We start from the raw sequence: 72089 nt of genomic DNA, 5'->3' as shown, positions 1-72089 counted from the left end.
TTTGTTATCAGTGCAAAAGGATGCTACTTGTATGGGCCGGTAGACATCCCGGTCCTCAGAAACCTTCGCTTTAAAATAATAAAGATGTGTGTACTAGCATCGAGGTAATACTTCACCTCGGGGCTTACTGAGTAAGGTGAGTGCCCTAGTAGGTAGTTTTTAGTACTAGAGTAGAGGGAAACTACTTGTATGGGCGGGTAATCTTCCCTATCCTTGGGGACTTTCGTCTACATAAAAATTATGTACTTGTGCATATTGGATGTGTGTATGACATTAGATGTCGGGAATGTTATTAATGGTACATTTTCTCAGTTGTTATTAATATTATGTGAAAAGCAGTTTATTTTGATATGTAAATATTAAAACTCATTTGTCACACACTGTTATAATTTATTCCACCCTTACTGAGAAGTGTCTCACCCTAGTGGATTAACAATTTTTCAGGTTCTTTTGGAGACCGGGTTTGAAGGCCTAGGCTGGGATTGTATTTGATGGTTTTTTTTTTTTTGGGTATTGTGAGATACTGGGATATATATACAAATATATATTTGTACTGGGTTATGTTTTAAATGCTGGTTGTGGATACAAATATTTGGATGTTGTAGTGTTCGTTTTTGGGTTGTTATATACAACTCTGGTATTTACTTGAGGATATCTATTTATATTTCGCTGCGTGCAAGATAATTATGGTATCAGATACAGGTGATTGGAACATGTGGCACCTGGACCCACTTGGCGGGTTCGGGCGTCACATTGTGGTATCAGAGCATTAGGTTATAGATTCTGCAAACTTTAGGATTGATTAATAATAGAGTATAGGTACAAATAAGGATAAGGATAGGAATAGGTAGATTAAGAATTTGATAGGAGATTTTGAGTTTTGTTTCGTAGCTTAGAGGCAGAAATCCCTTGATGGACTTCTATGAGTTTCTGAATCCGGCCAGTTTCAGAAAACCACGGTAAATCCGTTTACGGTGATGTTTCTAAGTAGAGAGACTGGAACTCAGAATTAGAACTTGAGGGTTAGGTTGATTTGGGGATAAGCTAGTTGTTTGATGTTTCAATTAAGGATTTAAATGTTAAACTGATTATTCTATAATTTATTGGCAAATTTCGAGGATGAAATTCTTTTAAGGAGGGGAGAATGTAACGACCCAAAAAAAATAAGGAAACTTAGTGGTTAAGTTGCAAGAGAAGCAGGAGAGGAAAGAAGAAAGAAAAAAAAAAAAACAAACTTCTCACTACGCAAAACAGGAAGGAAAGGGAAAGAAAGAAAAAAAAAATTCTCTCAACTCACGCTCTCCACTCCTCTTCTCTCTACGATTTCACGGTGGATTCTCGCCCAATTAAAAATTCAAAAATACCACCGAACTCCATTCTCCGCCACTGACATATCTACCAAAGTGGATTTGTTATAGGAGTAACGTGGGCATATCTCCTAGGGTAAGCCAAATTCTTATTTTTGCCTCAATTTTTCTTAAATTTTAAGTCAAATGGACGATCGAACACCACCACAAGAATCTAGGGATGATTCTTTACAAATCTAGCGGAGCGGATTTCTTGTGGGGTTGTTGTAGAAATAGCCTCAAAACTAGGATCAATGGGTTATTTAGAAATTAATTGGTATTTAATTATTGTAAATTTGGAAATGTTAAAATAATATTTTATCGGGGGTGATTTGATTAAATCAGGGCTCGGGTGAGCGTTGTGGGTATAATTTTGGGAACCCTACAAGCGTGGTTTAGGAAATCAGTTATTTACGAGCATATGAAATTTATTACTTATCTATATGAATTTCAGAATAGCCTGATTACTAGAAAATGATGATTTTGTTTAAGGTTTATATTTGGGATAATTGCATATGATATTAAATTTGTGTGACATGGGAGTAATTTCTCCTAATAAATTGAATATGAATTATTATGATATTTGGGCTTACATGAGGGGTTGTTTAGAATGATTATGACATGATGAATGAATTTTTATGTTTGACTCATGTGTGAAAATGTATTGATCTGTTGGAATACTGTGTGGGAAATGAATTGATCTGTTGGATTCCTGTATGGAAATGAATTGATGTGTCTGTGAGAATTAATTGGTGTGGTTATTTGTATACATCTCAATAGAACGTTGGCATGAGGAGGTTGTTATATTGCCTAGATGTAAATCATGATATGACGTTGGCAGGTCGAGGAGCTTGTCATATTGTCATTTATATGGGGTAGGACATTGGCAGGTCGAGGAGCTTGTTCTACTGATGTATGACGGGTAGGTCATGGGGATTGGCTTCTAGTGAATAGTGGTGCCTGTGTGGGCCACGTTATATCTTGTGTGGATAATGGCGCCTGTGTGGGCCATGTTAGGTACCTTGTGTGGGTAGTGGTGCCTATGTGGGCCACATTATATCCTGTGCGGATAATGGCGTCTGTGTGGGCCATATTATGTACCCTGTGTGGGTAGTGGTCCCTATGTGGGCTGCGTTATATCTAGTATGGATAATGGCACTTACGTGGGCCATGTTATGTACCCTGTGTGGGTAGTGGTGCCTGTGTGGGCCACGTTATATCCTGTGTGGATAATGGCGCTTGTGTGGGCCATGTTATGTACCCTGTGTGGGTAGTGGTGCCTGTGTGGGCCACGTGTAGATAAGAAGTACGTAAGTGTCTGTGTGGACCACGTATTGAAATGTACGCAGTTGCTTTATGTGGGCCACGTACTGAGGACATTGGAAGACGAAGTATAAGTTGCGTGATTCCTGTGTGGATGTGTTGTGCGCATGTGAATTTCATTATAGCATAAAAATAATGGTATAGCATATTGTGAATGCAGGTGTGTGCATGCAGCGAGGTAAACATACCACCGGGGGCTTGCTAAGAAAGGTGAGTGCTCTGCTAGGTAGTTTTTTGGTATCAGTGCAAAGGGATGCTACTTGTATGTGTGGGTAGACATTCCGATCCTCAGAAACATTCGCCTTTAAAATAATAAAGATGTGTGTACTGGCGGCTAGGTAATACTTCACCTGGGGGCTTATTGAGTAAGATTAGTGCCCTGGTAGGTGGTTTTTAGTACTAGAGTAGAGGAAAGCTATTTGTATGGGCGGGTAATCTTCCTTATCCTTTGAGACTTTCGCCTGCATAAAAATTATGTACTTGTACATATTGGATGTGTGTATGACATTAGATGTCGGGAATGTTATTAATGGTACATTTTCTCAGTTGTTATTGATATTATGTGAGAAGCAGTTTATTTTAATATGTAAATATTAAACTCATTTGTCACACACTGTTATAATTTATTCCACCCTTACTGAGAAGTGTCTCACCCTAGTGGATTAATAATTTTTCAGGTTCTTCTGAAGACCGGGTTTGAAGGCCTAGGCTGGGATTGTATTTAATGGTTTTTTTTTTTTTTTTGGTATTGTGAGATACTGGTATATATATATATATATATATATATATATATATATATATATATATTTTTGGTATTGTGAGATACAGATATATATATATATATATATATTTGTACTGGGTTATGTTTTAATTGCTGGTTGTGGATACAAATATTTGGATGTTGTAGTGTTCGTTTTTGGGTTGTTATATAGAACTCTAGTATTTATTTGAGGATATTTATTTATATTTCGCTGCGTGCAAGATAATTATGGTATCAGATACAGGTGATTGGAACATGTGGCACCCAAGCCCCACTTAGCGGGTTTCGGGGCGTCACAAATGCAGTCCTTTTCCTTAGTCTATTATTCGAATGGTTAAAGAGTCGGTCATTTTGCTTGTTTGATTTCATCATTGTTTGTTTGAATGGAAGAATGAGTCATTGACTGCATTACACTAGGTTGGCATAGTTGATTGATTTGTTTAATTACATGGTAGTTATTTTCCTATTTAAGCATGTTATGTTTTTATTTTAGGTTTCACTTTGTTTTAATTTCGCCACAAACTTTCAAAAACCCCAAGAAATCAAATCTGAACTATGTTCAGTAAACTATTTTCTCATTTTCTTCTTTCTATTTCACGCGAGTTTGAAACCGATCTACATTCCCTGACGAGACGATCTAGCCTTTTAGGCTGATTATTACACGACATAACTCTTATACTTGGGATAGCCTTTGTGCTGCTCATTTCAGAGTGAGTCACGAATAATGGCTTGGAATTAGCCAAAATGGCTCAGATTAGCCAAGAGCAGCATGCATTCAACTGAAAGAACGGCTTGGAGGGAGCCAATTCGACTCGGATTGAGCCAAAAGTTGCTCGGATCAAGTCGGATGCAGCTTGGATGGAGTCAAATCTAACTCTGGTTAAGCTGAGTAACGGCTCAGAGTGAGCCAAAAATATGTGAGCCGAAAGCAGCTCGAATTCAGCCAAAACAATGGTTCAGATGGTGGCAATTCGGCACGAATTGAGCCAAGGTCAGATAGAGCCAAATACAACTCGGGTACAGCAAAAAAAAAAGGGGGGGCTCTACAATTTCTAAAGCGTTCGAACTTTGGAAACTCATTTCAAAAATTCGAAACCATAAGGGGGAAACTAATATACCCAAAATATCCTCACTCAAAATGAAGAACCGTTGTGAAACCACCATTAAACCCCTCTACATAACCGATGTGCAAACTTTAATGTAAACATATTCATGAGAGGGAACAGTTACAAGACTACACTTAAAACCTCCACATAAGAACCCATAAAAATTCTATAACCCCCACAAGCACAAGAATGTCCATCAATGTCGAATTGATGGAGGGTCAACCTCCACCACTATAAAAAGGGACTTGGAGAAGAGGTAAGCATCACACTCATTTCTACTTCTTTCTACAGTTGTAATTCAGAACCTCCCATTAGTCCTTTACTTAGGCATCAAAGTGATCCCTCGGAGTACATCCTGGGTCCTCCAAGCCATTTGTGATTATTTCTTTTCAAGTGGTCGCAATCAAAGGACAATTCATGAAGGTCATTCGATTTTCGATAGCAAAAGCATGGATTTGGATAAAATAAAATAAATTTGTATTATGTTTCGTATAAATTTTCACAAACTTAAATCCAAAGGTCTAAATTTTAAACTCCTAAGCACATGTGATTGAGATTAGTATCCAAATCTAAATCAGTGTAATTTTATATTGCATTTTATTAAAATTTATACAAATTTAAATTTAAAATTTAAAATTTATATTCTTAAACATAAGACAAATATAAATAATTTGAACTAAATAAAATACAAAAAATTGAAATTATAGATCCAATACCTAAACTCCCAAACATGGGAATAAGAACATTGGGATTGGGGTTGCATTGCAGAGGTTTGAGGTTTACTTAAACATCCAAATGGGCTATAGACTTCAGTTGAGTTCATTTAAGGAAATGAACTATCACCTTTTAATGTTAAATGGACCTAAATTCAACAGTAGCAAGTAACTTTGCTCAAGCCCCATGCCTTTCTACCTACTTGACACTAGTGTATGAAGTTAATTCATATGTCTAACCAACGTGACCATAGGAGTTTGAAACACCAGAGAATATATAATCTTATATTTATATTTAGAGAGATTGTTTTCGAGATTTAAGTCTATAATATTTAAATATAGACGTAACATGTTGTGCAGAGTGGTAGTATACCAATGCGCAGCGGAAAAAACACAAATTGAATCCGCAACAAGTAATACAACAACCAAAGATGAATGAATATGGAAATAATCAATCACAAAGAGAATAAAATAAAGCAATAAGAACACACGACACAAGAAATTACATGGTTCGGCAATTTGCCTATGTCCATGAGAGCAAGTGACTGATGTTCACTATCAAATCGTCAAAACTTACATCAAGGGTTACAAATATTGATTATACACTAACCCTATGCATACAGCAGACTTAAAATGCATCTAAAAAACTTCTATAGAAAATCTTGGAGGAAAATCCTCCAAATCTCCTAATTTACTGATCTCTCGATTAAAAATATGTCATCTGCGCCGAACAATATCATCAACGGTTTTAGGCAAATCGTCGACTGTTTAATACCGAGCCCAATCCTGAAGACTAAAATCGTTGATGATTTCAAGTTGTTGACGGTTTGATACTGAGAGCAAACCGTCGACCTAACCATCGACGGTTTCTTCCTACAGCCTCCTTCCTTATTCTATGTTTCATCATGCTTTTTGGTGCATGCATTCCACTCAATATGAGCCACATCCAGAAATCTCCACCTTGGTGAATATTCACCACTTAGGAGAAATATGAAAGCACAACCTGCTGCTCTACCTAAGACGGTAAATTGGAACCACCTCCCATCTAACAACTGGAGACATAAACTAAGTCCAAGCAATGCTTGAACTTGTCCATAATAATAAGAACACGACTTAACTGAATACCAGACTCCTTGACTGATCCTGTAAACCACAACACTTCCTTGGCAGCCTCAGCCACTGCCATGTGCTCCAACTCAGTTGTTGAAAATGCAACCAGAGACTGTACCCTATACTTCCAACAAATAGGCCTTCCTTCAATAGTAAACACAAAACCTATTGCAGACCTCCTATCATTCAACTCTCCTTCATAGTATGTATCCACAAATCTCACAACTGATGGATCACTTTTTTGCCTGCCAAAACACCCCACTACACTGGCATAGGAGACTTTTGACATGTCCCAAACATCACCATCTGTCCTTGGGTACTAAACAGTAGATAGTTTACATTGATTCGCCAATGGTGTATTGGTGACCGATTTTGCATTAACTATGCTAAATCTCTCCAACACCTTCTCCACAAAACCGACCTAAGATAACCACAATCTTCTTGTAGTTATGTCCACAAAGCCACCCTGCAATAACCACAATCTCCCTGCAGCTCTGTCCTTACGAATCTCCAACCCAAGAATCTTCTTGGCCGCACCCAAAACCTTTATGTCAAATTCCTTTCTCAACAAAGTTTCCAACTGATTAACCTCAGTCAAAATCTTCCCATCAATTAACATGTCATCAATATAAAACAACAGAAAAGTTTTCCACTTGCATCCTATCGTCCTCTTTCCCTTTGGAAGCTCCACCAATTACCACATCTGATTCTTGTGCAATAACTCCATCTCCTCCACCATAACACTCATTCATCTATTTTTCCCTTTTTTTATGCACCGCATCTTAAAAAAATAGTAGGAACCTTGATGGTAGTAATGAATGCATAAGACATCATATCATCAAATTCATACCTAAGCAGTGGCATGATAGTACATCTCGGCCCATTATGATCCTGCTAGTCTCCCGAGCTAGAACTCCTTGCATTATGAATAATGTCATATCTGCCCTGAGTCTCTAACTCCACCTACATCACATACTCATTGCTGCTGCAGTTTTCTGGCATTTGTTTCTCTTCATTTTCCTGAGTAATCTGCACCATGGCTTTAAGATCAAAAATCATATCTCCACCGATTGCCACCTTGTTGGCCGTTGGGTCTCATAGCTTGAACCCCTTTTTCGATACCCCATAAAGATGTACCATCTAGATTTTGCAACAAGTTTAGATCTCACCTCACTAGAAACGTGCATGTTGGACCTCCAAACACTCTCAAACCAAAGTACTCTACCACATAACCTATCCAAACCCTTCTTTCAACTTTCCCATTTAATGATACCCTTGGCGATCGGTTAATCGAGAAACACGCCATACTCACTAACTTTACCAAGAAGTTCCTTGTAAGACCTGTATACAACCTGAGATGCTGCTCGCAAAACTCCTTGAACATTAGCGTACACAGTTACAATGTTTGACCTGAGGACCTTTCTCCTGGTCTGGTTTTCCAACTCAACCACAAGTTAAACTTGGAAAACATCTCTAACTTGTACCGCATGAAGTACCCACAGACCTTTCGTGATAAACTCATGAGGTACACATGTCCAACCCGTGATGCTACCCTCACCAGTCCCCAAACATCCAAATAAATGTAGTTAAGAATACCATCCATTTTGTGTGTGATTGTTTTACACAAAATAGTATTATCTGACTCAAAATTTGCAGCTGCAACTCCACCTACAACTATGGTACCCAGCAGTGCATAGATATTTCTCGCTAACTTTTTTCCCTTCATCACCATCAAGACGCCTTTACACACCTTCATTATCCCACTTTCAGACTTGTAACTATACCCATTACAATCTAAAGTGCACAATGAAATTACATTTTTTTGTAGATCTGGTACATGCCTTACATTACATAACGTCCTTACCACACCATCATGCATCTTGATTTTGATATTCGCCATTTCGACAACTTTGCAGATAGCATCGTTTCCCATCATAAAGGAAGCAGAACTCACCAATCTGTAAGTGGTGAACCATTCTTTGTTGGGCATGATGTGATACGAACATCCCAAGTCTAGGATCCAAGAATCCGTGAGGCGTTATGAACCCGATGAAACAGAAAGCATATCACCATCAATGTTCCCTAAGTCTCCTTCTTTCATTACATTCTCAGATTTTGACGAACCTTCCTGAGTTTCTGCATTCCCCTTCTTCCACTCTAAACACTCCAATTTTATATGCCTAATTTTTTCGCACTTAAAACACCAGATGTCCTTCCTCTTCTTGGACTACGACTGAGTTTTATTATTACTTGATTCGCTCCATAACTTGCCACTCCCAAGATCCTGATTACCTTTCACCATAATCTCTTCACCTTGTGAACTCTCATCGATGGCGTTCTTCCTCTGATGGAACCCCAACAATGCACTCATGATATCCTCCAAATCTAGGGTTTATTTTTCCCATGTTAGAGTCATAACTAGATTCCTATACGTAGGAGACGTAGGTAGGGAATTCAACAGCATCAACGCCTTGTCTTCGTCCTTGAACTTCACATCAACCTGCTTTAGATCACTAATGATCTAATTGAATACGTTGATGTGTTGATTCAGGTCCGAACCCTCTGCCATCTTAATCCCATAGAGTCTTTGCTTAAGATACAACTTGTTCGATAAAGACCTGGACATATATTGGCTCTTCAATTTCAACCAAACTGCTGCCAGCGATTCCTCATCCATGACGTGATACATCACATCATCGACCAGACAAAGCCTGATAGTAGTCATAGCCTTCACTTCCAACTCCATCTAACTCATGCCATTTATGCCTTCCGGTTGTTTTCTGTATAGTGCCTTCACCATACATTGCTGCACCAACAAGTCCTTAACCCTCCTCTGCCAAAATTCAAAGTTTTATGTTCCATCCAACTTAACAACATAAACTTCGTCGAATAAATCCCAATCATTGCAACCAATAGCTCTGATACCAATTTGTTGTGTAGAGTGGTAGTATACCAATGCGTAGCAGAAAAAACACAAATTGAATCCAAAATAAGCAATGCAGCAACCAACAATGAATGAATACAAAAATAATCAATCACAAAGAGAATGAAATAAAGTAATAAGAAAACACAAAATACAAGAAATTATGTGGTTTGGCAATTTTCCTATGTCAACGGGAGCAAGCGGCTGATTTTCACTATCAAATCATCAAAGCTTACATCAAGGGTGTTAGGGATGTGGCTCACATTTTGAGTGGAACGCATGTATCGGGAAAAGCAACGTGAAGCAAAAGACCAAGAGAGAAATGTAGGGTACAGCCATAAGGGAAAACCGTTGAGGGTTTGGCCTAAACCATCAATGGTTTACGCACAAACGTCACAAATTTTTTGAATCTGAGATCAGTAGATTGGGCTAATCGGAGGGATTTCCTCGTGGGATAGCTACAAAAGTGTTTTAGATCAACTATAGGTCTTTTATAAGCATTATATTGATATATAATCATTTTTATGTAACCATAAATGGGATTAAGCTTGGTATAAGCTTGATTAATAGTGAAAAATAGTTGCTGCTCCTATGGACGTAGGCAAATTGTTGAACCACGTAAATTCTTGTGTTTTGATTGTTGCATTCATTGATTCTAATTTGAAAAGCAAGGTGTAGTCCCAAGAGGGGGGTTGAATTAGATTTTAAAACTTTCTTTTAATTTCTTTTGAGAATTCTTAAACTTCTTTTATTTCTTTTAAACAATTCTTGACTTGTTTGTTTAACTCTTTGATCACAAAAGAACTTAGATTCTTTTATCCAATCAACAATACTATTGTTTAGCCAAACAAGTAATCAATTATTCAACGAAATAGCCAAGTCAATCAATCAATCACAAATAAAAGTAAACAACCAAACCAAAATTAACACATACACCACTTTGGCAATGTAAGCACTTAAAATAGTTTGTTTGTTTATATAAGACCTGTATATATGAAATGCTGATGTAAAGCCCTGTATTGATGGTTTTACTTCTTCAACATGATGTGCAATATAACTTCCAATCAACACAATATCTACACTCTTCTCAATATTCAGAACTCAACTAAACTCTTAGTTAATTTATCCTTGGGCTGTTAACCAAGTAACGTACTCCCATATGGTTTCCGCAAGATATAGTATAACCAATGTACTTCCTTTCGATTTTCGCAACCCAAATCAAAATTAGACTTCAAGTTTACTTGATTTCTATATTACGTAGTATATATGATTATCAATTAAATCATCCACGCAATTTAAATATGCTGAAAATAAAGAGTAAGGGAAAGAGAAAGTGAGACGGGAATTTTTACAAGGTTCAGCTTATACCCAGCCTACGTCCTCACCTTTGGCAAACCACCAAAGGATTCACTAAACCTATTCTTTTAACGGGCAGAACAAACCTTTACAACACTCCTTGGTTAAGGCTAGAGTATGCCTTCTCCAAACAATGTCCCTTCGTTCGGTCACTCCTTAACTAGGCTAGAGCCCGCCTCTTTAAGCAATATCTCCTTGCTTAGCCAACGATCCAAACAACCCTTGGAATCGTCAATCTACAAGATACAAATCAAATATTTGTGTACAAATAATTTGCTTACACAAAGATCTGATTAGTACAACAATTTAGAACTATAATATACTTCAAAGTAAATAACAATATGGAAATTAACTTGAAGCTCAATGAAGTATATCACTGATTAATTCTTTCAATGATTGAATGATTTAGAATTTGTAGCACAATTCTGGTGGAAGAAGATCAGCAAAAACTTAGTTGAATTCGTGCAAGTTGAGAGCAAGAGAGAGCATTGAGAATTTAAGAACAATTAAGAGAGATTTTGAATTTTTGCAGAATTTGAATTCTTGGTGTATTGATTCAATGATCTTTGAGGCCTATTTATAGATTTTAAAAGTTATGTAACTTGATCTTCAAGTGACTTGGAGTATTCCCCAAGTTTTTACAAAGTTTGAGCCCCAAACAAACCATTTAAAAAATGTTTCCGTTGAGGTTTTTTTTTTAAATTCTGTTCGTGGTAGTCGCCTACCATGTTATTTTTAAAGGGGCATCAGGGGCAGTAGGGTGGCAGTCGCCTGGAAGGACACAGCCAGTCACCTGGCTTAACCACCCAGGCGCCTGTCATGGTTCAGGCAATCTACTCGCAGAACACAATGCTATTGTCACCTTCGATCATTATTTAGTCTTTTGGTCATAACTTTTTCTGTGTAACTCCAAATTTGATGATCTTGGTGTCAAATGAAAGCTAAGAGAAAATTCTACAACTTTTATGTTGAACACTTTTTAAAATAAAGAGTTTTTGATAGATACAAATGCACCTCAATGCGGATGTAGAAAAATTAACAGCATTTGGAAAATCCTCTTTTTGGTGCTTTTCATTCCAAAAATGTTTCTAACCTTTTTGAAATAATTTTTGACCTTATAAAAATATTTTTCAAGTATGTTAAAAGGTATTTAGGTCCAATAAATTAACCTAAGAGTTTCATGTATCCATATTGAAATTATTTAAAGTACTTGCATGAAACTTCCTATAGACTCTTTCAAATTTTCAATTCTTGAATTCCTTGAGGTCTTTATGCTTGCTTCATCTTTCTTTAAGCTTTCATCAAGTTCTCTATAATCCTCATGCCCTCATGATCTTCAAGATTTATCTTTAAATCCATTTTTGAATCTATGTTTCAAGCTTGATATATTGATCATCCTTCTTTGAAATATAAGTTTTCATGAATTCTTTAACCTTGCATTCATCATTGAGTCCTGAAAATACATCACTTAAACAAAGCATGTTAAGTTCTACTTGTTTGTTAGTATCAAAAAAAGATGTTAAGCCTTGTAAGGCCAAAAATCTCCCCCTTTTTGATGATAACAAACAAGAAGCAAAAATTGGAGTGAGCCTTAAAAAGACTCCCCCTTTCAATAAGCATCATCTTAATAAAATTTACAAGATCAACATCAATTTCAAAACCTCTTTTACAATCATGTTCATCACTATCAAATACTTCTCCTTTTGATATATATTATGTTCATGCTCAGTTTTTGCAATTTGCAATATTATGCTCAATTTTTGCTTTAAAACTTCTCCCTCTTTTGGCATCCATCAAAAAGGAAAAAAAAAAAATGATTAAGTTCAAGTAAAATCACATGTTGAGCATATCATCAAACATACGTATCAAACATATGAACACACTCAATTTATTATTTTTCAATATAGCATGTGTAGTGTGTTATAACATTCAAGTATATGAGTTGTAACTTCATTATTAACAGCTTTTTCCTTTAGACAATATTCAAGATTTCAATTATTGATTTTATGATACCGATTTAAAATTGAATTCATGATATCTATTTAAAATTCATGATACCAATTGAGAATTGATACCAATTGAAAATTTAATTCATGATACCAATTGAAAATTCTCTGAATTGATTAATAGGAAAATAATCATAATATAAACAATATAACATAACATTCCCTCTGAATTCAATACATTCAGTTTTGTTATCAATTTTGCTTCCATCATCCTATATTTCAAAACATTGATTCACATTATGTATCAAATATCAATATTATGCTCATATCATCAATGTCATACCATGCTCATAGATATAATTATTCTTATCATGCTTAAAAAACCAATTGATCTTTTAGATTGTGATACCAAATGAGCTTTTTTTAAAAAAAAAAAAAATTGTGATACCAATTAAAATTTTTAAAATGTGATACCAAAAATATTCATGGATACCAAAGACTTTATAGATACCAAAGTCATTATCACATTGTACACAGCTCATAGATACCAATATAACCATTATATCTCTCATAGCTCATGGATATCAATATAAAAAGCAGTAAGTCTATCCATGTAATTCATCAATAGCATGCATGATCAAGAATTAATCTCATATCAAAATTCATGCTTATACTCAATAATATCATGCTCAAATTTTCAACATAGTAAGCCATAAATTTTCAATATAAGTCAAGCATATCATGTAGCATATCATATAGGCATGTAAGCATATAGCATCTCATACAGTCATTCATTCTCAAACTTATCTTAAACTCTTCTTTAATTTTTTTTATTTTAACTAGTTTGTTTTTTATCATGAATTAAGTTACTTTATCAATTTTTAAGGGGAGTGACTTAATCCATGGAGTTTTTCATTTATGAACTAGTCTATCATCTCGGTACCCATACTTTCTTGGGTCCGGTTGGTTTCATAAAGGATGTTTCTTTAACTCTCCATATTTGTTTAGTTTTCACATCTTTTTTCTTAAATGGACATTCAAACTTTATATACCCCTTTTTCTTACATTGATAGCATATGGTGTTAGTGTAAGCATTAAGGGATGTGCTTGCATTATCTTTGGAGGCTTTAGAGAAATACCCCGTGTAAAGATTCCTTTTCTTTTTATTTTCAATTCCATTAAATTCAATGTCTTCTTTGTTTAGAGACATTCTTTGGGAGTCTACCATTTTGTCAAAGTTTGTTTTTCCTTTTATAAAATTATAAATGATCCTTTCTTTATATTCAATTTGATTCTTGAGATCATTTATCTCTTTATCTTTCTTGTCACCAACCTTCTTTTGTGATTTCTCTAATTTTAGAGATAATTTTCTGATTTTATCTTCTAATTCAGAAATATATATATCTTTCTCATATACCGTAGAAGATAGGGATTGAAGGTCTTCTATTATTTTTTTCATTCTTGCATTCTAATTCTTTGACTTTCAAGTCTTTTTCCTTTTTAGCAAGATTTTTGGATTCTAACTCCTTTGTTATAGCTTCATTCTTACTTTCTATTTTCTTGATTTTAGAATCCTTTTCTCTTTCTACAGCCTTAAGGAATTATAACTCTTTCATTATTCCTTCATTCATATTTTTCAATGAAGTATTTTGTTTAGTTACTTTAATTAGCATCTTATGAACTTTGAATAAATCATTTTGAAGTTCTTCATAAGATGACATGCTCTCATAATTGAATTCATCACTACAATAATTATTTAAAGATTTAGATAAAGAGCTTTCCCCATTGTCCCAAGCCATAAAGCACGTATAAGCAACCTCTTGGTCACTTGATTCATTCTCTGAACTACTTTTACTCATCATATCCCAAGTAGTGGCTTTCATGGCTTTTTTCTTTTTCTTCTTAGATTCTTTCTTTAGTAGTGGACATTCTGGTTTAATATGTCCAGCTTTGTTGCAATTGTAACACGTAGGAGTTTTATTTTTTGATTTCTTGCTAACTTCTTCTTCTTCTTTATCTGATTCAAATTTGGATTTTCTTTCGAATTTATTTTTCCTTTTTAGAATTTTTGCCAACTTTTAGATATAAAGACTACTTCATCTTCATCTATTTCTTCTTCACTACTTGCGTTCTCTTTTGAGGCTTTGAAGACTATTGTGTCTTGGTCTTTGGTTTTACCACTCTTTTTATTCATTGTCATTTCGTATGTGAGTAAAGAACCAATAAGCTTATCTAAGGAAGTGGTTTTCAGATTTCTTTTTTCCATTATGGCAGTGGCTTTTGGTTCCCATTTAGGTGGCATCCCTCTAAGAATTTTCCTTATCATCTCATAAGTAGTATAGGTTTTTTCTAGTGCATTTAGGGAATTGATTATGTGAGTGAACTTAGTAAACATATTAGTTATGGATTCATCTAGGTTCATTTTAAACGCTTCATATTCACTTGTAAGCATATCGATCCTATTATCCCTAACATCTATAGTGCCTTCATATGTTACTTCTAATTTGTCCCATATCTTCTTAACTGATTTGCAAGCCATTATTCTATTAAATTCATTGGCATCTAAAGTACAATATAGAGCATTCATGGCACTAGAATTTACTTGCAGCATCTTATAGTCTAAGTCAGTCATATCAGTTTTCTCCTTAAGGACTTGTTTTCCATCAACTATCTTAGTGGGAATTTGGTCACCTTCCATGACAACCTCTCATGCTTTCCAATTCATAGTTTGAAGATATATTTGCATTCTATTTTTCCAGAAAGTATAGTTCAAACTACAAAAGATTGGTGGCCTAGTTGAAGATTGTCCCTCTCCAAAGGGAGCTACGCCTAAGTTAGCCATTTAGATCTTTTTATAGCTACTAATTAAGATTTTCTATAACCCGCTCTACTACCAATTGAAAAGCAAGGTGTAGTCCCAAGAGGAGGGGTAAATTAGATTTTACAACTTTTTTTTAATTCCTTTTGAGAATTCTTAAACTTCTTTTATTTCTTTTAAACAATTCTTGACTTGTTTGTTTAACTCTTTGATCACAAAAGAACTTAGATTCTTTTATCCAATTAACAATTCTATTGTTTAGCCAAATAAGTAATCAATCATTCAACCAAATAGCCAAGTCAATCAATCAATCACAAATTAAAAGTAAACAACCAAACCAAAATTAACACATACACCACTTTGGCAATGTTAGCACTTAAAATAGTTTGTTTGTTTATATAAGTCCTGTATATATGAAATTTGTACTTGCTGATATAAAGTCCTGTATTGATGGTTTTGCTTCTTCAATATGATGTGCAATATAACATCCAATCAACACAATATCTACACTCTTCTCAATATTCCGAACTCAACTAAACTCTTAGTTAATTTATCCTTGGGCTATTAACTAAGTAATGTACTCCCGTATGGTTTCCGCAAGATATGGTATAACCAACGTACTCTCTTTCGGTTTTCGCAACCCAAATCAAAATTAGACTTCAAGTTTACTTGATTTCTATATTACGTAGTATATATGATTATCAATTAAACCATCCACGTAATTTAAATATGCTGAAAATAAAAAGTAAGGGAAAGAGAAAGTGAGACGGGGAGTTTTACGAGGTTCAACTTATACCCAACCTACATCCTCCCTTTGGAAAACCATCAAAAGATTCACTAAACATGTTCCTTTAACAGGTGAAACAGAACTTTACAACACTCCTTGGTTAAGGCTAGAGTTCGCCTTCTCCAAACGATGTCCCCTCATTCGGTCACTCCTTAACTAGGCTACAGCTCGCCTCTCTAAGCAATATCCCCTTAGCCAAGGATCCAAACAACCCTTGGAATCATCAATCTATAAGATACAAATCAAATATTTGTGTACAAAGAATTTGCTCACACAAAGAGCTGATTAGTACAACAATTCATAACTATAATATACTTTAAAGTAAATAACAATATGGAAATTAACTTAAAGTTCAATGAAGTATATCACCGATTAATTCTTTCAATGATTGAAAGATTTAGAATTTGTAGCACAATTCTGATGGAAGAAGATCAACAAAAACTTAGTTGAATTCGTGCAAGTTGAGAGCAAGAGAGAGCCTTGAGAATTTGAGAGCAATTGAGAGAGATTTTGAATTTTTACAGAATTTGAATTCTTGGTGTATTGATTCAATGATCTTTAAGGCCTATTTATAGACTTTAAAAGGTATGTAACTTGATCCCCAAGTGACTTGGAGTCTTCCCCAAGTGACTTGGAGTTTTCCCCAAGTTTTTACAAAGTTTGAGCCCCAAGCAAACCATTTAAAAAATGTTTCTGTTGGGGTTTTTTTTTTTAATTATGTTCGTGGCAGTCGCCTACCACAATCTAGTAGTCGTCTGCCATGTTATTTTTAAAGAGGCAGTAGAGACAGTAGGGTGGCAATCACCTTCCAAGTTCCAGAATACAGCCAGTCGCCTGGCTTGACCACCCAAGCGCCTGTCATGGTTCAAGCAGTCTACTCGCGGAACACAATGCTGCTATTAGCTTCAAGCACCCTTCAGTATTTTGGTCATAACTCTTTCTATGTAACTCCAAATTTGATGATCTTGGTGTCAAATGAAATCTACGAGAAAATCCTACAACTTTTATGTTGAACACATTTTAAAATAAAGAGTTTTTGATAGAGACAAATGCACCTCAATGCGGATGTAGAAAAATTAACAGCATTTGGAAAATCCTCTTTTGGGTGCTTTTCATTCTAAAAATGATTCTAACCTTTTTGAAATAATTTTTGACCTTATAAAAATATTTTCCAAGTATGTTAAAAGGTATTTAGGTCTAATAAATTGACCTAAGAGTTTCATGTATCTATATTGAAACTATTTGAAGTGCTTGCATGAAATTTCCTATAGACTCTTTCAAATTTTCAATTGTTGAATTCCTTGAGGTCTTTATGCTTGCTTCATCTTTCTTTAAGCTTTCATCAAATTCTCTTTAATCCTTATGCTCTCACTATCTTCAAGCTTTATCTTTAAATCCATTTTTGAATCCATGCTTAAAGTTTGATATATTGATCTTCCTTTTTTGAAATATAAGCTTTCATAAATTCTTTAACCTTGCATTCATTATTGAGTCCTGAAAATACATCACTTAAATAAAGCATGTTAAGTTCTACTTTTTTTTTAGCATCAAAACAAGATATTAATCCTTGTAAGGCCAACATCATTGTTGAGTGATTGTTAGGTTTGTATAGTTCATCATCAAATGCTTACTTGCTTGTTCCATTGATTGTTCATGAAAGCTTGTGTAAGGTCTTTCGCTGCGCACATTCGGTGCCGATAATTGGTTTTTGTTGGCTAATTGTTGAGAACAACAATTGGTATCAAACCCGAGTGATCGTTGGTGTGGTGAACAACAATTGGTATCAAAGCTATTGGTTCTCAATGGCTAGAATTTCTTATGCAAGGTGCAAGGTTGGTAAGTTCAATGGAACGGGGAACTTTAGGCTATGACAGAGGAGGGTGAAGGACTTGCTGGTGCAACAAGGGATGGTGAAGGGTCTATACAGAAAGAAGTTGGAAAGCATGGATGATACAAATTGGAAGGAGCTAGAAGCAAAGACTGTATCCACTATCAGGTTATGTTTGACCGATGACATGTTGTATCACGTCATGGATAAGGACTCGATGACAGCGGTTTGGCTGAAACTGGAGCGCCGGTACATGTCCAAGTCATTGACGAACAAGTTGTATCTCAAACAAAAATTATATTGTCTTAAGATGGCAGAGGGTTCGGACTTGACTCAGCACATCAACACATTTAATCAAATCATTAGTGATATGAGGCGAGTTGATATGAAGTTCGAGGAGGAGGACAAAGCGTTGATGCTGCTGAATTCCCTACCTATATTGCCTACATATGAGAATCTTATTATGACGTTGACTTGGAGGAAAGAAACCCTGGAGTTGGAGGAAATCACAAGTGCATTTCTAGGATTCCACCATAGGAAGAAGACCAGCGATAAGGGTTCACATGATGAAGGACTCGTGGCGAAGGGTAATCAGGATCGTGGGAGAGGCAAGTCCTGGAGTGGATTGAGTATTAATAAACCTCAGTCCAGGAAGAGGAAGGATGTTCATTGTTTTAAGTGCGGGAAATTAGGGTACATAAAATTAGGATGTCTTGAGTGGGAGAAGGGAAAGGAAAAAGCTCAAGAGGGTTCATCAGAATTCCCAAATATAGTGGAAAAAGAGGACTCAGGAAGTAGTGATTGTGAAATACTTTTTGTTGCATCAGGTTCAGAATGTCTCATGGGTTCTTAGATCCTAGACTCGGGATGTTCTTTTCACATGACATCCAACAAAGCCCGGTTCACCACTTACAGATTTGTGAGTCATGGTTCCATAATGAGAAACGGTGCAGTCTGAAAAGTTGTTGGAATAGGGGATATCATGATCAAGATGTATAATGGTGTGGTAAGGATGTTGTGTGGGGTAAGGCATGTACCTGATCTACAAAAGAACATGATATCATTGGGTGCTTTAGATTGTAACAGGTATAGTTACAAATCTGAAAGCAGAACGATGATGGTGTGTGATGGCGTATTGATGGTGATAAAGGGACAGAGGATAGTAAGGAATCTTTATACACTAGAGGGTAACATAGTAGTAGGTGGAGCTACAGCTAAGAATTCTGAGTCAGGTTTTACCATTTTATGTAAACCAACCACACGCAAAATGGTGGATATTCTTAACTACATTGTTATAGATATTTAGGGACCAGTGAGGGCAGCATAACGGTTTGGTCAAAGGCACTTCGTGAGGTTATCACGAAAGGTCTGGGGGTATCTCATATTGTAGAGATCCAAAGAATTATAGTAATTAAATAATAAAATAAAAAAGAGAAGAAAATTTTCAAAAGAGACTCAGTAAGGTCTCGTCGACAAACGCAGAGCGCTCGTCGATGTGGACTCATATCTCGTTGACGAGAACTTACTGAGAGGGGTTTAGCAAAGCCTGAAGTTCATCGACGAGGGTTACGAGTTCATCGACGAACTCCCTTCATGAACTCATCGATGAATCTGCATTTTATAAATATGTTTAACTTGGATTTCAGCAAAATTTTTCATGCAGCAATATTCTCTCTCTCTCTCTCTCTCTCTCTCTCTCTCTCTCTCTCTCTCTCTCTCTGAAATAGTCTCCTCTACCTTCTCTCTAGATTTTCGTCTTCTTTCTTTGTCGGTTCGACGATCGGAAGCTCTCACATTACTCTTAAGAAGATTCTCTTCAAGTCTGCTAGAGTAGATTGTTAGATAGGCCAACTTGAGCACCATCTCAAAACCACTGTAAGTAAATTATTTGGGTATTTTTAGTATTACCAGGTTTATTTGAGCCTAAATTTTGTATGGTATGAGGATATACTGGAGTTTTGTGAAGTAACAATGGGGTGTTGTATTTTTAGGATTAGGGTATTTTTGGGACCCTACGGGTATGGGTGAGGACCCCCAACGGGTAGGAATTATATGGGTGTTATTTCATGGTGTTGAAAATTATGAACATCGCATGTGTGAGATTATTAAATAATATCTAGAGCTAGATAGTCAGGTAAGGCGAATACATGTTATGCTAGCGTTATTAGACATTTTTACCAGTATAACATAGTATTTGATCAGAGCATGAAAATTATACAGCTTTACAGAATATATTTATATGGAATTTTATTTAGTTGTGTGGCATGAGAATTACTGAAATATTATACATTATTCATACAGATACAGAATTATGCTTATATATAGTTTCTACAGAAATATGTTATACAGTTTTACAGAAACATGATTATATAGCCTACAGAGTTATGAAACATAACTTATACAGTTTTATATACGGAGCTACGACTATATAGAATTATATAGAACTACAGTTTATATGATATATAGTAGGTCACAGAATTATGATTATGTAGTATATTTCAGAATATGATTGCACAGTGTTTTACAGAGTTCATTATACAGTATTTTTAATTACCATGATTATACAAAAATATATAGAACCATGATTATACAGAATTTTATAGAACCAAGATATACAGAACATAGAACTGTGATGTATAGAAATATAGATTATACAGAGCATAGAGCCATGATATATAGAATATACAGATATACAGTTATTACAGCGTCATGGTTATATAGTTGATACAAAATCATGGTTATTACAGAAATATAGAATCATGGTAAAATAGTTAGATTTATATAGAGATATTAATATATAGTATCAGACCTCGATGAAACACAGCAGTTTACAAAGCACGGTACCGTTGCAATACAGTATAGACAGTGCAACCATACGTCTCAGATAGAGTATGGTACAGCTGATTGTGCCCTCAGGTAGAGTTTGGAGCTCCCTAGCTTCTGGACCAGGTGAAGCGGACCTTTCATGCTATAGGCATCTAGATATGCACATAGTTAGGCTAGCACTGGAGGGCTAACCAGTGTTTAGCTCTGCCTACGGGCCACACAACCCAGTCATGAGGGGGTAAGTCATGACATATAGCTATCCAAGGGGAAGTTTACAGATTTATGTTTTTATATAGTACACACAGAAAGCAAAGATTACTTATTATAGATAGAAGTACTTTTGAATAGATAACTCAGAAACTTTCATATTCTAAATGACATAAGCATGTGTTATTATATTGATGTTTTTCTTGATGTATATCGTATACATTATTAATTAAATGATATGTTGCCAATTAACTCATATGCCACACACTGGTAATAACATGTTTCTCTTTACTGAGAGGTGTCTCACCCCAACATTATTAAACATTTCAAGTAATCCAGAGAGGCGAGTAGGGCCGGCACAGAGGTAGAGGTGGTGTTGAATCGGCGTAGTTTTTGGGGTAAGTTTTGGGTTGGTCTGTGGAGCCCACAGTATTTTTGGGACTTTTGGGAAGTGTTATGTATATATGTGTATGGGTATAGCTAGGTATATAGTACTTTGGTATTGTATTTTGGAATATGATAGATATGTATGTACTTCTACTGCTTAGGTGTTATATGAAATGCACAGGATACTACGGTCTCGCTTCGGGCCGTGATGACGATAGCTATGCTCATGCAAGGTATTAGGAATTATATTAATATAGAGAAAGAAAAAAAAATGGATGAACATTTATGGTCATTACACATATGGTACAAATTAGATATGTTTATCTGGTGTAACTTTTGGCTAAGGTGGAGTACCAGACCGGGAGAGAGTTCCTTAGGTCAGATATTGGAGCTAAGTAAGATGGTGTTCAAGGAGTTTTGTGAGCAGGGAATGGTGTTTGTAGGGCTTGCAGGGGACTTCTTGGTGAAGTCAGCGAGTATGGCGTGTTTCTCGATCATTCAATTGCCAAAGGTATCACTAGATGGGAGAGCTGTAGGAGAAGCTTGGACAGGTTATGCAGTAGACTTCTCTGGCTTGAAAGAGTTTGGAGGTCCTTCCATGCACGTTTCTAGTGAGGTGGGATCTAGGTTTGGTGTGATGTCCAGACAGTATGTATTTCTGGTATATAAGAAAGATGAGTTCAACTTGGGTGATCCAATGGCAAACAGGATGACAATTGGTGGAGACATGATTTTAGGTGTTAAATCCATGAGACAGCATACCTAGGTAGATGAAGAGAAATGAGTGCCAGAAAGTTGTAGTAGCAGCAATGAGCATGTTGTGTAGGTGGGGTTGGAGACTCAAGGCAAAAGTACAGGGAGTTCTAACTCAGGAGACTTCCGATATCACAAGATAAACTAGAGCATAAAGGAGAGTGTGACACTGGTGGAGTTACGGACTCATGGCAAAGATGACATTGGTCAAAATGCAGGGAGTTAAAGCTCAGGTGACCAACAGGATTACAATAGGCTCAGAGGCGCTATCAAGCCACTACCCAAGTATAATATGTTGTCTTATGCAACCATTACTACCAGGTAGGATCCTATTACCTTTCAAGAGACAGTGCATAGTCAAGAGAAGGGTATGTGGATAGGTTTCACGGTGGAGGAGATGGAGGGACTATATAAGAATCAGACGTGGGGGTTGGTGGTGCTCCCATAGGGGTGAAAGGGAGATAGGCTGCAAGTGGGTAAGTATGATGTTGTTTTATGTGAGTGACATGTCGATTGCTGGGAAGGTTCCGACTGAGGTAAATCAGTCGGTGACTGTTGAATAAGGAAGTTGACATAAAGGTGTTGGGTGCTACCAAGAGTATTCTTGGGTTGGAGATTCGCAAGAGTAAAGTTATAAGGAGATTAACATTATCTCAAGGTGACTTTGTAGTCATAGCTGCGGGGAGATTGGTGTTATCTCAGGGTGGCTATATGGACAAAACTACGGGGAGAGTGTAGTTATCTTAGGGTGGTTTTGGGGATTATGTGTTGGAGAGGTTTAGCATGACTAATGTTAAACCAATCACCAGTACACCGTTGGCGAATCTAAGTAAATAGTCTACTACTCGGTACTCGAGGATAGACGGTGATGTTCAGGTCGTGTCAAAGGTTTCCTACGCCAATGCAATTGGGTACTTCGGCGGGCAGAGGGATCCGTCAATTGTGAGGTTCGCAGATGGAGACTACACAGAGGACTTGGAAGATAAGAGGCTTGCAACTGGGTATGTTCTAGGAAGGCCTAATTGTTGGAAGTCCAGGGTATAGTCTCAGGGTGCGTTGGTTACAACTAGATCGGAGTTCTTGGCAGAGGCTGGGACTGCCAAGGTGGCTTTGTGGTTTAGAGGATCGTTCGAGGAGTTGAGTATTCAACTAGGTGGAGTTCTTGTTACCACGGTCAAGTTTAAGCGTGGCTTGAACTTGGTTTACGTCTTCAGGTGTTAGATGGAAGGCGGGTCTCAATCTACTGGCTCGAGAGGAGCGGCGGGGATTATGCTTTTGGTTTTCTCCTGGGTAGTGAATATTCGCCAAGGTTGAGATTGTTGGGGATGTGGCTCATATTCTGAGTGAAACACATGTACCGAGGAAAGCAACGTGAAGCAAAGGACCAAGAGAGAGATGCAGGGCGCAGTCATAAGGGCAAACCATCGACGATTTGGGGTAACCGTCGACGGTTTAGAGCAGTGCTTCAAAGGGTAATCTTCTCGGCCTTAAACCATCGACGGTTTGGCCAAAACTGTTGACAATTTCACTCACGAACATCATCAATTTTCAAATCCGTGGTCAATAGGTTGGGTTAATTAGGAGGATTTCCTCTAAGGGATTGCTACGAAAGTGTTTTAGATCAACTATAGGTCTTTTGTATGCATTAGATTGATATATAATCATTTTTATATAACCCTAGATGGGATTAAGGTTGGTGTAAGCTTTATTGATAATGAAAAATAGCTACTGCTCCCATGGACGTAGGCAAATTGTCGAACTACGTAAATTCTTGTGTTTTGATTGTTGCCTTCATTCATTCTCATTGTTGAGTGATTGTTAGGTTCATATAGTTCATCATCAAGTGCTTACTTGCTTATTCCATTAATTGTTTGTGAGAACTTGTGTGAGGTCTTCCGCTGCACACATTCAGCACCGACGATTGGTTTCTTAGGGTAGGTTGTTGAGAACAACATCCAGTATCAAACCCGAGTGATTGTTGGTGTGGTGAACAACAATGGGTTACAAATATTGATTATATACAACCCTATACGCACAGAAGACTTAGAATGCATCTAAAACACTTATGTAGCAAATCACGGAGGAAAATTTTCCAAATCTCCTAATCTACTGATCTCCCGATTCAAAATCCATGATCTGCGTCGAATAATACCGTCAACGGTTTCAGACAAACTGTCGACGATTTAATACCGAGGCCAATCCTAAATACTGAAATCGTCGACGGTTTCTTCCTACAGTCTCCTTTCTTGTTCTCTGCTTCACCATGCTTTCCCAGTGCATGCATTCCACTCAATATGAGCCACGTATCCAACATAACACTTTTCCGATAACCTTTAAAAAAAAAGGGTAAATTTTTCCTATTATAGTGTTGTTTAATCAATTTCCGGCGCATTTGATGGGTTTTACATGGTCTTACCAACATAGTGACATGGGGCTCGCCTAAAAATTTTTCATTGTATAGAACATGTCACTGTGCCTTGCGGCATATTGATTTTCCTACTCCAGAACCCGACTGGAAGCCAATTATAGTGGGATATCAGGGAATATGTGTGCTTGTTGTGGAGTTGGATTTGATTTCGTTGAAGTTGAATTGAGTTTTAAACGCTGATATGATTGAACCCACCATAATGCAAAAGCAAGCAAGCAAGCAGCTTCAGCCTGGGCCCTGGTGAGTAGACTTCAAACTCTCAGCTGCAAACTGCAATTGTGGAACATCAATACAAGTTGATCTTGCTTTGTTGCTCTTATTCTGGGAGTCCCGTGAAATTGTGAATAGCCTCTCTCTCTCTCTCTCTCTCTCTCTCTCTCTCTCTCTCTCTCGCTCAAGTTGGATGCAACACCTAAACAAGTTCTGTTTTGACTCACGAGATACACTTCAGAACTCCCACTTTTTGAATAGAAAGTATTGGCTTCCATTTCATCTACCAAAAGAAGCTTCTCTTCTTCTCCCCTCTCGTGATTTTCCTACACATTCACCCACATCCCCACCTGTGTATAAAAATCAAATGAAGTTCGTATATAAACCCCAAGCATTAACCAGCATAAGGATTGAATCCGGCACCATGGACAATAAAGAAATCTCGAGTTCGCAGCTTGGGGCTCATCTTGTGGATGTCCCTGAGGTCCTCCATGAAGAAGAAGAAGAAGAAGAAGAAGAAGGAATGAGCAGAATGGGGCATAAAGCAGGGAAGCATTTCCACAGACACCATAAGCTTCGAGATGCAAAGAGACCTCATAAGAGTTTCAGTCGCCAAGTCTCTCTAGAGACCGGCTTCTCAGTACTCAACGGGGAGTCTAGAGCTAAAGATGAAAGGAGGGTTCTTCGGAGAAGCGGACGGAGTTTGGGAGGCTTCAGTTCAGCTAGTAGAGTTGGCGTCGAAGACCGAAAGGGTGACTTCAATATGTTTAGAACGAAATCGGCAATTGGGAAGCAGAACTCCATGTTTCCTTTGAGGAAGGAGAGTGAGATGGACTTTCAGAGAGCTGAGGGCACTGGAAGGGTTGAGGAGTCGGATCATAGAAGTGTTCCTGCTGGAAGGTACTTTGCTGCTCTGAGAGGACCTGAACTGGATCAAGTCAAGGTACTGCAGCAGTGATATAAATTTGTTTCCTTAACCTGTAGTACTCTTTTTGTTAGCTTGCTCTCTCTTTCTCTCTCTCTCTCATTTTCTTTTTTCCTTTTTTCTCTTGGTGGATAAAACTGAACAAAGGAGAAAACCAACGATCCAACAACAGAAACAGAACACAATTTTGCAGAAGACCCAAGCAACAAACCCAATTGAAACCCAATAGTTTGATATAATATATTTCATCTTAAATTTACTCAATAATAAAAGGCCAATGATTTTTTTACTGGGAATAGACTCATGGTTCTCTCTCAAGCATGAAGATTGCTTTATGACCAAAAAACAGTCTACATAAAAATATTTGATTCATCCCACAGTCCTACCGATAATAACGCCATCAAAGAATAGGAAGAAGTGTTTTTGTCAGGTCTGCAGACATGCTCTATATATTCATGGAGGAAGGGCATCCACCATTTCACACCAACACGTATAAATGTGATATGGGCACTAACACACTCGTTACTGCTTGTATGGCTCAAAAAGATATCAACTTACATCAATCTACATTTTTTTTTCCCCAGGACACTGAGGACATACTCCTCCCCAAAGATGAAAAATGGCCCTTCCTGCTTCGATTCCCAATCGGTTGTTTTGGTATCTGTCTCGGCCTAAGCAGCCAAGCCATCTTATGGCGCACCCTCGCTACAAGCCCAGCCACCAAATTCCTCCACATTACCCCCTTCATAAACCTTGCCCTCTGGCTATTAGCCTTAGCAGTCCTCGTCGCTATCTCTGTGACCTATGCACTCAAATGCCTATTCTACTTTGAAGCTGTCAAAAGAGAATACTTGCACCCTGTCAGAGTTAATTTCTTCTTCGCTCCATGGGTTGTTTGCATGTTCCTAGCCATTGGTGCACCACCTGTTCTAGCACCCAAAACCCTTCACCCTGCCATTTGGTGCATTTTCATGGCACCCATATTCTTTCTTGAGCTCAAGATTTATGGACAATGGCTGTCTGGGGGGAAGAGGCGTCTCAGTAAGGTAGCAAACCCTTCTTCCCATCTCTCAGTTGTTGGGAATTTTGTGGGGGCGATTTTGGCAGCCAAGGTGGGGTGGCCGGAAGCTGCTAAATTCTTTTGGGCGGTTGGGTTTGCACACTACCTTGTTCTGTTTGTGACCTTGTATCAGAGATTGCCCACAAGTGAAGCATTGCCTAAAGAGCTACACCCTGTGTACTCCATGTTCATTGCAGCTCCCTCAGCTGCAAGCATAGCATGGGAAACCATTTATGGCGAATTTGATGGGTTGTCAAGGACTTGCTACTTCATTGCTTTGTTTCTCTACACTTCGCTAGTCGTCCGCATCAACTTTTTCAGGGGCTTTAGGTAAGCTTTTACTCTTTTAACCATCAAAACCACAAAAAGTTTCTCATCCTAGTGCCATTATTCTGCCCATGGGACTAAAATTGGTGACATGGTGAAAAATTTGCAAATACTGTCTGCCTTTTCTGCTATCCAACAGATGTTCTGTGTAGCTAGAATTCATTCATTTGAAAATTTAATGCTAGTTTTTCATTAAGTTGCTAGTTTAGATGTCTCAAACAATATATAATTCAAAGCCATTTGAAACGATCCTGAATAATTTTTGTCAATATACTTCCAATCCACTGCTCCTTGTTTTCTGCAAAATCATCATCGGATATTACCAGATTGCAATTTATTTGCAAAGGCAAATCACCACTCACTTTTTCTTTTTTAACTTTTAACAGGTTTTCAGTCGCATGGTGGTCTTACACCTTCCCAATGACAACAGCATCACTGGCCACCATCAAGTATGCAGAGCAGGTCCCTTCTGATCTGAGCAAAGGCCTTGCCCTACTCCTTTCATTCATGTCATCAACAATGGTTTCTGTTCTGTTAGTCTCAACCCTTCTCCATGCTTTTGTCTGGCGGACTCTGTTCCCAAATGATCTCGCCATCGCCATCACAACAAGAAGACATGGCAAGGAGAAGAAGTCCTACAAAAGAACTAACTACGACATCAGGCGTTGGGCAAAGCAGCCCCCTCTCTCTTTTGTTTCAGCCATAGCCACTCCCAGTTCAGCAAAGAGGAACGACAAAGAGTGAGACTACAGGTGGAAAGCCTTGCTTGTTCATACTGCTACAAGTATCTATCAACTTTGAAGCTACCTGTTAATTCAAGACTCTGAAGAGCCCATCCATGCATCTTTGCAGGCCGTTTGAGCATAACTTGCACATACACCATCGCAGGTGCATCAATCTTGCAGTGTCATTAGGCGTGCTCAACCTTGATGTGGTTGCTACAAAGTTAAAAACAAACATATTGTGGCATGGGGCAGATGCCATTCAAGTGAAAGGGGTGAAACAATCTAAAAATTGTAGTTGCAGGTGAAAAATAACTTAGGCCATCCTAATACTGTAGAATAAAGATTGTTGGAGTGACCTTAGGGATTGTGTATTTTTGTGTTCCCCTGTTGATGGGGTAGAACCACATATATAGGAGAAACAATCCCAATCCCTTGCCCAATTACAATGTTTTAGGTTGAGTTTAGTTGACAAAATATCTATTTTTAGGAATGAGATGAAATACAACAATTATTAAATAAAAAATTGTATAGAAATACAGTGATTTATAAATAAAAATAATAATAACACTCACGCCAAAATTTGTATTATTCCATTCAACATAAAATAAAAAATGGAAATCTGAGAATAGTTCTACCTCATCAAACCCATCTCCATTTATTTTATTTTTTTAAAATCACATTATTAGATGCTTTAGGAGTTTAACATAATTTTGTATAAAACACCAAATTCTTGTAATTCTATTATATAACTGCTCCATTATCAAGCAAAGACACCAATGCAAACCAAACAGCTTACGCTGGGCCACCGCTCCATCGAATGGACCGCATGACGTGCTCTCCAAGAACCTCAAAGATAAGTCTGTATTCCATGTCAAATCTACTTGCAATGTGTGCGAATCATGCATTCAACTCTGAAGCCCATTGATATTAAGGGGCAGAGGTGAAGGCAAAGTTTCGGACAGAAAGCCCTGCAGGCCTGAGATGGCCCTGATCCAACCTAACAATCCATCCTGCATTCTGAATCATATACGTTGGTTACGTTCATCGGGTTGTTCCTATCCAACTAAATCAAAGCAAGCACATTTTCTCCTCCCATGCCCATGAGCATAGGCTTTGAAGCCTAATCATATAAATCTTGACGTATGCTGTGCTTTTTCCTCTTGTTTGGTTGCTTTAAGATTGCATTTGACTTGGATTTCATTGTAAAAATACACTACAAGAAATAATGCAACAATAACAGCAAAAGTACCTGCTTCATTAGAACTGCTTTGGCAACCTGCTAGTTAAACTACAATAGGCTATACACTCGTGCTATTGCATTGTACACATTCTAATCGCAATTTCAGGTGGTCTTAAAAACACACAAAACAAAAAAAAAAAAAAAAAAAATAAAAAAAACAATAAAACTTGGGAAAAATCACTATGGAAGCAAAAGACATTAATGATTGTACAATGCCAGCCTTGTGACATTTTTATTGAGGAACAGATGGAGACAATAAATTGTAAGAAACTGTGGAGTTCCTGAAACATTATCATGCCTTCCCTTTTAGAACCTAAAAAAAAAAAAAACCCAAGATTTTTGGGGTAAGGTCTGGCCTTCCAGATTTCATATACAAGCAAAGGGGGTTTGACATCCTTTGATGAGTAACACAATCATTAGTGTGGTTAGTATTCTCTGTGAATCTTCCATTGGCAGAAAAATTCAGGGGGCTTTCGTGAACATTTTAAGAAAATTTGTCCTCAGCGGATCCCCATGCTCCTGTGGCAATTGAAGGTTGACCTCACTGAATTCATAGTGCCAAACGATACAGAATTTAGCAATATTTTCATTCAGTTCACATACCTGCTCACACCAATTTGGGCAGCAATTTGAGCGACCCTGCCATTGCTACTACATTGAACCTGCTTTCCTCCAAATATGGATGGTTTCTCTTTTACCAAATGTGTTGTCTACAAAAGGAATTCGTGAGATTACATGCAAGGTGCAGGAGGAAGGTCTAAATAAGTAACAATCAAGCCTCTCAGCAGAACAATAAAGAAATTAATGAAGATTAGAAGGGACTCATGCTTACCTCGATTTCTTGTTTTAGGAAACCCAATCTATTCTCTTTTGAGCCCTTGTGCCAAACAACAAAAAATTCAATAACACAAAACCATGATAAGCATACACTCTACAACAACAACAACAATAATAATAATTATAACCGACAAAAAAACAAACCAAAGCCGAAAAAAGAAGAACCTTCATGGGTTTGCAGGTAGGACGGGGCACTTTTAACTGAGATCCAGTATTTGGCTGGAGTTCGGATTGAATGGACAGCTAGCATTTAACCAAAAAGATAGGTGGATGAGTCTTCAAGAAAATATTGATTCAGAAAATAAACATATTACTAATATAAGGCCTAATCAAATAGTACAGTGGCATCAAAATTTGATGTACTCCACATCAAACTTATCTAAAATGAGGAGAGAAAGGATTACAATGGAACCCAACAGCTGTACTCTGAAAGCTTTACCTTATTGAAAAGTTCTGTTGGTGGATTAGGCTGACTCCTTTTTTCTGTATGAAAATTAAACTCCTACATCGAAACATACACATAATCATATATCTATTCAACAATCCTCCCAAAATTATGTAGTAGAAATTGGATACAATCCGTGGAATACCCTTGGTACTGTAGTTTCCCGCTTGCTATTTCTGAAAACACCAATATCTCCTTTGCTAGAAAATATCTGTGCATGGGAACAAGATAAAGAGGCCAGCATTTAGAAATTTCATAGGGTACATTTTTAAGAACATGATCAGTAATTATAATTTATTAATCATTGCCTTCTTGTTGAATGGACGAGCTCTAAATCTGGGTGTTAATTCACATCCATCCTTTTTTGGAGCATCCACAGTATTTGACCTAAGCAAAGTATGAGCATTTCCAATCAACAACTGTTGTCTCAATTAAAATAACAAACATTTAGTTGACTACTAAAACTAAAGCTTAACGCATCAAAGTTAGCTAACGACAATGGATTTTACTCTTCAGTTAATAATATTTGGTAAAAACTATATAATTGTAGCCATGTCAGCGATTGCAGCTGATGTAAGACTCCTTTAACACATTACCTTTTGGTGTCTCTATCTCCATTTTGTACACTAGCAATAGAACTATTAGCCTTGTGCAAACCCTGCAATGGCAAAGCTTAGCTTTCCAAATCATAACATAAAGCATTAGATCAAGAGAAAGTAAAACTGTTAATCATATATTTTAAACCACATATTGGCTTTTGTTACCCGTTTAGTTCTTGGGCATAAGGATTGTTGATAGTTCTACTTGTGAGTTTGTCCCATTTTGAAAATTTTGAGTGAATGATGGGTGCTTATATGTATACTTGGGCCCAAGACCTAATGGCTTAAACTTTTGGATCAAGTTAGTACTTACCCATGTATATCAAGCTCGTAAAAAGACACCCAATTCCAACAAGTGGTATCAAAGACGATAGTTCGCACTCTAGGCTAGCGACATTATAAAAATTGATGTGTAAAGCTAATTCCCTTGACATATTAATAGTTAAAGGACCAAGTGCATGGCCAAGACCAATAAAGATCATCTAAGTTGGGCAAATGGATCCAAATAGGGTCAAGAATTCCGAGGCATATAAGGCACAGAGGTAAGGCCCACTTGAGCAATTGTTGGAGAATTTGGCTTGCCCTCACAAGGGAGAAGGTTTCTGCTCAAGAGGGAGACGATTCCAATTGGGCTCAAATATTCCGACATGTGTTCTTGTGGATGCAGACTCGTGGAAGAGTAGTAGATCCTAGTTGAGTAATGGATTCTAGTTGATTGCATGACAAATGGCTTCCATTCAAAGGGGAGTGGTTGAAACTAACAAATTAATTGTTGGGAAATCCGCTTGTGAGTTTGTCCCACATTGGAAAATTTTAAGTGAGCAATGGATGCTTATATGCATGCTTGGGCCCAAGACCAAATGACCTAATCTTTTGGGTCAAGTTAATGTTTACCCATGTAAATCAAGCTCGTACGAAAATTCCCCCAATTCTAACAGTGACAATACAAATCAGTGAAATAAGACCATTTTGTGTTAGAATATGACACTTATAAATCTAAAAAGCCTAATGAATAACCTTGTCAAAATTATTGCAGTGAAATGAGGATGACAAAACAGCAGAAGTATGTTGCATAGCCCTCTCTGATGTCCTCAGGTGAAATGCCTAAGTGACAAGCAACATGAAGAAGGGAAACATAAGTTGCAAATAGCATGCCAGAACTTGTTTTATCCATTATGCTCATAGAAAGAGTAATGTGGGGACAAGCAAGAAACAAAGTTCCAAGTATTCACTTGAAATTCAGGCAACCGTCGAGTGCCCTTTTGGGGGGACAGCAAAGAAGGGGCCTCTAAAATCTGCAGATTACAAATATAAAATAAGAGGGGATGGAAAGATGGAACAATTTAAGTATCTATTAAAAAAATCTATCTAAATTTACTTACTTTTCTGTTCAGTGGGCGTGCTTTGAAAACATGTGCAATTCTGCGTTCTTGTTCTACACCATTCTTGGCCCTGAAATTTAAAAAATATTATGTGTAGTTGCTGCCTGTCGGACAAATCATGCTTTCTATGCTGAAATATAATTCAAATATTAATGGAAATCTGTCAACATGAAAGACCTTTGTGCCCTATGCGCTGTTTCAAGGTCAGGCTCTCTTGGAATAGTCAGCTTCATTTTAGCAAGCACAGAATTTCCATCAAAATTTCCATCCTGCAAGACATCCAAAAATAATCTTCACTTCAAATGGGCGGCAACATCTCACAGAGTTATTTCACTATGCAATAGTCAAACCACAACCACCACCACCACCCCCCTCCTCCCCACCACACCCCCCAAATAAAGAAAGAAAGATCACCACCAATGATTAGAATGGAATTAGACCAAATAACATTAACATTTGAAAACAAAAAATTTTGCATGAACCCATAAACTGATGAATACAAAATCATCCCTGAAAATTCCATGATGTATGGATCTGTTCAAATTTAGCAACTTTTAGACACTTCCCAGTACAGATTGATTCAAAAGACAAGTATATCAAATCTAAAATAGCAACATGCTGTTAAATTTTACATAATTAATGATGCCAAAATGTTAAACATGCTTTTACCCTATAGAACACCCAAAGCAAAGATCTCTCATAGGAAGAATAAACTTTTAATAGTAGCATATTTTAATTAGTGTAATCAACACTGACATGAGTACTAACCATTTCAAAATTCAGATGGAAGTCGTTGGGTGTGTAATATTCCCTTTTTGGGCACAATTTTTTAGCATTACTTTGGGGGCTCTCAGAAATTTCTGGTAAATCACCAACAAATTCCTGACATATGGCTGGTGAATCGCTAGGTGGCAACAAGGCTCCTTGATCAGAATGAAAAAATAGTGGGAACCCTTGATGATCATGCCCGTTGTGAAGCACGGAAGAAACACATGGAAAGCGATAATGGGAGAGATGGTTATCAAGCATAAAGAAAGTGGAGAATATGCTAAATAAAAGTTCAAAGGGAGAAGTATAAAGGAGAGAAGACAATCAAAGAGAAGCAACTTGGCCAAAAACAGATCTCTGGTCCCAAACCTCTCTTATTCATATGAATAGGAGTAGATTGGTAGAGTAACTAGGCCATAGCAGTTAGTGTAGTTTGTAGTAGTGGATTGTTCATTCAAGGTTTCATTTGAGCACAAATCCTTTTATGTTTGTGTTTGCACTGTTGTAATGGTAAATTGTTTTAATCTAACTTGATTCTATCCAATTTTTATTAGTCTATGTGGCTGCAAGTTGGAAAGTCCTTGAGCCACCACCAGACCCACTTTTCATCCATGTAGACATCCAACACACATGCACACTATAGAACATCATTCAACCTCACATGTAGGTTGAGTGGGCAAAGATTACACTTGCGAACAAACAAATATAAAGATCAACCAATGCACTAATCATCAGCATTCCTAGATATATCATAGTTTTCTAAGTTTATTTTGGTAGTTTTTGGAGCATGGATTTCACGGCTTGGAGTTGGATTTGCGTAGATCTGGAGAAACTCAATACAATTTTATGCTATGCTTTGTCTAAGACTTGAATTCCGTGCTACCAAATGCAGGGTTTGAATTCTTTTTAGATTAAAAATTGGAATGTCTGAGGCAAAAAATAAGTGCAATATGCAAGATAGAAGAATTCATTAATCAGCAATGCATGCAGAGAACAAAGTCACATATAGTTGAAGGTCAAGCTGGTGCTTCTCACAGCAGGTAACATACCTTCTTAGGTGTCTTGTGGACCAAATAAATTTGCTGCTTTGTATCAGCAACCTGTTACACAGAAAAATAGGCATTCTTTTGATTTATGAATCAAACATCAGTATATTAAACAAAGTTTTCTTTTTTTCATTTCTAGCACAAATTTAGAATGCAAACAATTTAATTTAGTGAAAGCAGGATATATTCATGGTTTAAATAACAATAACAGGTAATGGACACCGCGTCCACGAATTCATTTTCATTAGCAAACTTTTTAAAAATATATAGATTCACACGTTTTGATCCCATAAATCATAACCCTACATAATAATGAATTAAATGATTTCTAGTAAATTTTAATCACTTTAAATATAACATATACTACAAGTATTGGATGTCATCTTGGTTGCTTCAGTTACTATTGGTAAGAAGAAGCAAGCATTTGCTACTTTTCACTACTTTATTGATTATAGGTGAAATTCAAACTAAGAAATCATAAATATAAAGAAATATAAACTATAGAATGTCATCTTTTGTACTCTTTTAAGCTTTAATTTTTAATGAAAATTTTGTTATCCAAAAAATAAAATATAGAATGTTCGTATGCTAAAACAAGAACAAAAATGCATACAATAGAACGCATTTTAGTCTCCAAACTAGGTGTAAGAAGAACAGGAAAAAATATTGAAAGAACCTAGAATATGAACACATGTAATTAAAAAAATGCACATTAAAAATCACTAAATAAACAAACCAGCTTCAAATTGAGTTCCTAAGCTTCAATAAAGGAAAAAGAGAGGGGAAAATGCAAAAAAAAGACTCAAAAACCTGTTTTAGTCATTCACAGCCAGTCTGACACAGTGCCACCCATAATGGCCGTTACGGAAGCATAACAGACCGAAATAGACACTATGGTTGTCAATCAGATTACCTCCAAGATATCGTCCCTTAACAGTCTTGGAAGCCATTAATACCGTTATGTAACACCCGTACCTACCATTACGCACCAATTTTTAATCATTATGGACCAATTTTTAAAGCTATGGGATATATGCTTCACACACAGCACTTCACTGACTGGATTGTACTTCAAAGAAGATGCCAAAAACATTGAAGGCAGGTTATCACTCCTGAAACATAAGTTATAGTCTCAGTGCTGAAATAGAGCTCCTGTTTAGAACAGAACTGAGGAGATGATTTTAAAATGCTAGTCATCAAATGCTGCTAGTTTAGCTTTCTACAATGTCTCTCATGTACTTGAAAACTAATAATAAATTACATTAACAAGAACAAACATATGATAATATGAGAAATTCCAACAACAGGGGTTCACGAAGCAACTGATGGTCAGTCTCTGAACAGTGGATGATTGGTGACACTAAAACCACCCCACCTCTAAAGATGCCTATTTAAGTATGTCCATTATTAAAGAATGGAAATATTTTAATGAAATCAAATAATTTTCATTACAAGATCACCAAAAATATGCAATCTAGATAATCAAATGACAGAATAACAAATAGTAGACCTTACGCAAGTGACCACCCTCTAGCTTTTGTCTCTTGGCGGCTTGAATTTCAATCCCAGACGAATTATTTAAGATTCTCTCGTTACTATTCACTGATAGTGTTGGAAACCTAACAATCAACATAATCAAATGATTAATAAAATAAGTATGATCAAAGGTGAGAAGGCTTGTGATTTTGGTCAGTTGCATGTTTTATAAATTACTGAAAAGTATAGTTGTACAAAATGCCAAGATTACTCCTTTTTTGCAAAGGGTTTGGTTTCATGATAACATTATAAGAATTGAATCCCTAATCTCCTACATAGTCCCCACTCATGCTGTGACTATAACATTGTACTGCATAGGATTTAGCATCAAGATTACTTGATGCACCTGAAAAACTTATTTGAACATAACAACTGTATTCTAGATTTCTAGGTGGGACAGGACATAGACCATCCAATTTGAGGGCTGCTCACACCAATGTCCTGAAGAAATGCATAAGAAATAAATTACATGTCATAAGAATTGCCAAAGTGAATCAGAAACAAAATGCCAGTTTTTTGTGTAATAAAATAAAACAAAATAAAGTTATGCATGAGAACAATTCTTTATGTCCAGTGAGAAATTCACTGTCATCATGTGAACACCAGATGGCATAAACCCAAGCTAAATAAGATAACTGAACTCTATTCATGAATCACCTGGAATCACTGGCCAGACAAGGTGGATTTTGCTTGGCCAAATAGCTTGCCGTGGGTTTCATCAATGTCGAACTCCTTGGAAAACGTGGCTTGACAGCTGCCCTTGCTTTAGATTTTGGATTATCTTTGACAATATGGTCATAAAATACCAGTTCTAAAACCAACAAATAAAGCATATCATGTTAGAGAAAATGAGAATGGAAATTAAGAAAATAAGCACATAGAGGACTGTAAACATCCCCCTCCCAAACCAGCTCAGGGAGAGGAACAGTGTGGAGAATTGCTGCCATTGTACTAAAAAGCAGTGGGTTGTTAAATTTTCAGACCTCTGGCCTTGGCAACACCATCCCAGCACAAGAAACAGTATTAATAATCAACAATGAAGTAAATGAAACACCTGTGGGTAATTCCTGTTGTTGATTCTGATCTTTTGGCACATTGCCACTTTCTAAGTTGGTGACAATTCGTCCAGCCAATCCTTCACAGCCTAGAAACATAATACAGTGCTGTTAATGTAATAGTTTTAGTCTGAATCTACCCCCCAGGAAATATGTGTTCTTGCAACCTACAATGGCAACCTAGCTGCAATGTCGTACTGCATGCAGGAACATAATACCTTTACCATTCCAACAATTGTTTCATAACTCAATTCTTCACTATTCCAACATTTTTCTTGCTTGCTATTACAAACACATTAACATGCTTATCATGGTTTTTAAATAGTGGTAGCGGGTAGGATGGTGTAATGTAATGGGTGTAGGGGGAAACAGGAGTAACACATGTTTGATAATGGGAAGCAGGTGTAACAGCTGTGAATTTTTTTCAAGCATGCATGATCTTATATATATTAGTTTATTTGGATGTTATAAGCTCTCAGCCCTTTCTTTTAAAAAAAAAAGTGTATTTTGGATCTTTTAGCATAACTTATTAATGTTGTTTAGTATGAGCAATAAATTTTACATTTGTTTCAAACTGCTATTAACAAACAAAATTACTTTTTTTTTTTTCACTTTTCATTAATCAGATGTGATAAATTAATTAATAAAATAAAATACATTACACTCCATTAATCTATTAGGTACATAAAACATAGAAACTAAACAATAAATTAAACAAGTTTTATCCGGGGCTGCTATGTGGGTGGCTACCAGCTCTTTTAAAAAAAACAAAAACAAAAACAAAAAAAAATTAAACAAATTCTATTATTTTATTTGTTTAAGTAACAAAAATCTTATAAACTTAGACTAATGAGTTATATCTTATAACTACAACCTAAGCTTTAAAATTATAATACATAAATTTATAAAATTTAATCATTTAATAAATAAAGTACTAACAAATTGAACATGACAAAAAATAGAGAGAGAAGAGGTTTGAAGGGCATTTGATGTTGAAAAATATAGAAAAGATATATCAAATTATTAATATTATCAAAATAAATATTTTTTTGACAAAATAGTTTGCATATCAAATTGTTAATTAATGCATCTCTTGTCAATATGAACCTCATTATAAACTTCTCCACTCCTCTTCATATAATTTGTTGAGAGTGACCTATGAAAGGGGGAAAAGGAAAATAAAAATAAATAGTAAAAAATGAAAATTTAGTAACAATAGCAGTAATGTAATGGTCGTAGGTGGTAGCCCATTATGTAACAGTAGCAGTCAACAGCCACAAAGGCTGTGAATTTTTAGCAGTGTGTAGCAGTAATTAGAACCCAAAAACCATTGAATAACGGTTGCGATGACTATTTATAACAATGAGGTCTACATGTGGATCACATTAGTTTTTCACTGTTAATCAGCTACTTGTAAATATCATTAGCTTTTTAAAACTTTAATTTTCGGGACGTAAAAAGTCCCTTTGACATCTCTTCATCTGCAAAGAATTTTCAATGTGAAAATGGAAAGACAAAGGGCTTATCTTTGAATAGGAAAAAGAGGAGATCTACAGGGTCCCAAATGAATTGGCTTATTCGAAAAAAAGCTTTGTTCTTTGGAAGATCCATCTCATACCAAAATAATTTAAATTGGCAAAAAAGGATTCAATGTAGCCAACCCCACCAAGTAAAATTTAAGGCTTAGTTTGTTGTTGTTGCTGTTGTTGTTTCAATACTTTAATATAATGGTTAAATTAGAAGTCTAATACAAAATTAAGTAAAAAATTTGTTGGTTATATTAGAAGTATAATCCAAAACTAAGTTAAAATTAGAAACCTAATCCAAAATTAAGTAAAAATTTTGTTTACATCATCCAACTGATTCGATTTTTTTCAAACATTTAATGAACCTCCACGGAACTTATGTGCTCCAAATCCAAAGCACAAGATTTGGCATAAAATCCCATGGACAATGAATTCAATGATGGAATGAAACGCGCTGTTGTGATGATAGTGTGGGGCGATGGCACCATGACAGTGGTGGACAAGGATGTGGTAGTGGTGGTTTGATCGTGGTGGTGGCAGCAACGATGGTACTTAAGTATCAGCAATAGGTCTCACGAAGGTAATAGTAGTGGTGGCACAAGTGGGACAACATTAGCGTATGTCGATAAGTGGATATAATTAAGGCAATGTCAGTATTAATACAGGTGACATTGGATAAGTATGAGGGAATTATTAGAGGTGAAAGTGGTGCAGTGGACAGCAAAAACCTTTTTGATCATTATTGCTTCATTTGCATGTCTTTGCAGAAAAAAAAAATAAAGGGTAAACATGAATAAAAGAAATAAACTTGTATCAACAAAATTGAAAGAAAAACATTTGTATTCCTTCCTCAAGGTATAGGTGACAGTGAAGTTCAATGTGCTTTCTGCCTAAAATTTTGGCAGACACTAGTATACACTAATGGCAAGAATCATACAAATTCCCAGTTGTATCAACTTTGAAAAGGAAATCCAAGGCCAAGATATTCTATGAAAATATAATATTTTTAATTTCATTAAAAGATATGGGGAATGATAAATCGAAAGTGCCAGAAATAATACCTTCTAGGCCCGGGCAATCACCATTTATCAAGTCCATGCTATCCACACCTTTAAATTTTGGAGAAACGTTAACATTTTCCAGTATAATTTCCTCCCTTGAAACCAATTTCGCTACAAAAGCTGAAACAGAGAACATAAAATCAAATTTTAAAATAATAATAATAAGATCCCATCGTGTACAAAAATGAAGTGAAAGTTTAAACAATATCTAGCATTAAACATCAGATGGTAAATGACATTGCAGGGGCCTACAAATCAAAAGTACCTACTATCTAGCACAGGCATCTTCCGCCGAGAAAATGACGACACCGACCAAGAACTTATTAATGCTCTTATGATTTAAAAACAAGAAGCCTATCGCATTATTTGCTTGACACTCTTTTTTTCAGTCGAGCAAAGCTGAAAAATGTATTTCACCAAGCAATGCCAAGCTCAGTAAACGAATCATTAGGCAAAAAAACATTCAAGTTTCTCTTCACGCAAGAAGAGTCCCTAAAGAAGAAAAAAAATGCACGTACGCATAAAAACAAAAAGGAAACCCCAGATTCCAAAAAATGGGAATGGAGAAACGCTAGGGTTTCACTTCGAGATGCTTACGCGAAGGTGGATAGCTGGGGGCGGACTGGAACCAAAGCTGAGCATCGCGAGCCTCAGCGAAAGATTCCTCGCGAGTAAAATCGAAGAACCGAGGGGCATCGAACTCGTACTCGAGATCGATTTCAAAAGCCACGAACACCTCTATAACGTCATCGGTCATTTCTTCATCCATCCCTTCCGGTGACTTCAACTCCCTTGTGCTCTGCAGAACCTCAACCCCAGTGCCAGGTGAAGAGAACAAGATGAAAATTTCTTCTCTCTTTCTCCCTCTAGAATCTCAGGTGAACGAAGCTTGAAAAGCTCTCAAGAATGAGAATGCGATTTCTCAGAGAGAGAACGGCACAGATTTCGTTGGACTTCAGTGACCAACAGTAGCATGAGAAAGGCTAGAGAGTAGGGAAGTTGTTTTTTTTTTTTTTTTTTTTTTTTGTATATATTGCGCCGAGATTTGTTAAAGATCCGAAATTTTGAATTATACCCGAAAAACTATTAAAATACTCTGACAGATATAGTAAATTTAATCTTCATGTCGGATATGCCCCTGGCCTTTTAATTTACGTGGAAGGGTCATAGAGAAAAAGAAAACGGGTATTGTTGTCATTCTAAAAAATACTAAGATGCACACCCTCCCTGCATTAAATGATAATTTACCCTTCAACTTTTTAACATTTAAGTAAAAAATAAAATAAAATAAAACGGACAAAAAATTTAGGAGTAAATTAATCATTTAATATAAAAAAATAAATATATAATGTTAATTTTTTAAAAAAATATATTTTTTGAACCAATAGCATAATGGGTATGTGTGACAACAAGTGAATAAAGAAAAAAAATTGTTGAAATCGTTTAACCACCATTTTCTATTGCTATGTGAGTTTAAAATAGTCGTTATCACATATAATATTATTTTTTTTAGAGTTTCAATAAAGCATTTTAAATATAATATTTTTCTTAATAAATCAAATTTTAAAATAAAAAATTGTAATTTTTTTTTGAGTTTAGCATTAATTAATTTTTTGGTTTTTGAATAACCTCCAAAAGAAATTAATTTAAATTAATGGATATTAATTCATCTTTACTTCTACTATTTTGTACGTAAAAAAAAAATTCTTTACTTTTATAATTGATTGCTAGCAACGTCATTTTTCTAGAATTCCTTTTACGCAACGATAATTCCTTTACTTTCAAAAATTAATATCATCATTTTATGAAACTTATTTTTAGAAAATAGAAAAACTAATACATTTGGTATGATATTTTTTTTTTAAAACATTTGGCCTTAATCTTTACATGTACAAATGTGGAACTAAAATACAATCTTTGTCGTGTAAAAGAAAAGACAAAAACTCAATTTGTTGTCATATAAAATATGTAATAAATTTCCTCGCACCTAAAATTTTTTTACAATTATGAGGCAATATGACGAGAAGATTTCTAAATATTAAGTTATACCTAAATAGATGTATGGGGTGTGTTAGTTGCAATAAATTTTGAGTTCTTTTTAAAAAAATGTTATTACAATTAAATATTTCTCTAAATAATACACTTTCGAAAATATTTTCCAATATACTTCTTCAAAAATTTAGTTGTCAAGCCACACCTCTAAAATTAAAAATTGATTCTAAACTTAAACTAATATTGTGTTTTTTTAGTTTTACATTAATAATTTTTAATATTATTGGCACTTTGCATTATATTTAAAAAAAAAAAAAAAAACTCTTGTTTATAGGAATAGCAAAACGAGTTGAAATTTGACAAGTGACCCGCCCGTTTAAACCGGGTATCAATTTAATAGAAGCTTACTCATTTATAAATTGATCAATTCGGGTCCGATCCGTTTATTAAACGAATTAGACAAGTTTGAGTCGAGTCACCCATCAAGTGACCTGTTTAAAAAGTAAATGAATGTGTGTTTTTAATATATATATATATATATATATATGTCATTTTATATTAAATGTTTAAAATTTTTTAAAATAAATAAATTATATTTATTAAACGGGTATCTCATTTATTAAACGGACGAGTTTGAATTTGCATAGTAGTCACCCGTTAATAAATGGGTCAATTCGAACCTGAACATATTTAACCCAACTTGTTTATAACCACGCCTGAAAACTCATTTTTCAACCCCCACTCGTCTATGGATATAATTAATTTGAGGCATTAAAAGACAGAGGGGTAGTGAATGTCATCAACTGATTTTTTAAAAATGGGAGGGGTAAGATCGTCATCTCATAGAAGCAATGGAGTCCCCCCTGTTCTTTGACAGCCGGCAGACTTATGGGAGGTGGAGTTCGTTTCGGGTGGCGAAAATGCTGTCTGCGGGGAGAACTAAAATTTCGGCGCGTCTCGGAATTACCCCTGATTTTTCATTGAATTGCGATGTGTTCCCCAACCGTTTTATTCGTTTGTCAGGTATTAAAAGCGGTGAGATCCGCGTCCCGCCCCCTCAATTTCAAAAAGAAGAGAGCAAAATTTTTTTTTCATTTATTATATAAAAAATTCATAATCTCATGATATAACATTACTAAAAAGTCAAAAGTTGTTTTATGATGATTAATATATAAATTAGGATAAGTTATTTATTTAATATATTGACGAGAAGAGATTATATTGCGAATACGTCTCTTAAAGTTGATTATGTACTTATTATTTAGATGTTAGAGATATTGAATGAGTCATGTTCCTAATATGTACGATCCAATGTATATGGAACCTACCTAACGGCACAAATTCAACATCATTATTTGTAATTTTACACTTAGTTTATTTTTAATATGTTAAAGTGATAAATTTACCTATTGATGTTTATTTTATAAATGAAAAAGCAAAAAAAAGAGAAGGCAATTTTGTTGTTTTATTATAGAAATTAAAATAAAAGACATTGATCTTTTCTAAGATTTGATAAAATAACACGAACCTCTTATGAGATTTCAAAAATCTAATAGACTTCTCTTGAGATTTAAAAAATCTCATACTTTCACTGACTTGATTTTTGAGACTCCTATACTCTTAAATTTATTTTTTATTTTTTACAACTTTTTTGGCAAACTTCTTTAAAATTTTTACCCTTAAAATTAAGGGACAAAATTATCGTTTAACAAATGAAAAAATAAATGTAGAGTGTCAATAATACTTTTAGAGTGTTAATAGCATTTTCCTTTTTATTTTTATTTTTTGTGCAATCTGCATAGCTTGTATTACAAAATAAAAAAGTAGTTCATATCTTATATTTGAGGCTTTTTTCAAAATTTGAACTTTAAAACCAATAACACAGGATCACAAATTTTAAAGTAATAAGATGCATCTTAGGAAATAATTTAGATCATTCTTGTTTCAGCACAAGCGAGATCTATTTTATAACCAAGACACAAAAGATTTAAAAAAAATAAATAGGCAGTCGAGTACGTAAGGGATGGACCACAATAGATCTATAGTATGCAGTTTTATATTAGATTGCGACAACTTCACTGTTGCGCCTCGGCCTCCTTCAACCAAGATGCAAAAGATATAAAAAATAAAAAAACAAAATTACGCACTTTCACAGGTCAAAATAAGGGTAATTTAAAGTTTCAACTCATGTTGATCCTCCAAAATTACTCCAAATTTTTTCATTGTAAACAATCTTTGCATTTTTCAGTATTATGGACAATTCCCACCTCGTGGGCTTCAAAGAAGAAAAGGAAATTGCGAATTGAGGTGACATTAAAACTATCAATCATAAAAAATGTTCCTCCTAACTTGCTAATTGTGTAAATAATAAATGGAGGTGCCACTCTCTATTATTAAAAAAAAAAAAAAAACTCTCATAAATTTAAAAAAGAATGAAATGATAAGTTAATCCTTATACTTTTACCTAAAATATAAGTTACTCCCTATACTTTCAATTTGTATAATTAAGGACTCGTACTTATTATTTGATTCAATTAAAGTTGTCATCTAATTTAATTTAATGGTTATGAATTAGACAATCCTAATTAATGGATGATCATTTCGAGTTTCACTACGGCTCATTTGAAGCCCCTGTATTATTAGTTACCAAAAAAAAATTATATCATTTTTAAATTATTTTTGTACTAATTTTGCACTTAAACTCATAATCACTTCATGACGAATAAAATTTCTTGAAACTTTTTAACAATAATAAGCTTATTAAGAATAACAATGTGTAATATCAATTCTACACTTTTATATACGCAAACAATTTTATAAAATTTACTAATAATTTATATTTAATTAAGATGACAAAAATAATTGCATGAAATTAGTAATTATAAGCCTTTAATTGCACTAATTAAAAGTACAGAAACTAAAACAAATTTTACTTAATAGTATACAAACTAATTTATTGTTTGGCTCATTTGAAAATATTGAGTATGCCTGTCTCATTATTATTGATTGGGCAATTTTGGTCATTGTATGATGTTGAGGAAGGAGTCCCAATAGAAAATCATAGGCATAGGTTCCCTTTATGGAAGAGCATAGGGCGCAAGCAATCTTATGTGTGGACTTTTTTGGGGTCTAATGAGGAACTGTGGTGCTTAAGCTCATAGATCCTTGTGTGGAAAGGAGAGGACATCAAATGACACAACTTCTCTTTGTTGACTTCTTTTCTTTTTTCTTTTCTTTTTGGTTACGCTGGGTGTCCTCGATCGGCATCTACCAGATTACCTTGGGATGCATTGCAGTAGAGACTAATCCCACACCCCACAGTTCCCACCCCAAGGCCCTGCAGGGAAGTAAATCAAGATTTGCTCAGCGAGATAGGAATCGAACCTGAGACGCCTACCTGGGTCACAGGCCTGTCCGGGTTCGTCCTTGCCACCTGAGCCAACTTTCGGGGAACTTCTTTTCTTTATGAGAAGGGTGTCAAGCAAGACTAGTTCATTTTTAGAAGCAAAAATGACATGATACTGAATGAGTTTAGTTCTCATGCATTATAATTTTTCTTAAAAAATTATTAGAAAATAATAATGTGAAAAACATCATTTATTTTTTGCAGTTTATGATTATTATCAATTTTTATTTTTGAGAAATAGTAAAATAGCTATTTATTACTTTCTATAAAAATGTAGTTACACACTTGCAAAACATATTACAAAACCATGCAATAAATATGCTCAGTACACGATTGTTTTGGTGTCGTTATCAAACATTATGGGAACGAAAACTAAAAATTAAGAATCGAAAACTACCAACTTGATTTTTAGTATTTTTAAAGCAAAATAAATTGAAAACTTAATTGAACACATGTTCATTTTTGTCTCTGAATCAAATAATAAAAAATATATATGAATAAAATAATGAAAATTCAAAAAAAAAAAAAAAAAACTTAGAAACTGTTATAATAAAAGGAATTACTAATTACAATTAATTTTCTTAATTATCATATATTTAAATTACTATTTAGTGCTGCAAGAACTATTATATATAACGATTGAAAACGGAAAAAAGTAATCTCCATTATTTTTATTATTTTCAAACTTTTAAAAGTATAATGAGTAATCTTAATTAATTATGTTTTAAATTCATAGGGTCATTTTATGTTAACTATTTATCTATAATTATGTGTATAATTTTTTATGCTCACATAACAGTAAAAATCAACAATAAAAAAAAAAATAGTAATGCAAACAAAAGCTTGTCATCACATGTTTCTTCATTGTATTGTTAAAAAAAAAAAAATAGAAAACATGAATGATATCAAAGAACTATTATATATAACGATTGAAGACGGGAAAAAAGTAATCTTAAATTATTTTTATTATTTTTAAAATTTTTAAATATTATGAGTAATTTTAATTAATTATGTTTCAAATTCATAGGGTCATTTTATTTTAATTATTTACCTATAATATTATGTATACTTTTTTTATGCTCACATAACAGTAAAAATCAACAATTAAAAAAAAAAAAAGTAGTAATGCAAACAAAAGCATCGTGATCACATTTCTTCATTGTATTGTAATAAAAATAGAAAACATGAAGGATATCAAACAACCCTTAATTTTTCTTTTTTGATAATTTATAAAAATAAAAATAAAAAATTATGAAAAATAGAAGAGACATGAAATATGTGATAAATCTTGAAGTTCCCAAAGTTAGAAACAAAAGAAAAAACTCTCACGACATGACGCGGTGGAAAGACATCAGCAAGTAAGAAGGAGTATTGGGGGTTCAATTCCAAATAGATACACTCACGGAATCAGCGATACCTATGAATGGTGAGAGTTTACTCTATAAACCAACGGGAATCATGGATGGTAATAGAGATGTGTCTCAGGAGTCAGATTGACCGAACGTCCAACTGATGCACAGAAGTCGTGTCCGCATTCGAACTTTACCCTGATCAACGAGACCTGGGATGGAAGACGCTGATCCATAAATTTGGTACTGCATTAGAAGGTCTGAAGGGTTCGTTGGTGGCTAGAGTTCCTATGTAATAAAAAAAAATTATAATCCTTATAAGTCAAAAAGACTTGTTAGGATCTTAGGAGAATAATGAAAAATTATAAGAAAAGGTTACTGTAATACTACCCACTCTTAATTTAATGATTATTTTAAATCTATAGAAATGAGATGGATGATGATTAAAAGAGAGTCTGATGTGACAACCTCTTCTGATGATTTTTCACAAAACATGAAAGAAAATAAATTTAAAATTTTTAAATATATATATTACAAAGCAATGATAAGTAATAAGTGCAGGATGGATTGTCTTTTTGAAGGAGCAAATTTTATGTTGTGGACGGAAAACAATAATGAAGGGTATAGGAAATTGAATGTTGCAGCTGGTGTGAGAAATCATCTCTGGATTTGGATTTGGTGGTAAAAGGTCGTGCCAAAGTCAATAATTTTATAATTCCTTTTTGGAATTGGAATTGGAATTGGACATTATAAATTTATTTTTATTATATATATATATATATTATTTTACTTAATTTATTCTATTCTTAGTTATTAAACATTGGATTAAGGTTGTTGACACTCAAAATAGTTCGGGCTTTATATAATCAAAATAAAAAGTATTTATATTTATTTCATGAAAAAAAATATAAAATACAAAAAAAGAAGGAAAGAAAAGAAAAATAAAAAAAAAAATAGAGGGAAAAAAGAGATGATTCAAATTTTACATGACAAAAAGAGAAAAAAAAAATACATTAAAAGAATAAAAGAGCAGGCGGTGGGGCAGTAATCTTTAAATCTACAACAATTTTGAGCCTGCAAGTAAAGAAAATAAAAAGTTAAACATGTGCCAAAAATCAGAAGTAAAGGTGTTTGACAACGATAATTTAAATTGAATTACTAATTGATTAACCTGGTCATCTATTTTAAAGATTAATTAAGCAAACAAGATTGATTAATCAATCAACATTTAATTTAAATCATTCCTCCAAACCTATAAAGAGAAGCTTCTGAAGTGAGGAAATAACACACAGTAATAGATTTGCATAATAACATTCACACGAAGGAAGTCATTCTAGCAAATTTTGGCAAAGAGATCAAAGAAAATCTGATTGAAAAGTGAGTCTTGAAGAAATTGCAGAACATTTGAGTTGCGAAATCAGAGGTTTTTGGGAGGTTTTAAAAGTCAGAATTCAAGGAGGATTGCGGACAAAACCAAAGGGGAACTAAAGATTGGGAGAGCAGAAGACCAAAGGATGGTTCTACATTTTTTGTTCTATTTTTCATATTCAATTTAGTAAGAAAAAATATCCCAAAAGTGAACCGATGATCTGGATATGATTGGTGGATCAAACCCATTAAATCGGGTCCATTGACCCAATTCACCAAACCTGGTTGACTTGACCCATTTGACGTGTGGATCCAAGGACTCAAGACCGAAGTCCAATTTGGACCTGGGCCGTTAACCTAGAATTCATTTAAGCCCAAATATGTTTTAAATGAAAGGTTCGACCCAAGTCTTCAACCCAACTATGGGCTAAACCCAAATCTTAAATTCAAAGCCCAAGTGTCTGAGCCATGATAGGATAAGCCCAACTTCAACTCAGAGCCCAAAACCCCCAAGACATTAACCTAAACATGGGTTAAGCCTAGGTAAAGCATTTCTTAGGAAATGTATTTTACAATTAAATTTTTTTAGGAAATGTATTTTTTTTTTTTTAGGGCTCTAAGTGAATCATGAATTCTTAGAGGGACTATGGTAGAGCATTTCTTAGGACATGTATTTTACAGTTAATTTTGAACTTCTATGTTGGTTTTGTAAATGGGACAACTTAATTTCATAGATGAGCTACTCATCTATTAATTAAGCTGGAATTTGTAAACACAAACAAAATTTGCAACTATATTCTATTTTTATAATTAATTTTAAATTATTTAGGTCAAATTCGGTTAATCGAATTATAGTTGGTTCAATTGGGTACGGTTCGGTTATAAGATCTAATTTGGTCGGTTTAGTTAGAGATTATTGTTAACCGAAAATTTTGGTTACTTCAGTTAATTAACCGAATTTGGTCAAACCGACTGTTTGCACACCGCTACTTCTAAGTTGTGTTCATTAGATGGTCATTTTTTGGCCTGATAAGCTATGCTCATCATATGGGTCATATTTTGGTGAATTGTGCTTTCCTTTGATTGCCTTATGAGTTGTGTTCATCAAATTGGTTATATTTCGGTAAACATTGCTTGCCTTTAGTTGCATCATAAGTTGTGCTTATCAAATGGACATTTTTGGGTCTTATGAGCTATACTCATCATATGGGTCATATTTTGGTGAACAATGCTTGCCTCTGGTTGCCTTATGAGTTGTACTCATCATACGGGTCATATTTTGGTGAGCACTGGTTGCTTTAGAGTTTTGCTCATCATATGAGCATTTTTTAGTCTTACGAGTTGTGCTTCATCAGATGAACCATATTTTGGTGGACTATGCTTGCCTTTGGTTGTCTCATGATCTGTGCTCATCAAATAAATATGTTTGGGTTTCATGAGTTGTACTTATCAAATGGGTCATTTTTTGGTGAGTTGTGCTTGCCTTTGGTTGCCTCCTGAACTGTGCTCATCATATGAGCATTTTGGCTTATATGGGTGGATTTTATAGATAAAGCATACGTACCAAATAAGCATCGTGGTTTGTGCCACCTTTTCTTCTTATAAATAATTTTTCTCCCCTTCTCATTATTTGCACTTAGTAAAAAGAAACTTCACAAGATGTATGTTTTCTCATTCCTTTTCCTTGCTTTCTTTTCGCTTGAAGCATGCCTTGAATATTTGAATTTTCTTTAAATATCCTTAAGTGTTTCATTATTGTTATTAAATGTTCATCCATGTTCTTGATTGTTCTCAAATGTCCTTTGAATGTTCTTCAAATGTTCTTGAGTATTCTTCGGAAAAAAGTCTTCTTTTTTATTCCTCCAATGACCGAAAGATATTATTTTTTTGCAAGCAACCCAACTGTTCTTAATAATTGGAACCTTTTAAGGCCCAATTATCGATCGTATTTTGTGTAAGGAATGTCAAGTCTTGATTAACTCAAGATGATTTAAACCTCCTTTAATTTGTACCTTGTACTTCATCTCAAACTCTATTCACCTCTAACTACCTTCTAGCTCCAAATTTGCTCTTCAGCTAGGTCCAAATGAAATATGTTTGTATGTTGATTATTCAAGGTTGGACTCAAGTTGCCTTTTCAACCTTTTATATCTGATGCTCTGCGATTTTGTAACTTGTCTATTGGTCAACTAGCTCCTAACTCTTATTTGAACTTGGTTTGTTTTGCTTCTTGACTCATTTGTAAAGTTTTCCAACCCTCGGTTAGGCTGTTAATGTCCTATTATCATATGAGAAAGCATTCTATTGAAAAAGAGGTCTTCTACTTCAATTTTCTTCCCGAGTATAACTTCTTCTCTCCTAGTGCTTCCTTCATTTATTATTGGAGGAAAAAAATTATTTTTTGCTTGGTCAAATGTCCTTTCTTCCTTTCACTTTGTTTTTCTTTACTTCTGCGGCTTCATCAAATAGTCAATCTACCTATATGCACAGCTTGTTAACACCATTTGCTCCCTACTCTAACGGCTACTAAACAAGCCATTATCAAGGAAATCTAACAAGGAGCCTACTAAGGAATCATTCCCTACATCGAGTTAATGGGAGAGAAAAAATTTGTTCTTTATAGTTTGAGCTTTATTTCTTATGGTCTTTTTTTTTTTTTTTATTTGCTTGACTTTATTTTTTTTTTAATTTTCACCTAACCCCTCTTTTTTTAGACATGGACTTGACCGAGTTTAAGGAGATGATTGCTAATAAAAAAAAAAAAGAGGAATAACGATTTCTCAAAGAAGTAAACAGTTTAGGAGGAATGATCTCAAGCATAAAAGGCCCTCTCGAATCAAAGGAAGTGCCTCCCATGTCTTCTACTACAACCAGCAAGGGTTTTGGTTTATATGATTTGGTGATATTGGGTATGTTTTCTCTTTAAATCTAATTTACTTCTTCTTGCGGCGATGGCCTCTTCCAAGTTGATGAATTATGAGTTCACATCATTAATTCCCCTACATTAGTCAAGGGTTTCTTCCTTAAGGAATTCAGGAAGTGACAGGGTTACAAAGCTATTGTTAAGGCGGTCATTGCTACTTAGTGGTCCATATTTCTGATCTCCAAGCTTCTATTGACAAAATGACACATAAACTCTTTCAATATTGTTGTTTTTTAAGTTTGATCCCTAGTTTTGATAATGACAAATCGCAAGTATCTTATATGCGTATTCAGTGCTTGAGCATGCTTAATACTTTAGCGCACACATAAGGAAGAGATGGAAGCTAGGAGGAACATAAAGACCATATCATCTAGCATATTTCATGACGAATCCGAAGAGCAAAAGAAGAAGAAGAAGACATTTTGCTATTTATTGTAAATGCATTTTAGTTTTTATATTTGGTCTGTAATATAATGCATCACATGCATGATATGGATGATAAGCTCAGGATGACTGTAGACTGGCCATAGGGACCAACACTTTTCACATAAACTTTTTCTTAAATAACTGATTGGTTAGGGTAAAAAATTATGGCTAAAATGAAGTTTACAAAAGCTTTAGTCGACTTTCGGTCAACCGATGCTAGATTTTTTAGCTTAATTCAAAAGCTTCGACCGTAGGGAACCAGACAAAGACCATAGCTGACCTTAGGGGCAAAATTAGAATTTCACTTGCCTCGATTGACTGACCATTGCAAGGTTTCGATCGAACTGAGAAAGTTGACCAAAGTCAAAGCTTCGGTCAACCGAACCCTAAGCAGTACAAAAGCCTCGATCAACCAAACTGACCAGAGTTAACTTGTTGACTATTCGGTCGACCATTTTAAAATGAACTTGAACTGTATGGTTTACCGAACTGACACATGGGCGATTCCTAATGTTCTGGTCAATCGAACCCTTAGATAAAATCTAACCTGGTTGATCGAACATTAGAATTTGGTCAATCGAACATGCCTTGGTCAACCAAACCTTAAAGGGTTCAAAATCGCCTTAATACTGTTGACCAAAATCTCAAATCAAAAATGTTACGGTCGACCGAACTTAATGATATGGTCGACCGAACCTTGAATATGGTTGATTGAATCTCTCGAGTTGGAAAAATTTTTACCGCAGTTAAATAGGGTTATTTTTCATTAAACCTAATTAAACATTTTCAAAAATACCCTTTGTATCCCCAACGGTCATATTTTCACCAAACTCTATGTATACCCCCTCATAATTAGCAAGGTAATTAGTCCAAAAATTCTCCCAAATTTTTGTACCTTATTTTTATCCCTTCAAGCTAGTTTTTCATCCTCTCTTAGTTGTTTATTTGGAAAATCATTTTTAAAGAGAGTGTTTTATTTGTCTTGGGCATTTTGTTTGACTCTCTTCTTGCATTCATTTTTCAAATCATATCTTTTGAGAGTAAATCCATAGCTTCTCCCACATATTTTATTTGATAAATATCCTTGGGTAATCATTCTTTGCTTGTGAATCTTGCACATCCATTGCAAGATTCAAAGGCTCACGTATTTGTACTTACAAAAATATTTTGAGCCATAACCCTAGATTCTCCAACACTTCATTTGGAAAAATATTTGGGTATAAAATCTTTGAGCACTCATTATACACATTTTTATTCAAAGATTATTTTTGGTAAAAACACATTCTCACATCGAGCTTATTTTCATATCATACATGAGTGTATTGAGCATATTGTTGTACATCATTTGCTTGTATTAGAAGCATTACATTTGTACACAATTATTTGATTATCTGTTGCATTCTCGACGGGTGGTTGAAATAGGAAGACTAGCCCTATGAATAGTCTCGGATTGGTTCAGACTCGATTAAGAGAACTAGGTTCACCATTCTGGTAAGATATTGTAAACGATGTCACTCCACCCGTGAAGTGAGCAACTAGTGGAATCCTTGAGCTGTGGCTTAAGGTGAGGACGTAAGTAGTATTGGCTAAACCCCGATAACATATCTTGTGCACACTTTTCAATTTCTGCACTTTATATTCTTGCACATGTATGTTATATTTGATATATTGTGAATGATAAGCATGATTTAATTTTCGCATATTATTTTTATCTCTGCAATTGGTATATGCTTAGAAAGAACCTAGGTTGTGTATTATTGATATCTGATTTAAGATAGGAAGAAGTTTTAAAATTCCAATTCACTCCCCTCTTGGGAATACACCAATTTCAACAAATATCTCAATCTCTTCTTTATCAAGACTTTTCAGATGGGTCAACATTTTAGTAATCTTTCGAATACTAGAGAAACCACAAATTGTTGCTCCATATCATAAAAGGACCGAACCGAGCCAAGCTTCAATGTTTATACCATGTCCTAGCATTCCTTTTTAGGGTTGCTACAAATGCTTGACATATAATTGCATCAGGCGCACCTTGAAATTGCATCAGCATTATGAAGGTATCCATGTGGTCTAAGATATCTAATGACCCATCATATCCTTCTATGTTGGACATCTTGAATTTACTAGGCAAAGGAATCTCCATTACTTCCTTGATAAAGTGGGGATTAGGAGATCCAATCAAGGTTTCCCTATCAATGATTGGCTGCGAACTTCTTCACCAACTTTTCCAATTGGTCAATTTTTGTGAGTTTTTTGTTCAAATTTCTGGGATCGTGACTCATCAAAACCCACACTGTTGGCATCTTTCTACTTTCTTTGTTGAATCTAAAATTTTCAAAGTTGCTTCTTGTGGTATGACCTCCTTACCTTTTGGTGTTTTTTCTGCTTGAATATGTGCCATGTTCCATAGGGTTTTTTTTTTCTATTGTAAAATCATGCTAAATATATCCTCCACCCTCATTTGGAAAGTTAGAAATTTGTCTGAAGGTACACTTCATAATGAATTATCTGGCGGTGTGGAGTAAACTGACTGGGGTAATTGATCCTTAGCAATGGGTTCGAACTCAGAATTATGTGATGTGACTTTCATCGACTTTTAGAAAGAAATCCTTCCAAAATTTTTCCTATAAATAGCACCAATTGTTGCAGCAAAAAATTAACCTAGTTAACCAGATTGACCACGACCTCGACCGCTTGCTAAGAATCAAGAAAAAGAGGCTTGGAGGACCCGAAGTCTACTCCAGGGTTTACCCTGATACCTAAATTAGGTAATATAGAAGGATTGAATTATTACAACAGTAAAAGTATTGGTGAAAATGAGATGTCTTGCCTTTTCCCATAGTACCCCTTTTATAGTCGTTAAAGGCATGCCTTGATTGAATTTGATATTTAATGGTCAATAATTTAGATGGTGGAGGATTATATTTTGATTTAATGATATTTATTGGGAAAATTAATTATGGTGCCATGATCTTTGCCTCTAATTAGTGTACCTTGTTGATCTCGTTATTGTTGGGCTTAATGTAGATTATTATTATTATTTTTGCTATATATTTATCATTTATCAATGCTCAAGGAAAAGTTGGTGAGTTTTGCACTTTAGGAAAGAAGCATAGAAATTTTTTTTTCTTAAATACAATACTTGTAGAGCAAAGAAGACATTAAAGTTGATTCATCAAATTTGTATTTTGTTAACATTCCTTTCAATGATAGTTGCAAGTATTTTGCTACTTTTATTGATGACTACAATCAAAGGACATGTGTTTATTTTTTGGAAAAAAAAAAAATGAAGCCCGTGATATGCATTTAAATGACTTATATTTTATGTGCAGAAATAAAGTGAGAAATTTTTTAAAATTTTGATAATTAATGAGGCCATGGAGTATACTATTTGTGATGATTTTTATTTTATTTTATTTTATGAAAATGACATTAAACACCATCTTGAAACTGGATAAACTCTACGACAAAATGGAGTGATAAAAAGTAAGAAAGAATAGTAATAAATATGGTAGATCTACAATGCACTCAAAAAATTTACCTAAAAGTTTTTGGGTAGAAGTCATTGTTTGTGCTATTTATGTTTAAACAGGTACCCTACTAGAAACAATTATGAAAAAACACCTCAAGAAACTTGAACCGGCTGAAAGCAAATCTTAGACATTTTAGGGTGTTTGGATGCATTATTTATGTTCATGTGTTTGATGCAATTTGGAAGAAGTTAAATGAAAAGAAAAAAAAAATAAGTATTTTCATTGGCTATAGTCAAGAAACAAACATACATAAGTTGTTCAATGCGATTACTAGGAAGATGATAATTACTTAGGATGTTATTTTTATGAACAAACTACTCAAGGTTGGTTTATAGAAGAGTAAGAATTTTCCATCAAAGACATTTCTTATGGAAATTTTAACAAGTTCAAAATTTTCCAACAAGTGACCCCTCATCTTTTATAGCTTTACCTATTCTGTGTAGCCATCAATCATTCGCAACCTCAACGCCACTTGCTAGTTGGTTTGCAAGAATTTATTATTGAAAATGATAATGAATTAATTGATAAAGACGGTAAAAAATTTCACTTTATTTGCAAATTGTGATCTATTATCTTATGAAGAAGTTGTCAATGGATTTAAGTCATTGATGAAGAAATTCATGTAATTAAGAAAAATAATACTTAATAGCCGACTCAACATCCTCACTTGAAGAAACACATTGGTGTTAAATAGATGTGTAAAACCAAGTTAAAATCTAATGGAGAGGTAGATGGCTTCAAAATGAGTTTGGTGGTGAAAGACTACAAAGGGCAGGTATTGATTATTTTGAGGTGTTTGCACCTATTTTTGGCTTAACACTACAGATAATTATTTGCGCCGCTTATTATTCTTGGAAAAGTTTTCAAATGAACGTAAAATTTGTAATTTTGAATAGTATTTTCAAATGAATTATTAGGACCCTATGAGCATCCAGAAGAAAATGACACCATGAATTTTACGTGGTTCGATCAAGAACGACCTACGTCCATGGAGCACACACCAACTATTCAATGACTCATCGGAAAAAGTTACAATTCTCTCTCTCTCTCTCTCTCTCTCTCTCTCTCTCTCTCTCTCTCTCTCTGTCTCTCTCTCTTCCTCCCTTCTTCTTCTCAGCTCTCTCTACACTCTTTATGCTCTCTCTGCACTGCTGTGCTATTCTGAGCTACTGTGCTTCCTTACAATACATCTTCCACAGCCCTCCTTTTATAGTGGCTTGGAATAAATTACATTTAAGATAAAAATTAATCACAAATGAGAGTTACAATGGGGATGATAATGAAGAGATAATTCCATGCATTTTCTTGACTCAGCAACGCATCATCTCCAGCTGTCTCTGGCTTCATCTCTAACAATCTTCCACTTAGAGACAGAGACACCTTCTCAACCAGAGTATCATGAATAAATGATGTACTCATAACATGTCTTCAGGCATGAAGACCAACTGAAGTTGAACACAACTTCAGCTTCTCTATAGTCGCCACCTTTTTGTCTGCTTGATTTCTGCGGACTAATCTGATGGCTATCATCTTCACAACTGGTGTAAAAAAGCCGGTGTAGTCAATCCATTTCTTCTGCTCAAAGCCTTTGACTACCAATTGAGGCTTGTACCTTCTGGAGCCGTCATGCTCCTCTTCGATTCTGTACACCCACTTGTTATAAAGGCCTTTGGGCAACTTCCACATTTTGTTGGAGGTGAGGGATTTCATCTCATCCTTCATCGCAAGCTCCCATTTGCTCGTATCTACCACCTGACATGCTTCATCGTAGCATTCGGGCACTCCTCCATCTGTAGGAAGTAAGTAATCAATATACCTTCTGTCTGGTATATGAGACCGAGTAGATCTCCTAAGCTCCGGAGCTGGAGTAGGATATGGTGGTGCGACAATCTACTCCATTGGTTCCTCCACCTGAGGATTCTCGGTATTCTGCTGATGTGTCCCAACACATTCATGGGTGTTTATCTGGAAACTAACCCTCTTCTGTTTCCCGAGTATACAACCCTCACATATGTCAACCTGTACTGACTGTAGACTACTCAATTTTTCCTTTGAGTGCATCACCTTGAGTCCCTTCTCGCTCATGTGACCAAGTCATTGGTGCCAGATGTTGCTGTCGTCATTTCCTGCAGCAACTGAAATAGACATGGAGGCATTGGAGGTTAGAAAAAGTGTTCCACTTTTCTTACCTTGCACAATCGTTAGTACACCCTTTGATACTTTCCATTCATCGCCAATGAATTTCGTCGTGTATCCCTCATCTGCCAGCTGACCAACTGAGATCAAATTCTTTCTCAGGTTTGGAATATACCTGACATCCTTCAGTTTCCATACTGACTTAGTTTATACTGATCTTCACAACTCCCTTGTTGGTTACGTCGCAAGGTTGATCGTTGCCAAGGTACACCTTACCAAAATTACCTGGTGTGTACTCCTCTAGGCAATCTCTACAGCATGTGGCATGAAATAAGGCTCCGGAGTGTAAGACCCAAGACTCCTGCTTGCTCTCCGAAGAGCAGATCAACATCTCATCATTCTCGGAAGCAATATTTGCTTCTGTCTTTGCCATCGTCTCGAATTCCTTCTTCTGACTCCTGCACTGGTTCCTGTAATGACCAGTCTTTCCACAGTTCCAGCACTTAATAGCTTTAGTGCTCTGAGAACTTGTGTCCTGAGTACCTCTGGGATTTCCGGATTGAGACCGCCTGGGCCTAGATCTGTCGCAGTTGTTTGATCGTCCATGCCTGTTTCCTCTGCCTCGATTCTCCATGTTCAATGCTGAACTCGAATTGGAGCTATGGTTCGGCTGCATTCTTATTTCCTCCGTCAAAATCATGCTGACGACCTCAATGTATACAAGCTTCGATTTTCCTGCGGAGCTACTAATTGTAGTGACGACACCATTCCAATTTTCAGGCAGCTGACTGAGAATCAGTAGAGCCCAAATCTCATTATCAAACGTTATCCCTACTGAGGCGAGTTGATCAGACAACTCATTGTAGTTATTCAGATGCCTGCTGAAACTCTCACCTGCAGACATATTCATCGTAAATAGTCTTTTCATGAGATGTACCTTGTTTGCGGCTGAAGGCTGCTCGTACATATTTGAGAGCGCATCCATCAGAGACTTGGTGGATGTTATATGCTTGATATTGAACGCCACAGATTTCGACAACGTCATTCTGATGGCTCCGAGGGCTTTTCGATCAAGCAACTCCCACTCGTCCTCGTTCATGGATGTTGGCTTACCCTTCAATGTTAAATGCAATTCCTTCCCAAACAAATAGTCTTCTATCTGCATCTTCCAGAAACCGAAATTGTTCCTGTGAACATTTCGATTTTTGAGCTCTTTTCATTCGACATCTCGATTTGCTAATTTAGAGATGGAATTAGCTCAAATGGATAGCACGGATGGATCCAGAACAATCAAAAACCCTAGAAATGGTTCGAGTCGCTCAAAAAACGGACTCAAAACGACCACGAAAAGCTCAGTCAAAGTTTTCAGTCAAACCTGATCAAAACGATGACGTGGCGCTGACGTGGTAGTGGGGCCCACCTACTGACGTGGTAGTGGGGTCCACCTAGTGACGTGGCAGTGGGGCCCACTTGCTGACGTGGCTGTGGGACCCACTTGATGACGTGGCAGCGCCTCTACCACGTGGCACTCCTGCTGACGTGGCCCTACTGGCGCGTGCGCGGTATGCGCGCTGACGTGGTGCTAAAGTTAGACCCGGGTCAGGAATCAGATCTCGGGTTCACCCGGATCTGAGTCACCTGCAGGGTCGGGTCAGGTTCTCTTCGGGTCGGGTCGAGGCGGAACGGGCGAAGAAGACGCGTGCGGTGCGTGCAACACGTGAGGAGATTTTGGCCGGCGCGTGAAGAAACGTCTTGCTCCGGCAATGCACGTGGGGGCGTATGCGGGCTTGTCTGAACTCCGTTCGAGCTCCGGCGGGCACCCTTCTCTTCGTCTCGATGAGAAGAATACGATGGTGGCCTCAAAACACACTTTCGATCTATTGGACAAAGCTCTAAATTTCGGGATCACTTCCGATTTGGATTTTCTACTCCAACCGGGCTCTGATATCACTTGTTAGGACCCTGTGAGCATCCAGAAGAAAATGACACCAAGAATTTTACGTGGTTCGGTCAAGAACGACCTACGTCCACGGAGCACACACCAACTATTCAATGACTTGCCGAAAAAGTTACAATTCTCTCTCTCTCTCTCTTCCTCCCTTCTTCCTCTCAGCTCTCTCTGCACTCTCATTGCTCTCTCTGCACTGCTATGCTATTCTGAGCTACTGTGCTTCCTTACAATACATCTTCCACAACCCTCCTTTTATAGTGGCTTGGAATAAATTACGTTTAAGATAAAAATTAATCACAAATGAGAGTTACAATGGGGATGATAATGAAGAGATAATTCCACGCGTTTTCTTGACTCAGCAACGCATCACCTCCAGCTGTCTCTGGCTTCATCTCTAACAGGAATAGTGTACACTAAGCAACTTGCATGTTATGTGAAAAAAAAAAAGGTGAAATGGATAAAGATAAGCTTAAAAGGGGTCTGTATGAATTAAACGAGTCTTAAACATGTGGTATGCACGCATGGGTTCTTATTACCTAGATAATGGATTCTAGAAATGTCCCATGAGAACACTTTACATATTAAATTTGATATATAGAGTGGTATTCTTATTATATGTTTATATGTGGCTAATTTGATTTTTATCAATAATAATTCAAAGATGACATATTTTAGGGAAGCTATGATTCATCATTTTGAGAGTTTCATGTCTTATTTTCTAGATACTAAAATTGTTCATACAGATAATGACATATTTATTTTCAAAAGAAAAATGTGTGTGATATTTTGAAAAGATGTTAGATAGAATCCTACAAAACGATTTTGATTATGGTTGAATGTGGATTAAAATTTGTGAAGTAATTTAGTTGATGCTACATATATCAAAGGTTGGTAATTTCAATACTTAACTTTCACTAGGCCTAATATTGTATATGAAGTTGAACATTCATGAATTTTTTGCTTCGGTCACATATGCAGGCTATTGAATGCTTTTTGAAATACGTTAAAAGTGTGCAATCTCATGGAGTTTTATATTCATATATAAATAAAGTAGAGCTCGTTGGTTACACAAATAGTGATTGGGCTGGAGACATTGAAACTTGAAAGAGTACTTTGGGTTATACTTTCCATCTTAGTTTTGGAGTTTTCTATCTGTCTTTTAAACTACAACAGTGGTTGCTCTTCCTCTGTGTGTGATAATAGGTCTATTATTATTTTGACAAAGATTCAATTTTTCATGGTAGAAGCGAACATATCAACATCAAGTGTCACTATATATGCGAGAATTGGTACAGGACAAAGAAATTGTACACAATGAATTTTCTTCATTTGAAGATCAAGTTATAGATATATTTACGAAATCACGTAAAGTGAATACTTTTCTAAAATTGGAAAAATTAATGGATATGATTAATTTTGAAGAACTTAGATTAAGTGAGTTTATATAGGTGTTTGACAATAAATCAAGCACATCAAGCACTTTTTAAGAGACGATGTGAATTTAGATGGGTAAATAGTGGATTGGTTATGAATGGATTCACTATGTCAACTTTCATCAAAAGTGTAAGGATAACAGTAGAATGGTAAAAATCATAGGAGGAGGGACAAAAGAGGGAAGTGAAAAGATTTATATTAGAAGAGGTAAGGAGAGATAGTGAAGAGACTAAGGGAAGAATAAAGTGAGAACGAAAGAAAGAAAGAAATACAAATATAAAAGGGATAAAAGGCACTGGAGCCTGTTTAGCATTAGGTTATTGCATGATGCTTGTTAAGTTGAGTTAGAAATTCTCTTAAAGTAACCATTACACGTATTTTTACCCTTATGAGATCAAATCTACAATAATTATACGATTACAAATATAAATTCAAAATAATAAATCCTAGTAGTAACAAAGGAAATTTATAAAATATTTAAACCCAATAATAAATTTGGAATATTTCATAAAATTAAAGGTTCAAATTATTATAATTGACATACTTGTCCAATACTTACCCACTTTGTTGCTTAATAATGGGTGATCTTTGCCTTATGAGTTAGGCAACCATCGTCATCAAATATTTTAGACGAACTTCGATTGATGATATATGTGACTATTGCCGCTTGATTACTTATCCAACCATCATCACTTGTCGACTCCATGTTCTTTGTCGCTTGAACGATAAATGTTTCCATCTCTTAGACGATTTATACCTCACCTACAGTGTTTGGCTTATGCCTCTTCTAGGTGATTTTTCACTTATTCACTTTGCTAACTAGGCGACACGTGATTCATTTTACCTAGGCAAGCTTTTTTTTTTTTTTATGTGGCGACTATCTATACTAACACAATCACCATCACATTTCGAGAACATGCACAAGGATAATACAATCAATAGGAAGTAAACCAAGTTTTTTTTTTTTTATTTGTTATATGAGTTTGTATATTTACTTTTGTATGTTTATGAAATCATAAGTCTTTTTGTTTAGTTTTGAATGTGTAAGGAATCAGAAGTCTTTTTATTTATTATGTGAGCTTCCATATTTAAGTTTGGTATATGTTAAAAACCTTAGGTATTTAAGAAGTCTTATTTATGTGCCTACATAATTCGTCATTGTGCATTGTTTCCACTCTTTGTGTTGTGAATAAAGCAAATAATTGTTGGGGTGGATTTAGGAGTAATAATCACACACAAGCAAAATACTGAACACCATGATATAACGTGGTTCGGTCCAATCTGACCTACGTCCATAGAACATACAAATTTTCACTATAATTAGGAGAATTACAAGGAAGAGGAGGAGCACTTGCTCAACTCAACTCAACTCTCTTTCTCTCTCACACAACTTCCACTCTGCCTCACACAATACGTACAACTTTTGCACACTTTGTGCACACATGCATCACACACACACACACACACACACACACACACACACACACACACATATACATGGATGGGGGGTGGGTGTAAAATTCAAACGTTGGTGGCTTAATGTCAACATTGTGGGCAGGGTTATTGGTGGCCGTCGGTCTCCAATGTCAACAGAAGTGACTGGGAGGGTGGTTGCCGACGACTCCATCTTTAGCAATCTCAACAATAACAATTGTGCTGGTCTTACTGATTCTAATGAAATCCTCATCCTTGATGAATTCTAAATCCTACATACTCTCAAACATAATACACCTTAAAAAAAGAATATAGGATGACATTTAAGATAAGTCAAATTTCTCCTAAAATTAATGTTTGGGCGAATGGAGTTTTGACATTTAGTCTACTTTTGTGTGAATTTTTTTTTTAAAAAAGGCGACACCTCCTTTTTATTTATTTATTGATATGCCCTCACTTCTGGTAGAGGAATATTATGATTATAAGACAAGAAAAAAAGAGAATATAGATATGAAAATAAAATCCTCCTAAAAATAACACCAACAACCAACCAAATTAGGACAAATCCAAATAATGCTAACTAAGAAACAAGTCTAAACAGACCTAGATAAAATCAAACTTTAAACAAATTAAAATCCACTAAACAAAACTCGAGATTTGAACTAACGACGAAAGGAAGTGAGACCTAACCTATCTATCCGAAATATACCTTTCAAAGAACGAAATTTATACTCACAAGCACTATCTCAACATAGTTATCCAAATCAATAAAGCCAAACAAAGCCCGAATTTCATGCCTACAAACGCAAAGAAAGAGGGTTTCAATTTGGAGAATATGTTTAGTCTTGTTTTTTTTTAAAATTTTAAAATACTTTTTTCCTAAAAATATCTTGAATTTAAATTTATATTAAATTTCAATACGATGTAATATAAGATTATATTAAAATTTATTCAAATATATTCAAATTCAAACTTTAAGTTCCAAAATGTATGTTACCAAAACCAACATTTATAACTGTTCATCTTCTTACCCAGCAAAAATGTATAGAATAAAAATTCATTACTATCATTACAAGTCCTCAATTGTTTCCTATCTTCACAACGGCCGAGACCAATCCCCAATGCCAACAGTTTGTGGCGCACAGGGGCACATTTCAAACCACCCAAAAGCATGTCATATTAACTGGGGGCCCATAACATATCTTCTAAACTCGTTTGCAGATGGCCCAGAAACAGAAGGCCTGGCCCACACTAGCAACAATTTATGGGCTCCTGAAGTGGGCCACTTTGCTCAGGGCCATTTTGCACAACAACAAAGAATTGATTTTTATTATATTCTCCCACAATATTAAATAATATTAAATATAAATTTTTTATTCATTAATTTGTTATATATATATATATATATTATTTTTTTATTTTCCTTGATAATCAAATATGAAAAAGTGGATTTGTTTAAAATTTGCTATCCTTTCTCTAATTTTTTACAAGTTATAAACGAAACTTGAAACTTAATATTTTTACATTAAAAATTTATTTTGATCAAGGATTTTATTTAAGAAAAGGAAAGGACGAAAAATAAAGGGCAAAAAAATAATAATAATTCATTTTATTTTTTTATTTCAATCTATGTCAAATACCATTAAAATAAAAACTTTATTTAATATTATTAAAATTAAGAAAATCAAATGCTAATAATGTATAAAATCAACTTTTTATCAGTCTGCTAATACTTCTGTCATCAATAGGTTATTCCTAACAAAATGATTGTGATTAACAATTATCTTACATCAAAAGTAAATAAGACAAACTATGGTCTAATGGTCTAACCTTTGCTATTAGCATAGGTTCAAACTCATATTCCACCATTGTTTGACGTATAAGGAAAAATGAAGCAGAAATACATAATTTATAGAAGACTTTTATCATAGTACAAAGTGTCTTATTGGTCCATGCTAACTTCAAGCCTTTCTAATTTGTTAGGGCCATCTTATAATTTTAAACAAAATTCTAGTGAATTATATTATATGTTAGTGTATTTAAAACTTCTAAGTATTCAAAATTTGTGTTTGCTATTTCTTAGATAACATCACAATGCTTGCACGCTTAATTTTTCACAGTAAAAGAAATATAAGATGAAAAAATAAATTGTATACTTCATGTCTGATGGACCTTTTAGGCCAGCCTGGATCAAAACTTTTACTTGAGAAAAAAAAAGAAAAAAAAAGTTCATTTTTCATTATACTTTTTCTTTATATCAAATATCACAAAAAATGAAAAATTGTTCTAGTATCAATAAAAATTAACAGAAATTAAATGTTAAGGTTGTGTAAAATTAAATTTTTTTTTATTTTTATAGATTTGGTATTTTTTTTTATAATTTTTTTTTTAAAATTTTTCTTGATAATCAAACATGAAATAAGTAGAATCTTTTCTATTTTTCTTCAGTTTGCTACTCACTATTGTCTAAATTTCAAACCAAGTCACTTGGTAGGGTATGAAAATTATAGCTTAAAAAAAAAGAAAAGTGCTGGATATAGTTTCATAGAGTGACAAAAAATCAATTGTAGAAGCCAGGGGACAACAAATCTTCACCAAATTATCAAAACGTTGAGCCTATGGCATTGCAGCCGTTAACCTATGTATAAAGATAACCAAGATTTTTTTCTCCTGGTACACTGCATTTTTTTTTTTTTTTTGGGTGGTAAGATGCTAAGACGACACTTTGAATGATTGTTGAGTTGTCATATACTTTTTTTGGTCCACAAGCATAAGCTGGCGACATGGGCTAGAATTGACAAGAGAGCTATGGCATATTATGCACATCTGTAATGGGGAAATCTTCCTTCTTCCTTTTTTTTTTGGATGACAGGGATAGGTACTATGTAGCTATTGCATTACGTATATTACATTATTATGTAACAGAGAAAAGTACAAGAATTACATGGGTGTGGCACAGAAGCAGCTTAGGCTGCTGCCAAATTGAGATGAAGGAGGAGACGGCATCTTCAGAGATATCCCAGTATTGGTTAGTGTCTATTCTGAAAAGAAGAGGCCAAATTTGTACCGTGGGAAAATTGTACATGTAGGATCTTCGCATGAGTCTGTCCCTCCTCTTATTTGAATGTGAAACATGCAATGAGTATGAGCAGGTGTTTAATTTTTAAGCAATAAATATAGGGACACATAGAATTGAAGAGCTAAACCTTTAGTAGGGTTTGGATTTAGATAATATGTATTATAAAATTGTATTAAAATTTATTTAAATTTTAAGATTCGAAATTCATGTTTCTAAACGCCACCTTGTAGTTTCTTGTAGCGATGCAAGGATATTAGAAATTAGAGGCAGACATAATGCAATTCAATTTCTCACACTTGGTTTTCAAAGAATTTGAAAAAGAAAATAAAAAAAATGTATTAAATGAACGAACAAAAAAATTGGTTTTATACACTATTTAGGTTAACTTTTCCTTAGTTTTTAATCATATTAAAATCAATTTTTATTTTTGGTAGTATTTGATATAAAGAGAAAAATACAATAGAAAAATAATTTTCTTCACATTTTCTTTTCTTTTCTTTTTTTCTAACATAATCCTTGATCCAAATGCATCCTTAGTGGTTAAAATTTAGGATTTCTTGAAAAGGGGTGAAAAGGGGCTTATAAGAGAGAAACTGAGTTACTCTTTGTGTGTGTATATAAGTCCAACAAAAAAAAAAGGTTATTGTCGGCCCAAGAATTTCTCCACAAAATATAATTCTTGACAAGATACAAATAATTATATTATAATAAATAAAATGTAAATCACCTACAAGACGTAAATTAAAGAGTATAGGAAAGAGCAGCTTAACATCGATTTTAACGTGCTTTGGCCTCTTGCATACTTCCATGCCTTGAGACACACTCAAGGATTCCATAATCCACTATAAACTCCTTCACCGGTGGAGAACCCTTTATAGTCAAGAACAAATCCTTTTCGCTCACCAAGAGCAGCAAGGTTCACCAAGAACCTTTTACAACTTGAAGATGGAATACAAAACAAATGCTCCTTGAATGAGTTGATAATTAATACAATCAAAATCTTATAAAACTCTCTCAAAATAATGATTCACAATAAAGTTAAGGAGTAAATGAGAAGTTGAGTACTTAAAATATGAACTAAAATGTGGTGTGTTTGAAAATGATATATGAACTACTAAATCAATGTTTAAAACAAGTCTTTGGACTTGTATTTATATGTAAAATGTGCTATTAATCGTTTTATGACCGTTAGGATGATATAATATATGTTTACTTTGAAAACTTGCCATTTATAGTCATTGAGGACTGAATCCTGATGCAAAACGTCGACTGTTTAACCCAATTAGTCGATTGATTACCCTAATAAGTCAACTGACTGCCTCAATTAGTCGACTGATTCAGCATATTTAGCTATTGCCCTAATTAGTCAATTGTTTGCCCAATTAGTTGACTGATTTCCCTAATTAGTTGACTGATTGCCCCTCAACTGAAAAAGTCTTCAACATGAAAGTTGTGGGATTTTTTCTTAACTTTCCGTAGATACCAAGATCTCCCTTTTTGGAATTTTCTAACAAAAGTTATGTTTCAAATACTGAAAGGTATTTAGAAAATTTACGAGGTGCATAAATGAGGTTTTAAACCCAACCAAGACCAAACTTTTAAAAGATTATAACACTAATATAATTTAAAACTTATCCCATATAAAAATTCATTTGAGTATAGGATATTTTCATAAAACTCTTTATTTTGTACTTTGAAAACTCTTAAGTATGAAACTTATGATTTTGGGAAATCCTCTATACTCTTTAAATTAGTAGTTTATACAATTGCTTAACTCTTTGTTTTTGTCTTTGAAGAACTCATAAGAGTAAAAATGTATACTTTATAAAGTAGTATGCATATGCAATTGCTCAACTCTTCTTCAGTAATCTTACATGAAACGCAAGAGTTATAGTTGTTCTTACCTCAAACACTCCTTATTACATATGATTTTACACTTGCTTCATTCAGATGTGCTTGAGTTTTTTTGAGTGAGTGTCCACCTTTATTTTTCCTACTTGAACATCTATTCGGTCTGATCTTTGTTTTTGATCCAGTATCTTAATGTTTTTGTCACTTGTACCTATACTAACTTGATTTGCAAAGACAGGTTACACTTGGAACTACAAATAGGTTAATATCATCAAAACACATTAAATATGATTATGTAGCTACCAAGGCTAACAATTTCCTTCTTTTTGATGATGTTTAACCTATTAAGATTTTATTTAATCTTTGCATTTGAGTTTGTACTTATCATAGCTTGATATACAAATATTAGTTTACCTAAAACTACTAATGAGTTGTTATCATCAAAACATGACAATTAAGATCATGTAGCCACCAAGGCTAACAATCTGTCCCTTTTTTTATGATGACAAACTATTGGTGTTCTTACATGATATTATTGAAAGCTCCCCCTTAATTTATGCATATGGTTTGAATAAGTTATAAATTTTGCTCCCCTTACTATATGCATATAAGGCATAATAACAACATTCAACTAGATATTTCATCTCCATTGGAGCTATAATATGCAATACCTTATCAGAAAGTTCATTTAAGATAAAACAGTAAGCAAATATGAACTCTTATCAGATTTATACCTAATACACCAATCTGTAGTACAGTTCTCCCCCACATACCTAACACCACATAACTTCTCCCCCTTTGATCATCATTAAAAAGAAAGGCACTATTGATTTAGCTTAAAATGACCTAAAAGCTTATTAAGATTAGTTTCCATGTTGATGAGGTGAGTATGTGCTAAACCAAAATATCTTAAATGCCTAGATTGACTTTCTTACTTATGAAAAACCAATGATAATTTTCCAATAATATAAATCTCTAATTGATTGATCAAACATTAAGAGCTTATAAATGAAGTAAGGAAAGATACTCTTATACAAAGGATAGTGAAAGATAAGAGTATAAGAGTGTAAAAAGAACTTTTTCTTCTTTTTCAGTCAACCTATTAATTTGCGAATGCTTGAAAAAAAATCGCATTGCACAAATACAATGATGCTCATGGTTAAGTGTGGGTAAATAGGTTCTTAAACAATTATGAATGTTCATGTGGAGAACCTATTATTGCTTTGAGATGTTTTAATGAGATGAATTGTCTATTTATTCAAAGTTGGACATGAATCAGTATAAGGATCTAAAAAGTTACCTTTTATCCTATCAAGTTTCATACTCGAGTCTCAAAGCGATACTTTATTTAGTTAAAGTGTGGTAAGGATAATACCAAGCCAACTCATCACTTGGCACTATTAGCAGAGCCTTCTACAATCACCACTATAGAGTACAGCAAGGCACTGCAGAGGATTAATTAGTACAATTTCCTCTAAAAGTAAAAGACGTTGTTTCTAATTATGAGGAGCGCATTTAGGACAGGTGTCCATTGAGCCAAAAAGATTGATCCTAATTTGTAAGAAAAGTTGTCAGCTCTAGAAAATGTAAATATAAGCTATGTAATAGCATAGTATAATAAATAACCATTTAATGATTGTTGACTTCTCTTGAGTATTCTGATGAGCCCTTGATGCTCATGTCAAGCAATTTTTTTCAACAACGTGAATCTTATATCAGAGGTAGATTAGTCCTATGTTAAGATAATCTCTCCTTTAATTACTTTAGTATAATTTCCAGATTTACATCCAAATAATGAATCATATATTTCTCGGCAAGGGATGCTTCTTAGATTTGAGTGTAGCCTAAGAGCAGTTTGCTAATTTAGTATAATTATGAATCCAAAGTAATCATAAGTGGACATTTTCCATAAAGATTTCATGCTTGTAATTGAAGCATGATAAGTATGTTCTTACTACTTGGAAACGCATTTAGAAGTATATGAGGTTATTAGTTTTGGTGTATTCCCAAGAAGGGGGGGGGGGGGTGAATTGGAATTTAAAAACTTTTTCCTAGGTTTGACCTAAATAGCAGCAGTACATTCACAACCTAGGATGTGTCTATGCAGTTCCAAATGCGCAAATAAGTATAAGGTGCGGAAATTAAAATCATGTGCAGTATTCACTAACTATAACATACATGTGCAGGAATATAAATTACAGAAAGATAAATAGTGCATACACGATATGTTATCGGGATTCGGCCAACTGTGCCTACGTCCCTGCCTCTAGCTCACAAGCCCGAGGATTCCACTAATGCTCACTTAACAGGTGGAGCGGCACTTAATACAACCAGGTCAATTAGCACAGGGCTGACCTTAACCTTTACAAACTCTCCTTGCGGGGCGGAGAAGGCCCTAGGTCAAATTTAAAGGGCTGACCCCAACCTTTACACAATCCTTACCGGACTAGATAACAGCCCCCTCAGGCCACGCCTGGAAATACAACAATATTCTCTCAAAATGAAATTGGTACAATGATAATACTTTCATGTAAAGCAGATGTGTACCCAATTACGCACAAGTAATAATCAATCCACACCAAACATGTAAGAACTGTAAGTTCAGTGGTATATATGTGCAATTCTACACTCAACAAGATATGATCGCTAATATACTCAAGAGTGTTCTAATCAAGCTATTTCTTTGAAACAAGTCATAACAAATCTCAATAATGAATAACAGTTTCAAAGATGCTCCAACAATCTTTAAATCAACTCAAAAATATTTTCTTCAATGAAATATGCTCAAGAGTTGTTTGAAAAAATAATATAGCTTGTTAAAAATATTTTGCACAACAAAAATCAAGCTATAGGAATCTTTGCAATGACAATGCAATGATCCTTAAGCTAATGAGTTTTTCCTAATACTAGATTTATCAAATAAAAATTTGTGGGAAAACTCTTGCTTGACTCCCCAAAAATAATATCAAATAATCAAGCAAAGCAATGAGAGTATAAGCAATAATACTATGCAATAACCCAAGCAAGAACTCTCGCAAATCTAAGATTAATCGATGAAATGAAGGTATGAGAGTGTTTGGAAATATTATAAGCAAAATGAGATTTTGGGTTTGAAAGAATTTTGGCTAATGATTTTTCTTAATCTCTACTTAATCCTCACAAATGAACTCATATTTATAGACCAAGACAAAAATATAACTGTTTAGGACCTATTGGGTATTCTTAGAAAAGTCTAAAATGCTTAGGAAATATTTACCCAAATTAACTCGTGTTTACCTTAGTTAAAATAGTTTTAACCCGACAAGGTTCGGGTGGTTGAACCGAGGTTCGGTTGCCCGAATAGACACAATAAATAAAGGTCCTTAAATGGGTTCGGCAGCCCGAGTTTAAGTTCGGTGGCCCGAAACAAAGTTAGAATCATTTCTTCGTAAATTCGGGTGCCCAGTCATAGGTTCGATAGCCCAAACTTGTGTGTTCAGTCGCCCGGGGCTCTTTTTGAACTAAACTACTCGGTGGCCTGAGTTGGTGGAATGTCCCTTTTGAAGGGTTCGGGTGCCCGTGAACGGTACGCACAAAAAGGTTCGGTCGCCCGAGAGCCCAAGTCAACTGTTGACTCTTTAACAGTTCAGGCGCCTGAGGAGTTTTGAACTTCAGGGATTCGGTCCCCCGAACGCTCTCAATTTCCTTATAATATTCAATTTGAATGCATTTTTAACACTCTTAAATTTTGTATGATATATGTACATGAGTGTTGGAACCTAGAGTCATACTAGGGTCTTACTGAGGCTGTTTTGAGATAGTCCCAAAAATTCGGCGTTGGTCGACGAAGGGTGCCCTAAGTTCATTCGGTCCCTATGGTCATTCTACGATTATTTTGAGCTTACAAAACCTACATGCATGACATGCTGAGATTATTACAGACCGATATAAATTATTACAGACCTAAATAATATAAATTACAACAATAAATAATCTCCAGGGTCTTTAGGCTTTACTTCGTGTTCCGTCAATTGATTTGCTAATATGAACCGGCACACAAACTTGAAAAACATTAAATACCAAGAGTATTTGTTATTATCAAAACTGGGAATGACCCATAAGGTCAACAAAGGCTTTATTGAACAATGCTCTTAGTAATAGGAGACATGTTCTTCCGATTTGCTACTAATGGGAAGGTGCCCAAGAATATCATAATTTTTATGACATTACAAATGACTGATTCCTTTACCAAATTGATCTTGATTTGGTAAATCTTTGCTTATGTAAGAGAATACTTTTTGTATTAATAATGTTTAAGGAATTTTCTTGTAGGTCAAGCATAGAGGGAATACTCTATCTTGAGTCACTATGGATGAATATAAGAATCCCTAGTAGATGCTTCTAATTGATCTTGATGGGATATATTTTGGTAAGCACTAATAGATTATTGTTTGAAAGTTTTCACTAATAGGGTTTTGCTGTATTATTTGTGATGACTGAATTTTCATTTTTGAATACCCTTGAATTTGGATCAAGCATTCAATGTCAATGCTCCAAGATGAGTTTAGGGTTGGATGGTATGCAGTACTTATTATGTCATGAATAACTCCCCTAAAACTCAATTCTATGTATGGGATAAGATATGCTATATTTTAGATATACTTACAATGTGTCCAAATTTAAGCATATCTCATCAAAAATTATATAACAAAGGAAGACATCTCGTCCACAAGAGATGGATTTACTTACTAAAGCATACTTTTGAATCCTTTATTCAAAGCCTAAGTTCTTCATATAAAAAATACAAGATTTCTATTTTCACCAAAAAATAGGCTAGTAGAGTCTCTTTACCATGTACATTTTGGAGGAATGATATCTTATGAAGACCAATGACTTAAGAAAGCAAATATTATTTCATTCCTTTTTAGTCCTATAGAACAAACCTAAGTTTAAAGCTTGTGAGGGTGTGCATACTACTTTTTCCCATAAGCTATAACCAATACTTTAAATATACATTAACTAATCAATAAGGATATATACAGTTTATAGACCATATTGGATATATCAATTGAACTCATCATATTGGCTTAATTTTCTAGAGTCCCTAGCGTAATAAATAGTTATTATACTTAAAATGAGATTTTATACTTTGAGCGCTATTATGACAAATGTTTCTAATTTTTGCACCATCTAAACTTACTTAGTCATTACAATCCCTTTAACTCTACCTAGATCATATTTCCTAATCCTATGTTCTAAGGAAAAAATCAAGTAATCTGTTTTGGTATCCATTCTTCTTTGGGTCCCAAAGGGTTTGTTTTCTCAACAACCCATAGTAGCTTCCTTTCCTTGCCTCTAGCACCTAAGAATAACGAATGTTCCCTTTTCTTTCATAATACAAGCAAGTTTTGTTTGCATGTGAAGGTTTTCTCTCATTGACCTTATTTTTACTTGATGCGGCATAATCATGGGATTTATAAGAGGATTTAAGTTTTTTTTTTTTTTGTAAAATCTATTTATTTTAACTCCCAAAAAATTATTGGAGTTTTCTTTTCCTCTTGTAAATTTGTTAATAGTTTTTCCATGATCTTCATCTTTCTTTTTCAAGAGAATATTTTCTTTTAAAATATTTTCAATTTGATTTTTCAAATTTCCTACTTCTATTTGAAAAACTTCATTGTCTTTTTCAGCATTTTCAATAAGCTCCTCATTTTCCCTTTTAAGGGAGACATTTTCTTCATTTAAGGAGGATTCCCTTTGTTTAATTAAAACAAGCTCTTTCTCAAGGTTTTTGTTTTTTTATTACAATTAATTCATTATATATTTTAGTACATGTGATTTCAAATTCATCATAAGAAGGAGTATA

General features: G+C 35.0%; 2 protein-coding genes across 5 annotated transcripts; one reads left to right on the top strand and one right to left on the bottom strand.

Moving 5' to 3' along the window:
- Positions 1-24946: 24946 nt before the first annotated feature.
- Positions 24947-28304, top strand: LOC131164073 (guard cell S-type anion channel SLAC1). Its single transcript, XM_058121024.1, has 3 exons — positions 24947-25770; positions 26337-27142; positions 27526-28304. Exons 1-3 carry the CDS (start codon positions 25021-25023, stop codon positions 27881-27883), a joined length of 1914 nt encoding a protein of 637 aa, XP_057977007.1. The 5' UTR covers positions 24947-25020; the 3' UTR covers positions 27884-28304.
- A 973-nt stretch (positions 28305-29277) lies between these two features.
- Positions 29278-40334, bottom strand: LOC131164074 (protein TPX2). Of its 4 annotated transcripts, none has more exons than XR_009139202.1 (18): positions 39957-40334; positions 39360-39479; positions 36772-36861; positions 36375-36528; positions 35692-35800; positions 34185-34235; positions 32545-32636; positions 32368-32437; positions 32218-32280; positions 32003-32089; positions 30983-31044; positions 30695-30773; positions 30532-30597; positions 30381-30443; positions 30107-30184; positions 29937-29971; positions 29708-29814; positions 29278-29623 (listed from the first exon to the last, which is right to left on the bottom strand). XR_009139202.1 is itself a non-coding variant. In XM_058121025.1 (18 exons), exons 1-18 carry the CDS (start codon positions 40126-40128, stop codon positions 29605-29607), a joined length of 1527 nt encoding a protein of 508 aa, XP_057977008.1. In that variant the 5' UTR covers positions 40129-40331; the 3' UTR covers positions 29278-29604. The 4 variants fall into 4 exon arrangements, 3 of the variants coding, with proteins under 3 accessions (XP_057977008.1, XP_057977012.1, XP_057977009.1); XM_058121025.1 differs by having other exon boundaries at positions 29937-29981; positions 39957-40331; XM_058121029.1 differs by lacking the exon at positions 39957-40334 and adding an exon at positions 39625-39689 and having other exon boundaries at positions 29937-29981.
- Positions 40335-72089: the final 31755 nt, after the last annotated feature.

Source organism: Malania oleifera, chromosome 9, assembly GCF_029873635.1.
Source record: "Malania oleifera isolate guangnan ecotype guangnan chromosome 9, ASM2987363v1, whole genome shotgun sequence".
Lineage (NCBI taxonomy): Eukaryota > Viridiplantae > Streptophyta > Magnoliopsida > Santalales > Ximeniaceae > Malania > Malania oleifera.
This window is presented reverse-complemented; position numbering and strand designations above follow the sequence as displayed.

Bases quoted from the DNA above. Each gene is read 5' to 3' on its own strand.
- LOC131164074 (XM_058121025.1), bottom strand. From the start codon at position 40,128: ATGGATGAAGAAATGACCGATGACGTTATAGAGGTGTTCGTGGCTTTT. The intron at 32,090-32,217 runs GTGAATACTTGG...CTTGTCACTTAG, and splicing joins GACGGTTGCCTGAATTTCAA to GCATTTCACCTGAGGACATC. The intron at 29,982-30,106 runs GTTCTTCTTTTT...GTTTGGCACAAG, and splicing joins CTACCTGCAAACCCATGAAG to GGCTCAAAAGAGAATAGATT.
- LOC131164073 (XM_058121024.1), top strand. From the start codon at position 25,021: ATGCAACACCTAAACAAGTTCTGTTTTGACTCACGAGATACACTTCAG. The intron at 25,771-26,336 runs GTACTGCAGCAG...TTTTTTCCCCAG, and splicing joins CTGAACTGGATCAAGTCAAG to GACACTGAGGACATACTCCT. The intron at 27,143-27,525 runs GTAAGCTTTTAC...AACTTTTAACAG, and splicing joins AACTTTTTCAGGGGCTTTAG to GTTTTCAGTCGCATGGTGGT.